At 35.8% G+C, this 72,089-nt stretch overlaps 2 protein-coding genes and 4 pseudogenes across 5 annotated transcripts; 5 read left to right on the forward strand and 1 right to left on the reverse strand.

Annotated features, from left to right (window-relative positions):
• Nucleotides 1-21,253: 21,253 nt before the first annotated feature.
• LOC143635990 (F-box/FBD/LRR-repeat protein At1g13570-like) lies at nucleotides 21,254-22,756 on the forward strand. The gene is made up of 3 exons (XM_077103690.1): nucleotides 21,254-21,937; nucleotides 22,068-22,238; nucleotides 22,324-22,756. Exons 1-3 carry the CDS (start codon nucleotides 21,254-21,256, stop codon nucleotides 22,603-22,605), a joined length of 1,137 nt encoding a protein of 378 aa, XP_076959805.1. The 3' UTR covers nucleotides 22,606-22,756.
• Nucleotides 22,757-23,899: 1,143 nt separating this feature from the next.
• LOC143635975 (ultraviolet-B receptor UVR8-like) lies at nucleotides 23,900-33,312 on the forward strand (annotated as a pseudogene). Its single transcript, XR_013154165.1, has 16 exons — nucleotides 23,900-23,979; nucleotides 29,153-29,391; nucleotides 30,078-30,154; nucleotides 30,554-30,632; nucleotides 30,705-30,764; nucleotides 30,887-30,988; nucleotides 31,093-31,187; nucleotides 31,363-31,405; nucleotides 31,480-31,525; nucleotides 31,628-31,674; nucleotides 31,774-31,876; nucleotides 31,963-32,017; nucleotides 32,084-32,150; nucleotides 32,657-32,693; nucleotides 32,795-32,874; nucleotides 32,969-33,312. The product of XR_013154165.1 is annotated as an ultraviolet-B receptor UVR8-like (transcript).
• Nucleotides 24,994-26,809, forward strand: LOC143635976 (F-box/FBD/LRR-repeat protein At1g13570-like; annotated as a pseudogene).
• A 2,760-nt stretch (nucleotides 33,313-36,072) lies between the features above and the next one.
• Nucleotides 36,073-40,237, forward strand: LOC143635951 (NAD-dependent protein deacylase SRT2-like). 2 transcript variants are annotated; one of them, XR_013154159.1, is made up of 11 exons: nucleotides 36,073-36,137; nucleotides 36,985-37,027; nucleotides 37,112-37,337; nucleotides 37,405-37,470; nucleotides 38,164-38,209; nucleotides 38,336-38,496; nucleotides 38,590-38,719; nucleotides 38,795-38,956; nucleotides 39,604-39,731; nucleotides 39,825-39,919; nucleotides 40,004-40,237. XR_013154159.1 is itself a non-coding variant. In XM_077103657.1 (11 exons), the coding sequence occupies exons 1-11, from the start codon at nucleotides 36,093-36,095 to the stop codon at nucleotides 40,052-40,054; spliced, it is 1,158 nt and encodes a 385-aa protein (XP_076959772.1). In that variant the 5' UTR covers nucleotides 36,074-36,092; the 3' UTR covers nucleotides 40,055-40,237. The 2 variants fall into 2 exon arrangements, 1 of the variants encoding a protein (XP_076959772.1); XM_077103657.1 differs by having other exon boundaries at nucleotides 36,074-36,137; nucleotides 39,820-39,919.
• A 1,766-nt stretch (nucleotides 40,238-42,003) lies between these two features.
• On the forward strand, nucleotides 42,004-46,542 carry LOC143635991 (TMV resistance protein N-like; annotated as a pseudogene). Its single transcript, XR_013154167.1, has 4 exons — nucleotides 42,004-42,803; nucleotides 43,989-45,114; nucleotides 45,200-45,623; nucleotides 45,733-46,542. The product of XR_013154167.1 is annotated as a TMV resistance protein N-like (transcript).
• Nucleotides 46,543-48,289: 1,747 nt separating this feature from the next.
• Nucleotides 48,290-54,628, reverse strand: LOC143635952 (F-box/FBD/LRR-repeat protein At1g13570-like; annotated as a pseudogene).
• Between the last annotated feature and the right edge of the window lie 17,461 nt (nucleotides 54,629-72,089).

Consider the following 72,089-nt stretch of genomic DNA (forward strand, 5'->3'; position numbering starts at 1 on the left):
CGAAAATCGTTTTTAAGCGTATTATGGATTCCTTTTCGCTTTTTTGAGCGTATTTGATTTTAACACTGAGCGTTTTTAGTTTTTGGTTTGAGCGTTGAGTGAAATGATTTTATGCGTGACTCACGTACTTATTGTACGTTAAACAATTATTGTACGATAACTTTACCCCTAGTAATTATATATCTTATCTTTTATTGGATCATTTGGGTATGCAAAGCAATTAACAATGTGTCGTTCTATATTTCTATTTCTATTTAAGTTGATGATTGCCATGGTTATATTATAGGAACGTACACATAAATAACTCTGTTGCTGAATTTCAATGCTCGATAATTCATTAGCTTGAGATGAACTCCTATCAAGGTATGGATATTTTGTTCAAAATTATTATGATATTATGATACTTACAAAAATTATAGTAAATTATTCATTAATGTCATTATGATAATGATATCTATAAAGTTATAATAATTATTCATTATTATTATGATATTATATTATTTACAAAATTCTCATACTCTCTCTTTTTAGAGCTGCTTCAAAGTGAAGAGTCCCTCAGCCATGTTCTTCCAACCAATGAATGGGTCTTTACGCGTGCTAATTATTCATCATTATTATGTTAAAATTCAATATCTAAAACGTTTGTAATTGATGATAATATAAAAACTGTATTAGAGTTGAAAACTCGAACAACCTATTCAATGACTATTTTCAGCTGAAACATCATTTATCGCACCCATTTAATCTTTAACCCGAAGAGTTCCACAATTTGAACCAATATCAAACCCAAGTAACACCCAAATTCGTTTCGGAAACCTACCGAACCCGTTCCTCACTCATAACCGAAAACCATCCCTAAAAGAAAACGCAAAAAGAAGCAATTTCGTTAGAAGGACATACATCTAAATGTTGGAAGTTTAAAGGCATACACATTCAACTTTATAACAACCGACGTAACGGGCAAAGTGACCAAAATATTTATGTACAAGCATATGAAATTTATAAAGTTGAAATGGATGTAACCCTAGAACACTTTGAGAATAAGTACAAAATTGTAATAATCCGAATTTTTCGTTTATTGTTTTGTTAGCCGTTACCCGACCCATTTCTATGACCGGGAAATTTAATCAATAAAACAACGCGGTTATCGAGTATTAGTATTTTGTTTATTATACTTATTTAATTTTCCATAATATCTTCGAATTATATTCAAAACTAACCCTAAACTTAAATTTTAACCTTTATTGTATCCACACTAGAACTCTAAGGGCCATTGTGCAAATATGTATAATAATTATATTATATCTTTAACCCTAACCCCAAACCCAGAACCAGACCCATGTGACATTTGTCAAATTCGGGTCTCGATTTTATTCGTATTTGTATTGTATTATGTTGTAAACCGACCCGTTTTGTAAACCGAAACTCATGATATATAAAATATTGGATTTTTCTGTTACCAAATCATCCTCCTTGGTTCAATTTCAAAAATCCCTTTTACGGATTCGAAAACGGCTTTAAAACGAGCAAATTAACGAACTTCCGGATGCATAACGAACCACACTAGACGAGCTGGACCAGCTCCCCTGGACACGCCGCGCGGCCAAGGGCAAGAGTGAGGTCGTGCGTGGCGGCCTCAGGTCTGCACATATTTTCGTGTTTTTCTTGTTGTTTCGTATTTTGCTTATTTGTTTAACCAACCTATTTGCATGTAAACATAAAAGAGAACATTGCAAAGAAGCTTTGACCCTTACCATATATATACACACCCATCTTCTTCATTTTACACTTGCTCATACTCCAAATTCTCTCTCAATTCTTAAGATTCAAAGGTTGTTCTTTATATTCTTGGTAGTTTGACTTCCCAAGTCAAACTAACCATAGTCTTTCATTTTAATTAACTTGCTAACTCTTATTAATACTTGAAGCTTATGGCACAACATATATATATTATACACCCCTGGTTACCTTTGGTAGTTACTTATCCGACCCCGGTTGGTTAAGTTTCGGAACTTGTAAGGCAAGGCTTCATGGAGAACTTCGTGTTATTGATATATATATATATATATATATATATATATATATATATATATATATATATATAGGGGAGGGTTATTTTGAAAACCATGGTGAGTTTTAAAAACTTTAAGAACTCAATTTTGAACCACACATTTAATTAAATGATTTGAAATATGTGGCTGAGATTAAATTTAATTAAAAAATGAAGCAGGAGAGAGAATAAGTATTTTTGGTAATTACACAAGTTTAAACGTTAGTTACACATGTGTAAAGAGTCGATTCGGTGTGTAAAAAAATACCGTAATTTTTTGTACATCATTTACACTTACGTATTACACATGTGTAAAAAAAATTCGAAAAAAAAATTGTTACGTTGAGTTCTTTCGAGTTCTTAAAACTCAAAATGGTTCTTAAAATAAATCAATCATATATATATATATACTTATATAACTTGTTTATACATACTAACCATGCTTAACTTCTGCTCATTTTGGTTTATTTACAAGTTCCATGGTTATGAGTTGAGGGTCTATGCTTCGGTTTAACCGTAAATAGTTCAAAACCGTAAACCGAACTTTTGATTACTAGTTTTTGTTAAAATAGATGTTTTAACATATTTAATGTTAGATTTGAGTTTCTAAAATCATTTTTACAAGTTCTTTGATATTGGGCATGTGGAAACCATCTATGAACTTATTGGGAGATGGAAACCGAATCAAAACCGAACTCTTGTTTAAAGAATTTATTGTCAACTTTTTTGTTGTAAAACTTAAATATTTTCATTTGTACATTATTATACAAGTTCTTGGATATTTGGGCATGTGGAAACCATCTATGAACTTATTGTGAGATGGAAAACCAAACCAAACCGAACTAAACCGACTTTTACTCGCTTAAGACACACAAGTGTGTTTTTAGCTACCAAGACTTGTATATTTCTTTAAAAATAGTTTACAAACTGATTTTAATTATTTTCCTAAGTACTGGAAATGTTGGATCCAACTTGATCTCATAACAAAGTTTGGACCGACAAACCGAACACTCGCTTAACGTACGTTGTTAGTTATAAAACAATAGATCTACATACTTGGTTAAGCCTTACTTGATTTTTATGAGTTATCTCATAACATTTAATATTTTGGAAAGTTTACTTTGAGTCTGACCAATTGTCAAGACCTGAACCAACAACCCGAACACTCGTTAAAACCCGTTTTAGTATCTTTATTCCCAAGGGACTTGCATTCTTGCAATTTTACCCACCTTATTACTTAACATATGTTAAGTAAATATTAAGGTTAGATAGTTTAACCCGGTTTCGAGTAAACTTACATTTTGAAGGGTTATGATTATAAATTGCAAATAGTTACATTTTAAACCTTGAAACTTTAATTGTTTACATTTCTCAACATTTATTTTATTTAAAGACTTTCAAGACAACTTTTCTAAACCCGAAACTTCTTTCCTTTTAGGCTTTGTTCGTTAAACCCGACGTTCCGACAAATCCCCAAATCATCAACTTTCAAGTTTATTACTTGAACGTGAGTAATTTCATACCCCGTTTTCTATATTTTATTTTGGGGGTGACATTTCATCTTATCTAAACTAAATGTTTTATACTTGAGTCTTAAACCACAAACGTTATTGTATACTTTACTTAAATACTTGCTCGATTTGGTGTTCTATGATTCTATGCCTATGTGTTTATCGCTTTTGGTTGGTTGATCTATAAATCCTAGACTACTTGCATCCCCTTGTAGCAAGGTGTCGTTAACGTAATGCAATTAACGATAAATATTAAATCCTAGACTATTTGGCATCCCCTTATAGTTAGGTGTGGCTAACGTAATTCTATTAGTGATTTTATCCAAATTATTGCTTTTATTTATTGTTTCGTATACGATTTTTGTGGCTCTTTCTTACTATATATCTATATGCTCAAACTTATGAATTGCTCACCAACCTTTGTGTTGATAAACTTTATTTTATGAAATGTTGCAGGTTTGCATCTAGGTTGATTATGGAGCTTGTGGAGAAAACGTCACAAATACCTTTAGGATATTAGTGAAATGAACAATATTTAATTTGCTATGTTTTGTGATATCTTGTTATGACTATGTTATGAATATTCGTTATGTGACATTTTCTATGTTTTGAAATGAAATGAGTTGTTAAATATTGTTGCTTTAATTAGTGTCATGTGCTTATGGGCAATCGTTACACCTCGGCATGTTCCGCCGCCTTTGGTCGGGGTGTGACAACCAATATCTAGGATCCAAACCCATCCAATCCGTGTACCCGTTTGATTTCTTGTGCCATAATCTTCGTGTTATACTCAAAAAATTGATCTTGCGAGATCGTTTATATGTTTATTACGACCTACACCGACGATCTAATTAAGGTACATGATCAACGATGATTTCGTTTACAATATTAAACAAACCGCCATATGCCAGTTGGTTATACCATTTAGAAATCATAATAACTTAATTAAACTCGTCTGCACCTCCGCTGTGACCTTGCGAATCAAAATCCTAAAGCTAATTGCATTATCACAGCCTGCCCTTATTGTTCTTGTTCGCGTTTATGCTGTTCTTAGCTCAATCAAGTTAACCATCAATTAAACATCGTTTTAATGTAATTAAAGTGTGTATATAGTTCGTCATTACACCAGTAACATTAACCACAGGATCAATCGGCCAAACATCAAACTATTTGGCTGATTGTAATTGTTAGGGTTCATAGATGTTTTAGGTTGAGCTGATGCGTTTTTAAATATTTTCGTTTCTATCTATCACATGGGTTAGTCACCAGCCCAGTTGGCTGGTGCATATTGGTTAATTAAGTCACATGGATGGCTGGGGGCGCGGGTTTTATTTTAATTATATTTAAAACATTAAAAACCTATTATAATTGATACAAAAAGATAACCAATTAATATTTTTAACGTAACCGGCTTGTTTAGATTGTCGTTTTTTGTACTTTTGTTAAAACTAAGCACGCGCGCACACACACACAGATATATATATATATATATATATATATATATATATAGATAAAGGATAAATACATTAATCTCTTATCGTACATTACGTGCGCAACACCCTCAACCCTAGATTTCAGAAAACACGCGGTGGCAAATTTTTAAATTATTTCAAATCGTTTCCATCCTAATTAACCGTTGCATCAATTCAACCATCGTCACCGGCGTCATTTGCAGACACACACTTCAATTGATTTGAATTGAAATACGCCATTTGTAGAAACCCAGTTGCAGACGTTCCATATTTTTTTCATATGATCGAATCGATGATCAAATTGACGATCGATTGATATTTTTTTTAATGATTAGATATTATATGAAGTGATTTCAGTGTTTAATTTCATGTTACAAGTGTTTAATTTTTTTTTTGTTAGTTCAGAACTTCTAAACTTCTTTGAACACCCAGAACTTCTTTAAACGTATTAGAACGTTTAAAGATGTTCTGTTTTGTTTCAAAATGTTTAAAAATGTTCTTTTTTGGTTAGAACTTCTTTGAACGTATTAGAACGTTTAAAGAAGTTTAGTTTTGTTTCAGAATGTTTAAAGATATTCTTTTTTTTGTCAGAACTTCTTTGGACGTATTAGAACGTTTAAAGATGATCATTTTTGTTTCAGAATGTTTAAAGATGTTCTTTTTTGGTCAGAACTTCTTTGAACGTATAGAACGTTTAAAGATGTTCAGTTTTGTTTCAGAACGTTTAAACATAACCTTAATCAGAGCTCGATTGAGTGCACTATTTCTGCAATTCCATAATCGACTGATAAATCTAAATACTTCTACACATCAATTCGATTGATTAAATCATCATTTTTTTGATCAATTTTGAAGATTTCTTGATGTTCAACGACGTTCGATTTTGATTTGGTTTTTGACTTTTGAGATTTCATACTTTAAGCTGTGATTAGAGTTTAGAAATTGGATTAGATTGAGCGACGAGTTCCGAATTTGGATCAGAGTCGATTTGTAATCGACGAATTTTGATCGTGAACTACTGTTGGGTTATTTACAATATTGCCACCGCCCGTTTTTTAATTTAACGCTCTAGGATGTCACATACCTAATCTACGATAAACCATTATTGTACATTAACCCACCCCATATATATATATATAATGTGTTATAAATTAATAAATATTTAAAACAAATATTATTATTATTATTATCAAATTATGATTTTTTATGTTAATTATAAATATATTTTTATGTAGATATTTAGATTATATTACTTATATTATGGGTCGAGATACTGTACAATAATGTCTTAATGTACGATAGGTACGCGAGACGCTCAAAGGCAAAAACAAGGCAAAAATACTAAAACGCTCAACCAAGAACCTAAAACTCTCAAAAACGGTTTTCGTGCAAAAAAGTAAAAAAATTGATCGATTAACGATCCAAAACTGTTTTTTTCGGTGAACCAATGATTAATTGGATATGTATTGACGATTCTGAGATGTTGGGATGTGATTTCATGAATCGATTTCGTGAAAAAAGGGGATTCGCATACCTATTGTACGATAAGCTATTTTTGTATTGGATTTTTTCCCCGTATATTATATACAATCTTAAATAAAAGTAATCTTTATAAATAATAATAAATTAAATAATTTATTATTTCACAAATGCACCCGATCATCATCCAATCCCGAATCTCTATCAAATATAGAATCTGTTTTTAATATATATCTATTTTCCTGTTATCATTCTTAATTAGGATTTCTCATTGATAATTCTCAAAGATCGTGACTCATATTTTTCTTATTGATTCATTCCCCTTTGCTTAATTGATAAGGTAAGTAACCTATTCATCTTTTTACTTATTTTCAACTGTTTTGGAGACATATGTGTATCATATCTTATTCACATACAACTTAGTATTCACATTAGCAAACTGTTAATCTTGTGTGCATATAAATTAATTGCATAATTTGCTACATGTCTAATTTTTTATTTGATCGCATTTGGAGAGGTCCATCATAATCACATTAATAGTATAAATGATCATACGACCGTCGTAGTAGCCAAAGCCCACTTTGCAAGTCAATGGTTTTACCGTTACTCATTAATTGCTCAAGGCTTTATTTGTTTATCTCACAAATGACAGTTTTACATTTTTATATTATACTGCATTTCAATTACTGATGTTTTACTCACTCAACCTTGTGTTGACAAATATACTTTATTTTATACGCATATGCAGGTTTTCGTTTGAATTGATTTCCAAGATGAAGAACTTAATGATGCTTTTAAGTTAGAAGAAATTTATCAAGACTTATATGAAATTTTGAATTTGAATTTATTTTGTTTTTATAATTCCATGGATTATGTATTTGGATTATTTAATTTAAAGTAATAGATATTGTCACATTTATTATTGCATGATAATACCTTGTAAGCTGAACAATCAGTTTCGCTCCGACATTTTTTGCTTGGGTTGGGGTATGACAAAAATGGCATCTCATTCATTGATGGCCACCTCATCTAAACAAACATAAACCTTGGAGTCCACCGGTATAACTCGTCTCGAGTTGATTCTGATGACTGTTCTTACATCAACTTAAATGAAACGGATGATGAGTGTGAAATCCATGAAGCAACCACCAAACTGGGTCAAGATAAAAAGATCTTTGGCTAGAAATATAGGTAAAAATCCGACATCTTCAACTGAGCTTTGATTATCAAAAGTATATGGACAAGTTAAACGAGGAGATTGAATGGCTAGTCAAGTTTAAGTATGAAAAATAGCAAATCCACAACATGAGATATCTAGGTACTAACTTTGAGCATTTGACATGGGGTTGATCGTATACTTGCTGAAGAAAAGAAAAAAAAATTAGAAACAAATACCACAATATTTCGTTATATTATTTTTGCATTTTTATGTTTTCCTTGCTATTATTTAACTTAAGAACTTAAGTTTATGAAATTTACTATTAGTCTGTATAAATATTTAGGAAATTAAAAAAGTAATTAATAGCAAATGATTACAAATTAACCACGAAATTTAATCCATTACATACAAATCTAGGAAAAATTTCACTGTCTCCGTGATAGTGGCACATAAGGCTCATAACGAAATGTTTATTATTTTGGCGTGACTCTACTATGGATGTCCTTACTGTTACCGTAAGTAAAAAGAGTTGGCAAATTCATTTTGGCGTGGCTCAACTAGTAATTTTTTTATGTTAGGGTTTATTTCACCTTTGTTAATTATGTTTTGTATTTCGTTTTCTAATTAATTAATCAATTTTGAAACCAAGACCAGGATAAAAAAAATAATAAAAAGAAAAACTTGGAAGTTCAAATAAAAGATATATAAAAAATTTAGAAGCGTTAAAATAGGAAAACCTAACCCGAACTCAAAACCTTTTTTTTGTTGTTGTTGATATATTAAAACTCTCAAAAGGTTTTGTCATTCCCTAAATTCTCAGTTCTTCCACTTTTCAATCTCTTGATTGCAATTGTGGGATTCATGGGTAAGTTCTACTTTACAAACTTTCATTTTTCTTGATATGTTTATAATGTTGTTTACTTTTTTAATCGGGATTCGGTTCGAATACATAAACTGATTGAATCATGTTTTTTTTTATTTTATTTTTTTTAATTTAATGACAGAGAATCATAAGAGGAGGTATGTAAGTTATTCTGCTGATGAGGACATAATCAGTAACTTGCCAGAGGATTTCATAAACCCGATTCTAGAGCGGCTCCCGATCAAAGATGCGGTAAGAACAAGTATTCTATCAAAAAAGTGGAGGTATAGATGGACCACAATTGTCACACCCCGACCAAAGGCGGCGGAACATGCCGGGGTGCAACGATTGCTCATAAGCGCATGACACTATTTAAAGCGACAATATTTAACAAACTCATTTCATTTCACAACATCGAAAATGTCACATAACCAAATATTCATAACTCAAATACAACAAAATATAACAAAATATAGCAAATCAAATATTGTTCATTTTTGCTAATATCCTAACGGTATTTGTGATGTTTTCTTCACCGAACTCCATAATCAACCTAGATGCAAACCTGTAACATTTCATAAAATAAAGTTTATCAACACAAAGGTTGGTGAGCAATTCATAAGTTTGAACAATAGATATATAGTATGAAAAGCCACAAAACTAGTATACAAAACCATAAATAATAGCTATAAACTTGGATAAATAGTTATCGCTAACAAGTTAGCGACACCCAACTATAAGGGGTTGCCAAATAGTTTAGGATTTTATAGTTATCGTTAATTGCATTACGTTAACGACACCTTGCCATGAGGGGTTGCCAAATGGTCTAGGATTTATAGTTCCACCATCCAAAAGCGATAAACACATAGTCAAATAAGCATAGAACACAAAATCGAGCAATTATTCAAGTAAGGTATACAACAACGTTTGTGGTTTAAGACCCAAATATAAAACATTTAGTTTAGATAAGTTGAAATGTCACCCCCAAAATAAAAGATAGAAAACGGGGTATGAAGTTACTCACATTCAAGTAATAAACTTGAAAGATTGATTATTTGGAGATTTGCCGGAACGACGAGTTTAACGTATGAAGCCTAAATAAAAGAAAGTCTTGGATTTAGAAAGGTTGTCTTGAAGATCTTTAAATAAAATAATTGTTGCAAAAACTAATCAATTAAAGTTCAAGGTTTAAAATGTAACTATTTAAGAATTTATAATAATAACCCTTTTAAAAAATGTAAGTTTGCTCAAAACCGGGTTAAAGTATCTAACCTTAATATTTACTTAACCAATGTTAAGTAATAAGGTGGGGAAAATGCTAAAATGCAAGTTCCATTAGGCTAAAGATACTAAAACGGGTTTTTAACGAGTGTTCGGGCTGTCGGTTCGGGTCTTGACAAATGGTCAAACCCAAAGTCAACTTTCCAAAATATTAATTGTTATGAGATAACTCATTAAAACATACTAACACTTAACCAAGTATGTAGATCTATTGTTTAGAACTAACAACGCACGTTAAGCGAGTGTTCGGTTTTGTCGGTCCAAACTATGTTATGAGATCAAGTTGGATCCAACTATTCCAAGTACTTAAGAAAATAATTAAAATCAGTTTGTAAACTATTTTTTAAAGAAATATACAAGTCTTGATAACTAAAGACACACTTGTGTGTCTTAAGCGAGTAAAAGTCGGTATAGTTCGGTCTCCATCTCACAAATAGTTCATAGATGGTTTCTACATGCCCAAATATCATAGAACTTGTATATTGGTTTATAAATGAAGAAAACTTAAATTTTACAACAAAAAAAGTTAACTACAAGTCTTTTAAGCAAAAGTTTCGGTTTAGTTCGGTTTCCATCTCCCAACGAGTTCATAGATGGATTCCATATGCTTAATATCAAAGAACTTTTAAAAATGATTTTTGAAACTCAAATCTAGCAATAAACATGTTTAAACAACTATTTTAACAAAACTAGTAAACAAAAGTTCGGTTTCCGGTTTGGACTAGTTTCGGTTAAACCGAGGTTAGTCTTATACAAACCCACACCATGGAACTTGTAAATAAGATGAACAAACTAAAGGGTTAGAAGTTAGTCATAAGTGATATGTATAATAAGTTATGTGTGTGTAAATATATATCAAGAACACGAAGTCCTCCCTGAAGCCTTGCCTTATGACATTCGAAACTTAACCAACCAAAGTCGGTGAAGTAACAAATAAAGGAAACAAGGGTGTGTATTATATATATGTTGTACCACCATATTCAAGAGTTAGTAATGTTAGATGAACAAGTTAGAATGAAAGACTATAGTTAGTTTGACTTGAGAAGTCAAAACTTCAAAAATACATAAGAAATAACAACCTTGAATCTATGGAGTTTGAGAGAGTTTTTTTGGAGATGTAGCAAGAGTAAAATGAAGAAGATGGGTGTGTATATATAGGGAAGGAGTGAAGGGTTGGGTATAAAGATTCTTTTATGGTTTGCATAAAAATGGGTATGTTTAAATGGTCAAACAATGCATAATATAAAAAAAAACAATATTTTATATATTTTAAATGACAAGATCCAATATTTTATATATTTGAAATGTTCGGGTTACAAACGGGTCGGGTTTACATAACAAAAGTGACCCGAAATTGACGAATGTCACAGTATTCCCTACTTTAGGAAATTTCGTCCCGAAATTAAGATGAAGACGACGATGCAAACAAATGTGGATACTTCTCTTTCATTGCGTCTTCTCGCTCCCAAGTAAACTCCGCGCCACGCCGTGATTCCCGACGAACTTTTACTAACCGAATACGACTACGCTTGGTTTTCTTCTCGTTGCGATCCATAATCTCAACGGGTCGTTCAACCATAATCATAGACTCATCAACATGAACTTCATCGAGGGGTATATGAAGATTACCTTCGGCTAGGCACTTTTTGAGATTCGAAACATGAAATGTCGGATGAACACCGGCAAGTTCTTGCGGTAGTTCAAGTCGATACGCTACTTTCCCAACATGCTCAAGAATTTTAAAAGGACCAACGAAACGAGGAGCTAGTTTACCCTTATTTCCAAAACGGACTACCCCCTTCCAAGGAGATACTTTTAGAAGGACAAGATCGTCAACATTAAATTCGATCGGTTTTCGCCGTTTGTCGGCGTAACTCTTTTGACGATTTCTAGTTGTTAGGAGATTTTTACGGATTTGATCAATGACGTCGGTGGCTTCTTGGACTATTTCGGGTCCCGTGATTTGAGCTTCACCGATTTCGTTCCAACAAATCGGGGAACGACATTTACGACCGTAAAGAGCTTGAAAAGGAGCCACATCAATGCTAGAGTGGTAGCTATTGTTGTAGGAGAACCCGATGAACGGAAGATGAGAATCCCAATTCCCACCGAAATCAAGAACACATGCTCGTAGCATATCCTCGAGTGTTTGGATTGTACGTTCGGATTGACCGTCCGTTTGAGGATGATAAGCGGTGCTAAGATCGAGACGTGTTCCCAAAGCTTCTTGAAGTGAACGCCAAAAATGAGAGGTAAAACGGGCATCGCGGTCGGAGATGATAGACAATGGCAAACCGTGTCGGCACACGATTTCCCGAACATAGATTTGAGCAAGCTGTTCGACAGAATACTTCTCGCGGATCGGAATGAAATGAGCAGATTTGGTTAATCGATCGATGATCACCCAAATGCTATCGTTGCCTTTTTGGGTTTTGGGTAATTTGGTGATAAAGTCCATAGCAATGTCTTCCCATTTCCAAACGGGAATCGGTGGTTGCTCGAGTAGACCAAAAGGTATTTGATGTTCGGCTTTGACTTTCGAGCAAGTAAGACATTTAGATACAAACAACGCTATGTCCTTTTTCATACCCGGCCACCAAAAGGTAGCACGAAGATCGAAGTACATCTTATCCGCACAGGGATGAACGGAATAATGCGAATTATGAGCTTCGTCGAGAATACAAGTACGAAGGTTATTGCGATCGGGAACCCACAAACGATTGAGAAAATACAAAAGACCATCAGGTTTGGTTTCGAGTTGAAGTTCTGCTCCACATGACATTTCGTCATACATGTTACCTTCTTCAACGGAGGTGCGTTGAGCTTGAAAGATACGAATTTGAAGATCGGTTTGAACAATAACGCTTAGAAGCAGAATGGATTTAACATTAACCTTTCGACCTAGGGCGTCGGCGACAACATTCGCTTTACCGGGGTGGTAGCGAATCTCGCAGTCGTAATCACTAAGTAATTCTGCCCATCGTCGTTGTCTCATGTTGAGATCTTTTTGGTCAAAAATGTGTTGAAGGCTTTTATGATCGGTAAAAACCACACATTTTGTTCCATAAAGGTAATGTCTCCATATTTTGAGAGCGAAAACGACGGAACCAAGTTCGAGATCGTGAGTCGTATAGTTCTTCTCGTTGACCTTAAGTTGCCTTGATGCGTATGCGATGACTTGACCTCGTTGCATGAGAACACAACCAAGTCCTTGATGGGATGCATCACAAAATACAACAAAATCGTCGTTTCCATCGAGAAGAGTTAGAATAGGAGCATTGCAAAGCATGTCCTTGAGAGTACAAAAGGCTTCCTCTTGCTTCGAACCCCAATCGAAGGGTTGTCCCTTATGGGTGAAAGAGGTAAGAGGCAAAGAGATCTTGGAAAAATTCCGAATGAAACGCCGATAATATCCGGCCAAACCGAGGAAGGATCGAATTTCCGTGGGAGTCGTTGGAGTTTTCCAATCCTTAACAGCCTCAATTTTAGCGGGATCAACATGAATACCTTTGTCGTTTACGATATGTCCCAAAAATTGAACTTCCTCGAGCCAAAATTCACATTTGGAGAATTTGGCATAGAGTTGTTCGTTTCTAAGGAGCTCAAGAATGGAACGCAAATGATGTTCATGTTCGGCTTTGGATTTAGAGAAGATAAGTATGTCATCAATAAAGACAATAACGAATTTATCAAGGAATGGTTTACAAACGCGGTTCATGAGGTCCATAAACACCGCGGGTGCATTTGTTAACCCGAAGGGCATAACCAAAAATTCGAAATGTCCATATCGAGTACGGAAAGCGGTTTTTGGAATGTCTTCTTCGCGAACACGCAATTGATGATAACCCGATCGAAGATCAATTTTGGAGAAACAAGTTGCGCCTTGAAGTTGGTCGAATAAGTCGTCGATACATGGCAATGGATAACGATTTTTAATAGTAAGTTTGTTGAGTTCTCGATAATCGATGCACATACGAAACGAACCATCATTCTTTTTCACGAAGAGACACAGGAGCGCCCCAAGGAGAAGAGCTTGGACGAATGAAGCCTTTATCGGAAAGTTCTTCGAGTTGGTTTGATAGTTCTTGCATTTCCGACGGGGCTAGACGATAAGGAGCCTTGGCCACGGGCATCGCGCCAGGCACAAGATCGATTTGGAATTCAATCGGACGAACGGGAGGAAGACCGGTAACATCATCGGGAAAGACATCAAGGAAATCACGAACAATAGGAATATCTTGGATCTTCCTTTCCTTTTTGTCTTTTGTCACCGAGAGAGCTAAAAACGGAACGTACTTTTGGCGTAAGTACTTTTGTGATTGAGAACACGACATGAGATTTAGCCTTCGAGACGTTGTGTTTCCAAAGACCTTAAGAACCTTGTCGTTGACAAGCGGAATGCGAATGAATTTATCAAAACAAACGACTTCGGCACGGTGCAAAAACAACCAATCCATGCCTCCTATGACATCGAAGCTACCCATTTTGTAACATCCTAAAATTTTAATGATGAATAAAGGAAGTTATGTTTAGTGATTTCGCGTAATTGATTAATGTCGGGGAAGGAACGGATCTTGGACTTGGATTAATTGAGATGGGTTAAATGAGAATGGGATTTCAGGGATATAAATACCCCCAAAATCCCAAAATATCTTCATTTTCCCCCACTCTCCTAAACACACACATACACACACACCAAGCACACCCAAGCCGCCGGCCGGGCTGAGAAAGAAGGAAGAATCGAGCGAGGTCCGGGTAAGAGAGAAAGATTAGTGGTGATACCAAGATAAACGAGATCCAAACAAGCTCAAAAGGTATGATTCTTGATCTTGGAAGTTTAAAGATCCGAGCTTTTAGTGTTTAAACGACCGAAAATGGTCGGGAAGTGTAGTGGGTAGTATTGAACCTTAACAAGGGTGTTAAAATCTCCCGAAATGTTGATCAGAAACCGAAATAGCGGACATCTGGGCAACTTCGCCTTCATCTGGGCAACTTCGCCTTCAAGCGATGAACTTCGCCTGCAAGCTAAGTTCGCCTGATGAACTTCGCCTGCAAGCTAAGTTCGCCTGATGACAAGTTCGCCTGAGGTTTAAGTTCGCCTGATGATAAGTTCGCCTGAGGTTTAACTTCGCCTAAAGCTAAGTTCGCCTGAGGTTTAACTTCGCCTAAAGCTAAGTTCGCCTGAGGTTTAACTTCGCCTAAAGCTAAGTTCGCCTGAGGTTTAACTTCGCCCAAAGCCAAGTTCGTTTAGAAAATAAATTTAAAATCTAATGAAAAATGTGTTAAGACAGTTAATGGAAATAAAATTTTTCCAAGCTGACCTGGCAGCTCGACCCCAGCCAGGGGCTCTGCCCCTTGGACCCTGCTAGGGGCTGCCGCCCCTAGACCCCGCTGCCAGGGGCGCTGCCCCCGGACCCCCGTTCGTTGTGGGTAGTAATTAAGACTAGAAAGATGTTATAAGTAGTGATAGTTAAATTGATATGTATACTTGTTATACAGTCAGCCGTGCACAACTGAAGAAAGGGATTACGATCAACGGAGAACGTAACCGTGTTCAGGTGAGTTTCTAGCCCCATTTATGTGTTATGTTTTCGGGGCTGTGTGCATACTCAACATGTTTGTTAATACACTTATCCTAAGAGATAAGTGTATGCCTTATGTGGATAATGTGAAATGTATGAATGATTGCTTGATGGTATGTGAACGATCTTCGGATATTGCACGTACTGTCAGGTTGTAACGCTATGTATAAGGTAAGTATGTTATGTATGTTTATGTGTATGAACATGATAGAGATAATAGAAGAAAGAAATGATAATGTATGGTTGTATGGTTACGAAAAGGGTACCGAGCCCTAATAATACTCGAGGTATGATGTATGGTTGTATGGTAACGAAGAGGGAATCGAACCCTACTAATATTCGAGAACTAGGGAACCGAACCCTACTAATATTCGAGGAAGAAGGGTACCGAGCCCTAATAATACTCGAGGAAAGAGGGTACCGAGCCCTAATAATACTCGAGGAAAGAGGGTACCGAGCCCTAATAATACTCGAGGAAAGAGGGTACCGAGCCCTAATAATACTCGAGGAATGTAGGGCGTAATGCTCTTTATAACATAAGATATGAAAGTAAGTTAATACAAAAGAAAGTAAGAAAGTATGAAAGTAAGAAAGTATGAATGTAAGAAAGTATGAAAGTATGAAAGTATAAAAGTATGAATGAAAGAATATAATGTTATGTGAATGGTATGATTATGTGATTATCTATAACTCACTCAGCGTAGCTGACTTTTAGTATGCACGCAGGTGAGTAGGATGAGGCAGCTCGCTTGAGGAGACACATGGCACTGAACAAGAATCTGGCATCTGAAGACCTATGATGTGTTAATTTTAATGCTTTAGTGTGAAAGACAATAAATGTTTTGAGACAAGTTATGAATTATGTAAAGTTTTATGAAAGTTTTATATTCCGCGTAAATGTTTTAATTAACTCTGATATTTAGAACTGTGTTTATGAGTAAATCCAACACGAAAGTAGGGTTACCGGTAACGGGGCCTTACACATTTGCATCGGGATGAGATCGATGGGGAATTTATGCTTAGAAAGAATAAGAGAGCAATCGCGGACGACGGAATTGATGGTAATAGAATTGCCATTGGCGACTTCAACAGAGAACGGTCGGAAAATCTTAGTTCGAGGCATCGCAAGTTTCGACTCAAATTTCAAAGAAATAAAACTTCTATCGGCACCGGTATCAAATAAAATAGAAGCCAAATGATAGTTCACCAAAAACATACCTTTCACAACATCGTTTGCCACTTGAGCTTGATTTGCATTCATCATAAACGCCCGCCCTTGATTACCATGGTTGACTTGATGTGCTTGTTGTGGAGGTGGAGGTGGTGCTTGGATTATTTGGATGGGTTGGATGAGTGGTGCATTGAGTTGGGGAATTTGGGGTTGGTAAGTTTGAACTTGGTAAGCTTGTGTTTGGTAGTATGGTATGGTTACGGTTTGAGCTTGGTTGGCAAAAGCTAAACGTGGGCAATTTTGGCGGAAATGGTTGGGATCACCACAATTAAAGCAAGCTCGGGGTTGTTGGGGTTGGTTTGATGGGTATGGTGCATAGCGGTTTTGGGCATTTTGGGGAAAGTTTCTTGGTTGGGTTGGTGGGTTAGGTTGGTTGGGTTGGTTTCGTTGGGTGGATCGGCATGTGTTGGAGAAGTGACCAAATCGGTTACAAATTGTACAATGGCGACACGGCGAGTTCGTTGGGTGGTGAAGTTGGCAAGTGTTACATAGTGGGGAGTTACCAATATAAGGTTTTCGGTTTTGGGGAAGAGTTTGGGCTTGTTGTGGTGGTTGAGGTTGGGTGACGGCAAAGTTTCGGTAATTAGTCATGGGTTTCTTGTTGTTGTTGTTGTTGTTGTGTCGGGAGGAGTTGGAGTAGTTTATAGCTTGTGGTGCGGGTTCAATCTTGGCTTGGGGAGCGGGCTCGGTTTTGGCTTTCTCGATTGTTTTCTTGAGGGTTAGGGTACCCTCCTTCACATGATTTTCCGATAGCCAACCGGCTAACGTGATGGCTTCCTCAAGATTCGCGGGTTTGCTACTCATGACTGAGTCCCGGATTTTCATTGGTAAACCCCCAATATATTTGTCAATTTCACGTTCGGTTGGGGTGACCAAGTGAGGTACAAGAACGCTTAGCTCGTGGAAACGGAGCGAGTAAGCGGCGTTATCACCATCTTCTTGTTTTAGGTCCCAAAATTCTACCTCAAGCTTTTGGAGCTCGTGTTTAGGACAGAATTTCTTCTTCATCAGCGCCTTGAGCTCGGCCCATGGAAGAGCCATGGCCATATCCGTACCTTGGAGGTGCATGACACTACCCCACCAAGTTAGGGCGGTTCCCCTAAACATGCTTGAAGCGAAGTTTGTCTTTTTCGCTTCGGGGCATTCGCTGTGTAAAAACACATTCTCCACAGATTCGAACCACTGCAACAACGTAGTCGCACAGTTGGTTCCATAGAATTCAGACGGGTTGGCACTAGTAAATTGTTTAAGCAGGTAGGATGCGGGTTTGGGCTCAATAGGTGCAACAACGGGTGCGGGTTGGTTTGCTTGTATTTGGGTTATTAGTTCGGGAATCACAGCGGCCATTTGCTTGGCGATGATGGCGGCCATACGTCGAGTGGAGTTCTTGCGCGGTTGGCGTCTTAGCGGAGGCATGCTAAAAAAATTATAAAGAAAATGGGATAAGTTTTTGGGTAAAAAGGAAATGAATATAAAGGTGTATAAAATAAAATAAGATTTCGATTTTTGATTTGTGAATCCTAGAGTTAGTATGGAGAAGATGTTACTGTTAGATAAAATATAAAACTTTGTTTATAAATAACAAAACCAAAAACAATAGTAAATGGTGTTTTTTTTTTTTTTGAGAATTTAAAGCTTAAAAATTTGAGATTTTGAGATTTATAGAGTTGGAAAAATCGTGCATGAACCACCATGACTTGATATTCCAACACTAAAAAGTTTTATAAAACAACATATTGGAGTCTAAACATGTGTACGAACCACCGAAACTTTTTCATGTTTTCGACTCAAATAACGATAATAACACAATAAATCGAGATACAACGTCATGTCAAAACACCAGTCCACGAAATCACCGTAGTTCTATTGTTTTAACACCGAAAATTAGGATGACGACCGGAACGCTCGCATTCGACTACTTAAAGTATTGACATTTATAACACGATTTATGGCCGAGAAAACGAGCATTATAACTCAACCATCCCAGGTAAGTAAATCACCTTCGATTCTTGGAATCTTTTTGTCAAATGGTCATTTTATAATTTCTCGTTTCCTATGATGGCTACAAACCCGAAATAAACGCAACCTTTAAGGGATTTGAAACCACGGGATCCAAGTTAATCTTGTAATCCATAAAACACAATGAAATCTATTTTTTGCGTTTTAAGGTAAGGATACCTTGGAAATACTATGAAAGTGTGTGTATGTGATCATTTAGGATATTGGTGAATTTTAAACAAGTTAATAAGAACAATTAGATAGAGTAAACACGTATGAACACACGTATAGGACCCTAAGCATAACAATTCTAGGTCGTTACGTCTAACCACCTATCTTAATTGTTATGGCTCTGATACCAATCTGTCACACCCCGACCAAAGGCGGCGGAACATGCCGGGGTGCAACGATTGCTCATAAGCGCATGACACTATTTAAAGCGACTTTCACAACATCGAAAATGTCACATAACCAAATATTCATAACTCAAATACAACAAAATATAACAAAATATAGCAAATCAAATATTGTTCATTTTTGCTAATATCCTAACGGTATTTGTGATGTTTTCTTCACCGAACTCCATAATCAACCTAGATGCAAACCTGTAACATTTCATAAAATAAAGTTTATCAACACAAAGGTTGGTGAGCAATTCATAAGTTTGAACAATAGATATATAGTATGAAAAGCCACAAAACTAGTATACAAAACCATATATAATAGCTATAAACTTGGATAAATAGTTATCGTTAATTGCATTACGTTAACGACACCTTGCCATGAGGGGTTGCCAAATGGTCTAGGATTTATAGTTCCACCATCCAAAATCGATAAACACATAGTCAAATAAGCATAGAACACAAAATCGAGCAATTATTCAAGTAAGGTATACAACAACGTTTGTGGTTTAAGACCCAAATATAAAACATTTAGTTTAGATAAGTTGAAATGTCACCCCCAAAATAAAAGATAGAAAACGGGGTATGAAGTTACTCACATTCAAGTAATAAACTTGAAAGATTGATTATTTGGAGATTTGCCGGAACGACGAGTTTAACGTATGAAGCCTAAATAAAAGAAAGTCTTGGATTTAGAAAGGTTGTCTTGAAGATCTTTAAATAAAATAATTGTTGCAAAAACTAATCAATTAAAGTTCAAGGTTTAAAATGTAACTATTTAAGAATTTATAATAATAACCCTTTTAAAAAATGTAAGTTTGCTCAAAACCGGGTTAAAGTATCTAACCTTAATATTTACTTAACCAATGTTAAGTAATAAGGTGGGGAAAATGCTAAAATGCAAGTTCCATTAGGCTAAAGATACTAAAACGGGTTTTTAACGAGTGTTCGGGTTGTCGGTTCGGGTCTTGACAAATGGTCAAACCCAAAGTCAACTTTCCAAAATATTAATTGTTATGAGATAACTCATTAAAACATACTAACACTTAACCAAGTATGTAGATCTATTGTTTAGAACTAACAACGCACGTTAAGCGAGTGTTCGGTTTTGTCGGTCCAAACTATGTTATGAGATCAAGTTGGATCCAACTATTCCAAGTACTTAAGAAAATAATTAAAATCAGTTTGTAAACTATTTTTTAAAGAAATATACAAGTCTTGATAACTAAAGACACACTTGTGTGTCTTAAGCGAGTAAAAGTCGGTATAGTTCGGTCTCCATCTCACAAATAGTTCATAGATGGTTTCTACATGCCCAAATATCATAGAACTTGTATATTGGTTTATAAATGAAGAAAACTTAAATTTTACAACAAAAAAAGTTAACTACAAGTCTTTTAAGCAAAAGTTTCGGTTTAGTTCGGTTTCCATCTCCCAACGAGTTCATAGATGGATTCCATATGCTTAATATCAAAGAACTTTTAAAAATGATTTTTGAAACTCAAATCTAGCAATAAACATGTTTAAACAACTATTTTAACAAAACTAGTAAACAAAAGTTCGGTTTCCGGTTTGGACTAGTTTCGGTTAAACCGAGGTTAGTCTTATACAAACCCACACCATGGAACTTGTAAATAAGATGAACAAACTAAAGGGTTAGAAGTTAGTCATAAGTGATATGTATAATAAGTTATGTGTGTGTAAATATATATCAAGAACACGAAGTCCTCCCTGAAGCCTTGCCTTATGACATTCGAAACTTAACCAACCAAAGTCGGTGAAGTAACAAATAAAGGAAACAAGGGTGTGTATTATATATATGTTGTACCACCATATTCAAGAGTTAGTAATGTTAGATGAACAAGTTAGAATGAAAGACTATAGTTAGTTTGACTTGAGAAGTCAAAACTTCAAAAATACATAAGAAATAACAACCTTGAATCTATGGAGTTTGAGAGAGTTTTTTTGGAGATGTAGCAAGAGTAAAATGAAGAAGATGGGTGTGTATATATAGGGAAGGAGTGAAGGGTTGGGTATAAAGATTCTTTTATGGTTTGCATAAAAATGGGTATGTTTAAATGGTCAAACAATGCATAATATAAAAAAAACAATATTTTATATATTTTAAATGACAAGATCCAATATTTTATATATTTGAAATGTTCGGGTTACAAACGGGTCGGGTTTACATAACAAAAGTGACCCGAAATTGACGAATGTCACAACAATGAGTAGACTGGTTATAGATTATGAATTCTCTAGAAAGTTCATAAATTATGCAAGCTACAGGCATAATGGGTTTATAAGGACTACAAACCATATTATGATCAATCACAAGGGCCCTATTTTGAAATGTGTTCTCCATTTACCAAAGAATATAGACTTTGATAGCTTTCAAGAAGTTGATCAATGGATGGTATTCTTATCAAGAAAGAATGTCAAAATACTCAACATTAAGAATTCAAATCATAAGATTTATCGAGTTCCATCCTCGGTATTCTCTTGTCAAGGACTGAGGCAGTTGGCATTACGTAACTGTATCTTCAAGGCGCCAGTTGAGTTTCAAGGATTTCCTAATCTTGAACATGTTTTTCTCATGAAAGTTGATTTTCGGGGGAATTTAGGTGGAACTGTGATCAACTTACCACAACTTAAGAGATTGAAGCTCAATAGTTGTGTCAATGTTAACAATTTCAACATAAAGTCTGAAAATTTGCGGACCTTGCGTGTCATTAGGTGCCCTGATGCCATGTTGCTTCGGTTATTGCATAGCGAACGCCTTAATGAGGTTCGTGTATGTTTGCAAGAATCCATAAAAAATATTCTTGGAGTTGAAAGATTTAGTTTGGCGATGATGTTAAGCAAGTTGCCCAAAATTCGATATTTTTCCGTTGATGGTTATTTTCTTAAGGTATGGCACAAACTTTTAAATCAAAACGCTAACCTTTGTTCTTTGTAAGTCTTAAACTAGTGTTTGCACAAAGCAATTCTAGATGTTGTTCACTTGTTATTTTGGTTACAATCTCACTTTCACCACACAGTTTTTGGCTGCAAGAAAGTTTCCAAAGTGGCTTCCAAATAAGGTTAAATGCTTAAAGCGATTGGAATTCCGAAGATTTAGGTTTTGTCATTTGAATCAACTTAAAGGTGCTCTATGTATGCTTCGGAGCTCACCTAATTTGAAAAAACTTCGCGTGACACATATGCAAATGGTAAACGAGGCTAAAGTTTTGTTAATACTTTATACAGTAAAAAAGGATGGTAAGACTATGTTTAACTTTTATGTTCTTTTTGTAGGGGCCTGAGGTTGATTTGGAGTTAACATTTAGCTATTTAGATTCCCCACATTGTATGCCAACATTGTTCAAGTTGCAGAATGTAGAACTTACATGTGTACATGGATCAAGACCAGAGATGCTTTTCATAAAGCTTCTACTCGATCATTCTCCACGTCTTGAGAATATGATTATCCGACCAAGAGCTACGGCTGATGCTGAAAAAAGACACGGTATTGCAAAGGATATTATGATGTTCCCACGGGCCTCAAAAAAAGCAAAAGTGGTATACTTGGATTCGTAGCCATAATTCCATATGAATGCTTAGCTAGATTTAAATCTAGTGGTATCTCGCAATTTTACATATTGTCTTCTATTTTACCATTTTGGTGTGCCGTTGACTAGAACAATGAACAATGAAGCCTTTTTGCATATTTGGTGCTTTATTGTTTCACAAGATCGTTTGAATATTTCCTTCCAAAAGATATTCCATACTCTTGAATCTTGATGATATTAAATAAGTATAATGTCTGGGAGATTGAGCTTTAAAAGTACAGGTTATAAGATGGCCCTTGTGCAACAACACTCGTCCTATACTAGAAGTAGTTGTCTTTAACTATAAAAAGTTGAATTAAAGCTTGGTAGAGCTAGCACAATGGGAAAGTGGGTTTGGGCGAACCCGGGTAGGTCAAAATGAGTCGCCTTAAAAAATATTAGATTAGTTTAGGTTAAAATGGGTTTCGACCAAGTTGGACTCGGATTGAAACGAGTTATTTTAAGAAAAATGGTATTTAAATAAGTTCACCCACTAATATGTTTTTACGGCGGCTAGTGACGATTGTGGGTGGAGATGGTGAACACGATGGAGGTGGTGGTGTTAGTGTTGGAAGTAGTTGTGGTAGAGGTGATAGTGTGACACGAGAATGGCGGATGTGGTAGTGACACTGGTGATAGGTGACGGTCACGTCAACTTTGATCGGTAGGTGGTGGATGTGACGGCTGTAGGGCGACAACGTTGGCGGTGATGCTTGATAGAGGTAGATGACCCCTTTTAACGGTTTGGTTGAATACTACATAGGGAAGAAAAAGGGAAGGGGGGGGGTCCTTTAAATATGCTTATTTGTTTTTTTAAAAACAAAAGCCACTTTTGAAATGGTCTCATTGACATTATTTTTTGCTATTTTTCTTCTTCATTACTCTCATAACAAAGACGTTGATCTTACCTTTCCATTCTCTTTGAAAAGGTCTTTATGGAGTATACACCCTAGCTTGTGCATCACGGTAAACATTACTTGACTTAAGTAATAAGTGTGGATTCACCAGAAATTATATTTCACTAACATTCGTGAAACTTATTTCAAACGAAAAATACAGACATAATTTATCATTTAAAGGTTATCTACTTGTATCTAATATGTATTCTGTAGTCCACGGTCTTAAAGAAATTCATTCATATATACTTAATACATTTTTTTTTCTAAATATATCCCTAAGTTTCTCCCAACATATAAACACTTATTAATTAATCATTATTTCTATAAATATCATGAAGAACTAATCAACATTATGTTCCCAAATCAACCTGTTTCCAACATATAATGTCGATTGCTACACGTTTCGTGTTGATAATTTCTAGATCAGCTTCATGAAACGCAAAATAAGGGTTTGGTCAAAGGAGGTTTATTAGGGTTTTCAGTGGTGAAGAACGAGAACTGATGGATGCGACGGCGGGGGCGAGTGGCTGGCACGGATAGCGATGGTTGGTGGATGTGGGTGGTGGTGGCGGTGGACGGCGATGATGGTGTTGGTGGTAGTAGCGGTGGTGGTTGGTGGTAGTGGGTGTTTGATGGTGGGTGGTAGTGGTGGGAGGGTGGTGGAGGTGATGTAGAGTGAATGGGGGAATGAAATGGAAAAAAAATAGGATAAAGATGGAATGAAATTGAGGTATTTTAGAGGGAATTGAATGGACTAGGTAATGGGTCATTCCATTCCTTTGATCAACCAAACACGCTTTTCTCCATTCCCTCATAATGGGTCATTTCATTCCGTCCTCCATTCCTGCATACCAAACGCTACCTTAATGTTTTTCAATTTGGTGCGCTCCAGTACAGATGCCTTACCGTATGTTACCGTAAGTGAAAAGAGTTGCCGTATTTCATTTTGGCGTGGCTCAACTACTCACTTTTTTTTTAATTTTTGGTTTAGTTCACCTTTTTTAATCATGTTTGTATGTTTGTTTTGTAATTAATTAATTTGAAATCACGGTCATGATAAAAGAATATAAAAATAAAGGTTTATTATTGTTCAAATAAAAGATATATAAAAAATTTAGCCAAAAAGCGTTAAAATAGGAAAACCCAACCCGAACTTTTAACTTTTTTTTTCTTTAAATATCAAAACTCTCAAAAGGTTTTTCATTCCTTAAAACTATCCGTTCTTCAGCTTCCTAATCTCTTTGATCGCTTGAGGGATATATTCATGGGTACGTTCTACTTTACAAACTTTCATGTTTCTTGATATATTTTCCCTTTAGAAACTGTAGACTTTCTTAACAGTAAGATTGGGTTTGCTTTTATTCGTTTGGAAGGCTATTACATGAATATTTGTATTAGTTCCTAGGAAGAAAAAAAATCTTTATAATGTTGTTTACTTATTAAATCCGATTCTGTTCGAATTTAATAACAATTGATTAAGTCATGGTTTTCTTGAATCTAATGACAGAGAATCATAAGAGGAGGTGTGTAAGTTATCTTGCTGATGAGGACATAATCAGTAACTTGCCAGAGGATTTCATAAACCAGATTTTAGAGCGGCTCCCGATCAAAGATGCGGCAAGAACAAGTATTCTATCAAAAAAGTGGAGGTATAGATGGACAACAATGAGGACACTGATTCTAGATTCCCGGTTCTCTAAACAGTTCTTAAACATTCAAAGTTACGGGCGTAATGGGTTTATAAGGACTACAAGCCAGATTATGATCTGTCACACGGGTCCTATTTTGAAACTTGTTCTCCATATACCAAAAGATATTAATCTTGATAACTTTCAAGAAGTTGATCAATGGATGCTAATATTATCAAGAAACAACGTCACGGTACTCAACATTATGAATTCAAATCGGATTTATCAAGTTCCACCCTCGGTATTCTCTTGTCTAGAATTGAGACGGTTGGTATTACGATACTGTATTTTTAAGGCACCACTTGAGTGTCATGGATTTCCAAGTCTTGAATATATTTTTCTCAAGGAAGTTGATTTTGGGGGTAATTTAGGTGGAATTGTGATCAACTTGCCACAACTTAAGAGATTGACGCTCGATAGTTGTGTCAATGTTAACAATTTCAACATAAAGGCTGAAAAATTGCGAAATTTGCGTGTCATTAATTGCCCTGATGCAATGTTGCTTCGGTTATTGCATAGTAAAAACCTTAGTATGGTTCGTATAAGTTTAAAGCAATTCATAACATATAATCCACGAGTTGAAAGATTTAATCTGGCGATGATGTTAAGCAAGTTGCCCAAGATTGCATATTTTTCCATTGATGGTCATATTCTTAAGGTACGACAGAAACGTTTAGCCTTTGTTCTTCGTAAGTTATAAACTAGTGTTTGCACAAAATAATCTAGATGTACTTCACTTGCTATTTTGGCAGTTTTTGGCAGCAGAAAAGCTTCCAAAGTGGCTTCCAGATAAAAGGTAAAATGCCTAAAGCGATTGGAGTTCCGAAGAATTAGCTTTGATGATTTGGATCAAGTTCAAGGTGCTCTATCTGTGCTACAAAACTCGCCTAATTTGAAAAAACTTTGTGTGACACATATGCAAATGGTAAACATGGCTAAAGTTTTGGTAATACTTTTTTGGTTTTAATGGTAAAACAAGATCGTAAGACTTTGTTTAACTTTTATGTGTTTTTGTAGGGGCCCGGGGCTGATTGGGAGTTAACGTTTAGTTATTTAGATACCCTGGACTGTTTGCCAACATTGTTCAAGTTGCGGACTGTAGAACTTACATCTGTACAAGGATCAAGACCAGAGATGCTCTTCATAAAGCTTCTACTCAATCATTCTCCACGTCTTGAAAATATGATTATCCGACCAAGAGCTACGGCTGATGCTGTAAAAAAAACTCGACATTGCAAAGGATATTATGATGTTTCCACGAGCCTCAAAAAAAGCAAAAGTTGAATATTTGGATTCGTAGTCATATAATTCTATAAGAATGTTTAACTAGATTTAAATTTGGTGGTATCTCGTAATTTTATATCTTGTCTTCTATTTTATAATTTTGAGTGTTTTTTACTAAATGTATGCGCACACTGAAGCCTTTTTTGCATATTTGGTGCTCCATTGTTTCACTGGATCTTTTGCATATTTCCTTCTAAAAGATATAAGTATAATTTCTAGGAGATTGAGCTTTAGAAATACAGGTTATAAGATGGCCATTGCTCAACAACATTCGTCCTATACTACAAGTAGTTATTTACTTGTTTTTAACTGTAAAAGTTGAATTAAAAAGCTTGATAGAGATAGCACAATGGGAAAGCTGGTTTGGGTGAAACTGGGTTTAGGTCCAAATAAGTCGCCTTAAAAAGTATTAGAACAGTTTGGGTCAAAACGTGCTTCTACCAAAATGGACTCGGGTTGAAACGAGTTATTCAAGAAAAAAGTACTTAAATGGGAGTAGATAATGTACGCCTCGACTTATTATTAGTTTATTACCCGGGTTCATATACAAATATATGCTTCTTATTTGTAAATTAAACAAAGAACAAAATTCAGTTACTCAAATAGGGAATACGTTTTGTAGCAGTAGCCTAGTAGATACAAGAACTATATTCAACAATTCACCTAACTGGATTTAAAATAATGATTATATATTATAAACTAGTTTTTATCCCCGTATTACGGGGTTGTTTTATATTATTTGTTTCTAATATTTATTTATTTTTTGAATTTTATTTTTTTATTGTATGAAAGTTAATAATATACTTAGGTCTTAGGGTTTGATGATTTGTTTCACAAATAAATGGGATGTTATAACCCGGTTTAAAAGCTATATGGGTTTGATGAGATCCAAGACCCGTTTATTTTTTACTATAAAATTGGTTTTTTAATTATAAATAGTATATATATATTTTCTTAAATAAATCAGATATTAAATTTTAGTATATCCCTACTTTATAAGATTTTTACATCAAATATTTGGTGAGATTAGTTTTTTATTTAATGAGATGTTATAACCCGTTTACAAAATATTTGGGTTTGATGAGACCCATACCCGTGAATTCGGGTCGAATGCATGAGAAGTCTCCATTTAAAAAATCAAGCAAATCTGGTGACTCCAAAAAAATGGGAGCGACCACATCGCGACACGTAGGATTTTTATGTTTTCATTATATATATTATAGATATAGATTTATGATATCACAACAATAAAAATTCTATATATTTTTTTTCTATTTTTCTTCTTCGATACTTTTGTTTTGGTCAAAAATCAGATTTAAGGATAATATAACTAAATCAGTTTTGTGAGTTAAGGTGTTTGAATGACAATGGTGATTATGTGAGTGAAAATGGAAATGAACACAATAATTTTGTTACGAGTAAAAACCCTTGATCAGTATGAGATCGTCGGCATAAAAACCCCGTGATGACAATTGTCTATAATCAAAGTAAAGAAGGTGAGAGCTCAGGCAGTGATTACAGGATAGAATGCTAAGTGTGTGTGTTTGTGTGTTACAGACGAGTTTGTTGTGTGTCTAGTCTTCTGTAAGAGCCTCATTATATATAAAATATGTAATAACTAAAATCCCTACTTTTTCGCCTCTATTCAAGCCCACTTCTTCCACATAGCTGTTACACGCTTTGACCACGTTGTTCGATGACTTGGATGGCGAAATAATAGGGTGGACTTAGTCACTAGCCGTTTACCCACATTAATATTAATATCATAAAGAGAACAATATTAGTAAACAATTATAAATACTGAGGATCATTGATTCTGACAAGATCTATAGCACATGCTAAGGATAACTGATCCAGAACATATCCACATCATCAAATTTCCGATCCCTAACAACTTTCATAACGAAAATGATGATCTTACTTTTTAATTCGCTTTTTGAAAAGGCATCGCTGTTCTCTATGGAGGAGGCTTTAAAGTCTTCATTCACACTGCCACGTAGGCTTGTTCCCCCTTCGCCGTCCCTCACACCGCCCCATAGCGAACAGTCTTATGGAGTATACACACTAGTTCACCCAACACCCAAACAAACGAAGACAAAATTTCTAAAATGTCCATTCTTATCACCTTTGTCAAAGTTTTGGCAAAATGACTTTTTTCTAATATTTACATGTGTAATAACAATTTATTTCATGCTCAATAAATTTCAAACCTAACTTTTAGACTCATATAACGCCTGATTAGGCGATTATATTGTTTTAAACTATTTTTAGAAAGACCATATTCATGGTTAACCAATCCCATCCGTTTTATAACCTTTAAAACTAATTAACCGAAATCAACCCTAATTGACTCAATAAACACACCCCCCTAAACTTGATCTAACAAATTTTTATTCAAAATAAGTTTTATTAATAAAAAGAAAAAACAACCAAAATAATCTCCAAAATAAAAGGGTAAGTTTGGAAATTCACATTCTCCCAAATATATAAAAACACCACCACCGGCACCAACACACTCCACGACATTCTCCTATGTTCCACAAAACCAAACCAGTCACTCGTCTTATGATCCCAAATCAACCTGTTTCCGACACATAATGGCTTCGATTTCCACACGTTTAATGTTGGAAACTGCTAGATCAGCTTCAGGAAACGCACAAAAAAGGTTTTGTCAAAGGAGGTTTATTAGGGTTTTGAGTTGTGAAGAACAGGAAGTGGTTAATAATAATAATGTTGAAAGTGTAAAGGATCGACGGTTTGTGGCTCTGTGGGGCAATGGTGATTACGGGAGGCTGGGTCTCGGTAGCTTGGAGTCGAAATGGAGACCGGCTTTTGTTTCGAATTTTGGGGATGGGAGTCTTAGAGAGATTGCGTGTGGTGGAGCTCATACATTGTTTTTAACAGGTTGATTTTGTTTCATATGGGTTGTTGGTTCTATGGGTGTGTATGGGTCGGGCCAGGTTTGGGCTAAAACTGAACCAAAAATAATTATTTTGGTTTCGGGTTTTTCGGTTTTGCCATTTGGGCTTTAAAATTTTGGCTGAAAAAAGAATTGGCCAAAATAGTGAGTTTAGGCCTAAATTGTTTTTTTTAGTTTATGATTAATTTGAATATAATTAAAAACCGATTCGGTTTCTGTTTTTAGTTTAGGTTTGGTCTGGTTTTTTTCAGTTTTGTCACTTGGGCTTAGGTCTAAACTGTTTTGTTAGTTAAATCTGATTATTATACATTTGGGTTAAATTATATATTAAGTTATTATAAATTTCTTCAAAATGTAAAATAAAAGTATTTAAGTTTTGTTCAGTTTTTATTACACGCAAAACCTAAGCAGAATCGAAAGTTTGGTTTTTACAAAAACATAAAACCAAACCATCGGTTTTTGTTTCGGATCAGTTATATTAGTTTGGTTTTTTTCGGTTTTAGATGCACACCCCTAACTGATTTTAAAATCAAGATTAGTATCTTAATGTGAATGTGCTCTTGGTGTGTGTTATTATTATGACAACTAAAATAAGGCATGGCTTTGATCCAGCATTAAGTTAGTAAGAATCTAAGAATACGAGTTTGATGAATTAGTATGTGTTTCACAGACACTGGATATGTATATGCTGCTGGGCTTAATGACTGTGGACAATTAGGTGTGGAAGATGGTAGAAGCTACACAATTGTACGGTATCTTATGCTTCTTGGTAATTTTTGTTGAATATTACCTATTTGATATCTTAAGTTATTGTAGCTTGAGTTAGTGCTAGTAATTTTGGGTAAAAAGTTATAATTTGTAATTTCTATTAGGAGTGTGTCATGTTGAAAAGAGATAAACTTGGTAATTATAAACTTTGTGTATCTGAATATGAGAGTTACAAGGATATAATAACATGATTATGAAACCCCCCTAGAGTCTAGTCATATCCCGAGTAAATTCCTATTCTGTCTAATAAGAAGAGTCAAAAGATAGTTAGGATGAACCGTAAAAATGTGTGCATTATAGACAAAGGGTATGATTTTCTCTAGTTACATCTTAAGTTTTATATAACTTCATCTGACGTGGATTGTGTTGTCATTGCAGGAGCCAGTTGAAGTTTCTGGACTCCCGAAGGACATTGTGAAAATTTCAGCTGGCTATTATCACTCTTCAGCTATTACAGGTTTGTACATCCAAGGTTTCCATACAGAATTAAAGATATATATGAAACTTCAAATATGCTTCTGAATTGCAGAAAGCGGAGAACTTTATATGTGGGGAAAGAATTCCACTGGTCAACTTGGTCTTGGAAAGAGTAAGATGTTTATCTGTTAACTCTCTTGTGCGCATACAATGCTGAATGATCTGTTACATGAAGTTTGTTTATTTATTTGTAATTGGACATAAAGGGCTAAGTTCACATCTTGAACTTCACAGAGGCATCAAAAGTGATTCCAGTCCCGAGTAAAGTGGATTTTTTGAATGGTGTTCCTATTAAGATGGCTGCTTTGGGTTCTGATCACTCTATTGCTGTCACAGGTTAGAACAATATAAATATAAGTCTCCTTCTAATGAATGTACAATAAAGATTTATGATTACTTTTGAATCTTTGTATTCTGATATTGCTTGGCACGTGTTTCAGATAAAGGTGAGGTTTTAAGTTGGGGCGGAGGAGAATCGGGAAGGCTTGGTCATGGACACAAATCGAGCCTCTTGGGATTTTTTGAGTTCTACCAGGTTTCTTTTTTTTTGATTATCTGAAAGTTGGTTTTAGAACTAAAGATTCTTGACAATATCTGTACCTTACTATGTAGTACATTGTTGTTTGTATGTTTTGTTATATCACCATATTGATCGAGTGACTAATGTTTCTAGTAAAAGAAGATAACGTGTCAATTCTCTTCTTTTACAGTGAATATACACCAAGGCTTATTAAGGGACTTGAAGGCGTGAAGGTATTTTTAAATGCTCTTCACTTCAAAGTATCTAATGTGTAACATTTAAATTAATATTCTCACATATAACACAGATAAAGAGTGTTGCAGCTGGGATGCTACATTCAGCATGCATTGATGGTACCTCATCTTCTATATTCTTATTTTACCTGATACCCTTATATTATTTCAACTCTATATGGTCAAACTTGCATGCCATAACCGTCAATTTTTTAATTTCAGAAAATGGATCCATATATGTTTTCGGGGAAAAAGCAGTACAGAAGCTGGTAAGTGCCAAAATCATGATTGCATATCAAATAAGAAGTATTTCTATATAAAGTTGACTCTTTTATCTTGTTGATTATGAACTATGAAAGTCTATGTAGGCCTCAAGATCAGAAAGTACTGTTTCAACTCCATCTAAGATAGCAGAATTACCGTATTCTAAAGAAGTTGCATGTGGTGCTCATCACACATGTGTCATCACCAGTAATTTTTTGTCACTTTGATTATCTTGATTTATCACGTGTGCCATCTGTCTTTCTAACTTTGAATTTATAATTTTTATGACGAAGGTGGTGGAGAATTGTATACATGGGGATCCAATGAAAATGGTTGTCTTGGTACCGGGTATGTCATCAATACTTCACCCCAGATATTAGATCAGTAGTTAACTGTTATGTTCTTTTATATCAGCGATACACATGCGGTTCATGTGCCAGAAAGAGTACAAGGCCCGTTCATAAGGAATTCTGTTAGCAAGGTTAGTTTTCTATGAAATTAAACAATATAAAAGCTTTAGGCTGACTTATCGTTCCAATTAGTTCGGCTGGTAATGTTGGTGGTTTTGGGTAACATGTTAAAGCGGGCCACTTTTTAGTACTGGTCAAAGTGGGCCGGGCCGGGCCATGAATAAACTTCTCTTATTCTTTTCTCTGAAATCTTGTATTTAATTAATGTGCTACATATAATTACAAAACTATACTATTACTAGTTTACCACTACTTTACTACAATAAATTTAACTTGTTTTTATAATGAGAATATATAGAAGGTTTTATGCATTTGATTTTGAATACATTTTATATGGTTTTCAACCTTTTAGCCTGCTTGATCCGATTGACTTGTTTCCTTTTAGTTAAATCATTTAGTCTAATCCATTTGACCCGATAGATATACAACATAACCTAAATGGACCCATTAGTATATAATAATTGGGTCAAAATTGCCTCATCTACCACTTAGTAGTGTGACACTTTGTATATGACAGGTATCTTGTGGCTGGAAACATACAGCTGCTATTTCCGGTAGGTACCTCTATGCTAGAAACCATAATCTTTGGTGCACTTATTTTCAGTTTGGTACATTGTTATATGTTATTGCTAAATTTTGTGTCATGCATATTCAGATGGCAATGTTTATACTTGGGGTTGGGGTGGTGCCATGGGCACGTTTTTTGAAGCCGAGCATTCTTCTGGTGGACAGTTGGTTTGTTTCCATATTCACCGGCGTCGTCTTGGTTTTCTTTTTTACACCAGAACATTATCTTCATGTAATATGTAATAAAATTTCGTGGGTGCAGGGCCTAGGGGATGATGTGGATTATGTTGAACCTACCATGGTTGACTTCGGTGAGAGTGTGAAAGCGTTGCAGATCTCATGCGGGTTCAATCACACGGGGGCTGTACTCGAATACAACTAATTACAGACTATAAAACCTGTGTTCTTTTTATTGAAGCTCTAGTTTTGAATGTCCAGTCAAACCGGTGATTAGCCAAACATTACAGTTGATTTATACAAAGTACAAATAACCGTCAAACAGAATAAGGGAGTAAAAGTCAAAGAATCGAGAAACTGTACTGCATGTGAATAAGTAAATGTATGTAAATTTAACATTGTGCAAATATCTCAAGAGCATAGTGTATATGAGGTTCTTGTTTATCCTAAAAATAATCATGTTTATTCCAAAAACAAGGATGTGTGTGATTCTTATGTATCCAAATTTGAGTACCATCTGTTTTTTATGTAACCTAATTTTCATTGAAATAGATCATTTTGCTTGATATGTACCATGGTCGTTGTATTGGACTCTAGGGTGTCAATCGTGTCGTGCTAGTGGAACGGGTTGTAGGGTCATAATCCGTGTTGTTGTACAACTCGCTAGATGCTAGCCGGATGGTGGGGTAGAGACCAACGATTAACTGGATTTAATAAGGATTAGTTAGGATCATTCGGATTGTAATTTATGTGATTTTTTAAATATACATATATATACGTCAATTTTTTATATATATCTTATACTTCTTTTTGGACCAAATAACATTTATTCGGTGACTAGGTGACTATAGCCATGTTCAAAACGGTTTGGGACTAGGAACCGGAACCGGTTCCTAACCGGTTCCTATATTCAAAACCCCCTTTTAAACCAGTTCCAGGCTCGAACCGGTTAGGGAACCGAACCGGTTCTCCCACCCTCGGACCCCTAACCTATCTAACCGGTTCCTAACCCGGTTTCTGTACCGTAACCGGTTCCAACCGGTTACAGTGTAATTTTTTTTTTTTTTCGTTTTTCGTTTGCGATTTATAGTTTTAAAAGTACAATGCTTTTAGGGTGTACTTCATAGAAATTCGTCAAATAAAATCTTTATGTGATGGTAAGTGGTATCATGTTAAAATCTTGTTTTTATGGTTTCCCATCATAACCTTTTCAAGATAATTTGTTCATCAATCATCACAATCTGCGATTTAGATGATTTCGTAGATTAGCGTGAAAACGTCAGGGTTTTTTATGCTGAAAAAGTTATAGTGGAAATCTTAGTGAAATAATGTCATTAAAACATTTTATTGAAAAGTTTATGTATAGGTGTAATATTGACCTTTAGAAGTGTTACATTGATTTATCTAGAATACAGAATTGCAAATATATGTTTGTTCCTAAGGCTAAAATGCCACCATTAGTGATTGTTCCCAGAGTCACTAGCTAATTGTTTCATAGTGACAATTATTCAAATCTAAAACTAGAAACAATTTTAGTGGAATATGTTCCATGCATCAGTTGATTTGTTAGAGAGATTATAATTTTTTACTAAATATCCATAGATATAAATAATTAAATTTATATTCATATTCTATATTCTTAAATCATCACAATAAGTGTTCAAAAGATCAAACAAGTGAAAAGAAAATCATGATATATAGAACCAGAGGGATGGCTAATGCATAGTCCATCATTAATAGCTTGTAAAGATAAAATCAACTCAAACAAACATCAAAAATTGAAGAATTTCATAAAAAGAACATATGTAGTCGATGCAATGTCATACAAGTCGATGTATCTAACAAGGATCTTATTGAAATTTGAATAGCCAAGTAGCAGAAGAACCATGGCCGATGGGCGGTTCATCGTCATTCGAGCTCAATCGTCGATCATTTGAGCATACCATGTCTAATTAAACTAAACTAGTAGAAAATTCTTAAGTCAATAAAGAGCTTATATGAATTTCAGTATACAAGGCACGTGTATTAAAGGATAGGTGATGCATGTTCATAATTAACCTTAAGATGGTCAAGTCGTCTTTAAGTGATCTAAATCATCTTTCATATTAGAAGATTAGAAGATATGTTAGGTCTTTGTGCATTCTGTTTGCAATATCTTCTAGAACCGGTTAGGAACCGGTTCCGGATGGTTCGGTTCCAGAACCGGTTCCGGTTCGGTTCCGGTTCCTACCCGCCCCCACTCAGAAATGCAAGAACCGGTCACGGATCATCGGGTTGAATCAGATAGGGTCCGGTTCCTACAAAAAACGGGTAGGAACCGGTTCGGGTCCACCGGTTCGGTTCCAGGAACCGGTTTCGTTGAACATCTCTAGGTGACTAGTTGGTGGGACATTGAACAAATCGACGTCTAAACACGATTTTTTCAACCATGGTCGTAGTAAATGGTGGCAAATAAGAAGAATCATATGGTAAATAGTCTCTTTCAAGCTTGTAATGGCTTGATAATTAGGCTCAGGCTTTGATATGTTTATCTAGCCTTTGGTGTGGGCTTTTAATTTCGCTTTTTGACCGGTAACCATGTATCATTCGATCAATGTAATTGGTCAAATTATTAATATTATAAATTTATAGAGTAATTTGTCAAAACTGTCCATATGGTTAATAATTTTATAAATTTCTGTTAAAAGAGTTTTTAACGTCTTTCTTAGACCAACGTAGTGGCCGGGAATGAGAGGAAGAAGAGGCCGAAAATGGCCATGCACACCGCCCCCTAGCATGAAGAGGAGAGATCGGTGAACAACGTGAAAATTTTCTCGGCCAAAATTGTGGGGCCCACATTCTTTTATTTCTTTTTATTCATATAGCAAAACATGTGGGGCCAATAACGTAACACTTATTTCTTAAATATCTCTTCAATCACTAAACTACTAAAATACAATTCATTTTTATATTGACCGAACGCCATGTGACACACTTTAATCCCGTACCGTTGTTACGCACGGTCTTAAAAAGTTTGCTAAGTTTTGCTTGGGATTAATTTTAATTCAAATATAAATTTTAAATGGTGGAAAATTTGGCAACGTGGAAAAATGAGATCATAGAGCCGACCTAACAACACCACTTGAAAGTGTCGACGACGACGACAATGAACCATTATTATTATTATTATTATTATTATTATTATTTCCTTGTTCTGTTGTTGTTCAATAATGGCCATGGCGACACGTATCTCTTCCCAATTCATCTTCTTTTCTGTAAGCTCCATTCAATCATTTATTTAGATTTTGAAATGCTTTCATTTGAATTTGAATTTGTGTTTAATTGTTGTTTGATAGAATAGAAAGTTGTTATTGAAATTCAAACATTAATTAATAGACAGACACCTAGGGTAAGTAAGTTATATTACACCTACAGGGAGGTGCAAATCTTATAACCTGTTAACCGAACCCCAAACTGGTTATTGAATGCTATAGTAGAAACTGAGTTGTAACCGAAATAGGAAGACCTACACAGAGGCAAGCCCGGGTTCAAACAGGAGGTAAACATGCCCGAATATTGTCACAACCGTGAATTGAACCCGGAACCTAGCATCACCCTGGCCTCAGAACTAACTTGCTGGAACCTTGCCAACTGAGCTAGCCGTCAAAAGAAATAACCGGCTACGGTTAGTAACCGATATTCCATAAACCAGTTAACCGATATTTGCACCTCTGGTTAGTTAGTTAGTTAGTTAGTTACAGCGGTTAACAAACAAATTTTTTTTCTAGAAGGGTTTAGACTGGTTTTACTCTAGTCATCTTCATCTGTATTGAGTGATTTTGTATTTATGTATTATCAAGGATTTCACAGATGATCAACTCACATGATACACAATTAGCACATTTTATTTGTTTATCCTTTCTAATTAACATTTACATATGAATACCACTGCAAATTGGAAACTAAGACCAAAGACTCATTTAGATTTCAAAAGTTTATGAAACTGATTTAGTTGAAAGTTGAGAACAAAGATTTCAATCTTTCTTAAAATTGTATTCGTCTTATCATTTAACTATAAAACTACTACCGACACTCTTCTGATGTGTTCTAATTGATATGCAGTCTTTCAAAAACACTAGGGAAATTCTTGCACATTTTATGACAGGCAAGTAATGCATACTTCTTGAATGCTGAGTGTGTATAATAAAATGTTACAGTTTTCTATATCAATCATTTTTGAAGGGAACAGATGCGGTAAATCCAGCTAGAAGATATTGTAAATTTCACGGGAAAGCAACAACATTATCGTTTCGTCGTTCTGTTCAGACAGTGTGTAGAATCTCAGCTCCTGGTACCACTTGGGAAGGTGCTGATATACCACCATCAAGTTCTTTAAAAGACAGGAAAGTGGTTCCTGATTCAGATCCACCAAGTACTAAAGATGTTAATCTTTTGTATGAATTTGTTGATAAAAGGTAAGCGTTTACAGCTTCAAGCTCGTTTAACCAGCTTTAGAGGCTTAACATTCCTAGCTTTGTGCAGTACCAAACTTGTTGCTTTGACTGGAGCCGGGATAAGCACAGAATGTGGAATTCCTGATTATAGAAGGTACATTTTTTTTTTGATTTTTTAAATTGATTTTATTATATTATTATAATTTACATTATTTTGATTTAACAAAACACTATTCAAGATGGGTAACTTTCTTGTATGGGTTGGGTCTGAAATACTTATATATTTTGTTTTTTTTTTCCAAAGTATTTAATATTTCTTATGTTAATTTGTTAGTGTGTCCAATATTACAACAACATTTTTTTTAATAAAAAGTTTTGGTTTACAAGGATTTTTGGAGTAACTTCTAATAGAAAGTTTAATGCATTAACGGGTTGCGTAGATCAACCACGTGGTCTACGTGAAAGATTAGCGTTAACATTATATCAAAGTGTAGAAAACCAAACTCAAGTCTGATAGGATTTGATATGTTTTAATTGTAATTGATCAAGTTTGGATAAGAGAATAAGAAATACAAAGGACCGAACAGTTGTATTAGTGAAAACGTAAAGAAAGATTACAAGATAATTCCAGGGCCGAGCCCTCTCTCACCGCATACGCTGGAGCCATGGCAATGCCATCTTAAACCTAAACATACTCTCCTCTACCTATTGGCTATTGATACCTATTTAAAGAAATACAATTACACTTAACCCCCTCCCAAAATAGACAAATGACAATTAGGACTAAAATTAGAATATGATTCCTATCAAAGTCTTAGTTGTTATACTTCAATTTTTGTAAGTGCAGCCCCAATGGAGCTTATAGTACCGGTTTCAAGCCAATTACTCATCAGGTAATTTGAAGGCATTTGATTTCCAACCATTAACTTTTTTTCTAACTATAATTATTCAAATATATCACGTTCAACTTTTGATGGATAATAATGGAATATTGCTTTATACTTCTCTTATATGCACAGCAATTTACTCGTTCTAGCCGTGCACGAAGGCGATATTGGGCACGGAGTTATTCAGGATGGAGGAAGTTCAACGGATCTAAGCCTAGTCCCGCTCATACCGCGTTAGCATCTTTAGAGAAACTCAATCGATTAAGCTTTATGATTGCACAAAATGTTGACAGGTCAGCTTTATCTCCAAAATTTACCAAATAAGTTGATTTCAAAACAATTTTATTTAAGGTTATAATAATAATTATTATTATTTTATTTTTCAGGTTGCATCATCGTGCCGGTAGCAATCCACTTGAGTTACATGGGACCGTCTATGTCGTTGCTTGTTTGGATTGTGGGTTTTCTTATCCACGTGAAGTATTTCAAGACCAGTTGAAATCCCTAAATCCAAAGGTCAAATTTTCAAAGCATTAATTATAACTTTATAATAATGCAGCATTAATGAGAGATAATTATATTTTATTGCAGTGGGCAGCAGCTATAGAGAGTCTGGATTATGACAGCAACTCAGATAAGAGTTTTGGGATGAAGCAAAGGCCGGATGGTGATATTGAAATTGATGAAAAGTTCTGGGAAGAAGATTTCAACATACCAACTTGCTCTAAATGCAATGGAGTGCTTAAACCCGACGTAAGGAAAATCCTTTTAACTATTATCATCTCCATTTTGATGTCTTGTTAATATATAGTCATTAAATTCTTGACGGTAGTTTCTATGAATCGCAAGATTTCTTTCCTTTTTTGAGCATTTGTAGCTATTTGCCCATTGTAATATGTTTATCTTGGTCTAAAGACCCCCTGTTCCATGGAGAGCATTATAGACGTTTGACCAACTACCAAACACTCGTATAGTCGTATTATTTTATTAGTTTGTGTTTTCAGCATTGAACATTATTCATGGAATAGTAAATACTAAACATTCAGCTTTTACTGATGAGTGAAATTTTTTTTAATTTTTTTAACTAGGAAACTTTAGTATGGTCCAGTTTCTCTGCAATAAATCTTTTGTTTTTTGTTGGCTAAATCATTTTTTGTGTCTAATGTGATTCTAATAGACATATTCTTACCCTAATGATCTAGTTTATTGAATAAAACAATTTAATAATTTTAGTTTCATTTAGTTAAAATATAGTTTGAAGGTTTTCCTAGTTTCCCTCTTTAGCTTTTTTAATTTATCCATTTTCCGTGTTAAGATATAAATAAATATAAATTTTTAAAAATTGCATCTTATAGTCCATTAACTAATCACATGATCTAATTGTGGTTGTGTGTGTGAAGGTTGTATTTTTTGGTGATAATGTACCAAAGGATAGAGCAAATACAACTATGGAAGCTGCTAAAGGGTGTGATGCTTTCCTCGTCCTCGGTTCATCAGTTATGACCATGTCTGCTTTCCGACTTGTCAGGTACAAATTGTTCTTCATTCGTCTTTCTTTCACCCGAAAGCTACTGTATTTTGGTCAATAACGTGACGCTAATTAAATTTTTCAACAGAGCAGCTCATGAGGCTGGTGCTGCTACAGCAATTGTAAATATAGGCACGACCCGAGCTGATGATTTTGCATATTTGAAAATAAACGCACGGCTGGGAGAGGTTTGCAGTAAAAAACCATATATTATTATAACAAGTTTTTCTATCATGCGAATCCTGATTTTGGTGTACTTCTGGTTGATACAGATATTACCACGCCTGCTTAACACCGGCTCCCTCAGTGTTCCTGCTATCTAAGAACCTGAAAAAGTCAACTCAAGGTCTCAACTTAGTCAACTTGTCTTCAAAAGCTATGTATGTGTATTTTTACGTGAATTTTCCTATTCAATTTTTTATAGCAAAGTGTGTTTATAGTAACGAGATGCATTTTCAAGATGTTATATTCATGCCTTCTATGAAAGATTGGCATCCTTTCAGTTACTACGGAAAGTCAGTTGAGTGGCATCCATTGGGTTCATTTGGGTCACATTAAGGTGCTGTTTGTTTTTGCAGACATAAACTGTCTGCAAGCTGATTTCATCTGTTTTCATGTCTGCAACTGAAGATGTGGTCTGAAGATCTGCAAGCTGAAAATATAAGACTGTTTGTTTTTATAAGCTGATACTGTCTGCATAACTGTCAAACTTATCTCACAAGATAGAAGTCATTTATTCAAGTTACATAGAAAATATAATAATAAAATTGTGGCGGCGGACGGTGGGTAGTGGTGATGGATGGTGGTGGTGGACAGTGGGTGGTGGTAATGGACGGTTTTGGTGGGTGGTGGACGGTGGTAGTTGACGGTGATGGCGTCCGACAGTGGGTGGTGGTGGTGATGAACGGTTGTGGTGGGTGGTGGACGGTGGTGATTGGTGGTGGCTGTGATGGATGGTGGTGGTGGTGGTGGTGGCGGACGATGGGTAGTGGTGGTGGATGCTGGTAGTGGCGGCGGACGGTGGGTAGTGGCGGTGGATGGTGGTGGACGGTGGCAGTGGGGGATGGTGGTGGTGGCGTACGGTGGGTGGTGGTGGCGGACGGTGGTGGGAGGAGTGGATGAGAGGGTGGCTTCAAAGGGATAAGAGTATGATTTTTTTGCGAAGATGTTTTAAGCAAGATTTCTTTGCTTTTCTTTTAAGATGAAAGAAGATAACTTAAGATCTGTTTTAAGAAAAAAAACAAACAGTCTTCAAGGGTAATGTCTGCGCGCGTGCAGACATTAGCTCCCTTGAAGATGTTTGAAGAAAAAACAAACACCCCCTAAATTAGTTAGCTGGTCAAAATGGGTCACTTTATATTAGTCGATGGGTCAAATTGGGTTATAGTAAATTAGTCAACGGGTTAAATAAACCAGATAACTATTGCCCTTGACCACTGTTTGTCTGCACCGGCATGTCCTTGACTCTATCTACCTCCATTGACACTGACACTCCACCACCGCCCCTGACGCCGCTACCTCATTATCGTCACTGCTACTCCACCTTTTTCGCTGTTGTCACTAGCACACGGGACCCAAAACTGCTGCCTTCACAAGATGATTTTGCACAAGAATAGTTTATACTTTATACTAAATTGCTTGAGAACATCGTATGTCTGTGTGGGCGTGGGCTTGCATGTGTGTGTACGCGAAGTTAATGCTATTACATATAAACCGATTCGAAAATTGATTTGTAAATCGATATTTGATTCCCAATCTACCTTTAGTCATGTTAGAAAAGTTGAGTTGTAAATCAAAATATGAATCTCAACCGAACTCTAAATTGACTCGAAAATAAAAATCCGACTTAAGTTGATTCAAACTTTTGCTCTGAATTCTAAGTTTTTCAAATCCAACTTAAAATATTTACCTTTGTAGTTTGTTAATGATTTTGGAGTTTGTTTATTGAACAGTTAAAATGATTATAAAATATTTTGATTTTATTATGACATCAATGTTGCAATTATTAGCCACAACATGCATCAGTTATTGCTAAGTTAACCTTCATGTTTAAACTTATTGTTGAAGTGAGTATTGTAGAAACTGTTAGGCCTTAGTCGAGTGGTGAGGTAGGGACTAGTAATTAATCGAGATTAATAAGATTGAAATTTTTGTGTAATTTCCAACTATACATATAACATATACATACCAAATTTTATATATAAATCTTTCAATTTTACCCGATTTTGACCAAACAACGATCAATCGGCATCTAGTCAGTCACGTATCGACTAGCGACTAATCGACATCTAGGCGTAACTTTTACGACCATTGTTAAAAATGATGGATTAACTTTAAAGGCAATATATATAATATAAATGGAATTTAAAGGGGTGTTGTATATATACATGTAGTCTTGATAACTTTCTAAGAAATTAATCAAAGACGACTTTTGACGCGACAGCCAACTTTATCTCATGTATATATCATCTAATAATAACCAAACATTTGCTTCATTATTATTATTACAAGCCAATTCAAATTTGCTTCATACACTCCATTTTCATTTCCCACCATGGTTGTTGTTACTGAGCTTACTGAACAATCTTCATCTACCCATGATTACGATGTATTCTTAAGTTTTAGAGGCGAGGATACTCGTTATAGTTTCACTGATCATCTCCTCAAAGCACTGCGGGAAGCCACCATAGAAACGTTTTTCGACGATGATGAAATTCAGATAGGAGACCTTTTAAAACCGGAATTGGAGAGTGCGATCAAATCATCTAGGGCCTCTATTATCGTGTTGTCAAAGGATTACGCGTCTTCCACTTGGTGCCTTGACGAACTAGCACTCATCATGGAGCAACGGAGGACCTCCAGTCATATTGTTTTGCCCGTTTTCTATCATGTCAAGCCTTCGGATGTCAGGAAGCAACGGAACAGCTTTGGAGAGGCCATGGCAAAGCATAAACATAGGATGGAGGGGGAGCCAAATGAAGAGAGAAGAAGTCAATGGGGTCAGGAGATAAAGCAGTGGGAGAAAGCACTTACACAAGTTGCTGATTTAAAAGGAGAAGAAGCAAATGGCAGGTAATTATACGATGTCACATGATAGATCAAACACTTTATTATTACAAGAAAAAACTCCTTGTAACTCAGCCCTATATTTATAATCGGGAAACCTTCATAAAATAGTAACAAACTTTAACAATTGTATCAATTAGATTACTCTAACTTTATATGTTTTAATTAGGTTACTCATAAACTTTTTTTTTTGTCTTAATTAGGTTACTCACAAATATTTATTTATTTTGTTTCAGTTGTTATCTTTTTGAATTATTATATCATTTTTTTGAACGGCTAATTATTATATCAGTTGACTAAATTAATGTTAAATGAATTTAATGTATTTTTTTAGAATTTTAACTATACATTTAAGCTTAAATAATAAAATGTTAATTAGTGTGTGAAATATAAAAACTAAAAATATTCTAATAAAAAAAGTATTTCTAATAGGAGTAATAACAACATTGCAATATAGTGCTTTTCGAGAAAACAAACAAACGTAATTTCTTTATATTTTAATAATTAAAAAAAACATGTTTTTTTAATTTATCAATTTCTTTAATTAATAAAATCCATATCACTAATTTTAAATTCCATATCATCGGTCCACATCACCGTTTACAATATTTTTAAATGAAATATATGTCACGTCAGCATAATTATCTACCTAAATAATAAAAAATCGTATAATTAGTACATAGGTGAAACTTGAGTGATATAAATGAGACAAAAAAATTTTGTGGGTAACCTAATTGAGACAAAAAAAAGTTTGCGAATAACATAACTGAAACAGATAAGTTTCAGTAACCTAATTGGTGCAATGGTGAAAGTCTGTTACTATTATATAAAGTTGACCGAGACATTACCATAGTAATCATATTACAATTAGAAAACTAACCAACTTGTCAACTTAGGTCCTTTCATATTCATCAACGGTGAACACAGTCCGGAATTACCAACATTATACAGTTTCTTCCTACTAGTTTGCTCTAAGATATTGGATTGATTTTACTTTTGACTCAGATTTAGTGCATAGTTTTAAAAAGTTTTTTTTTTCGAGAATCAAAGAGCCTGGGAAGATGCTTTTTCATATTCAAATTGTGATTTTAAGATATCCAATTACAAATAAACAAAAGATGAAAACAACTCATGATAAGCTTATTTTATCTATATGCTATTTTACTTGTTGTAATTGGAATCGGTTTCCAGGCGAGAGACGATACTTATCGAAGGAATTGTTAAAGAGATAAGTAGCATATTAGATCTACAAAAAAGAAGTAAATTGCCACATATAATTGGAAAGGAGTCTACAATTCGATTTATCAGTTCATTATTGAAAGACATATCTCAACAAAGCATTGAAATTCTCACAATATGGGGAATGGCTGGAATTGGAAAGACACATTTAGCGAACTATGTCTTTCAGTCGCACTATCAAACGTTTGAAAGAAGCTGCTTTCTTGAAGATATCGAAAGGAGGTGCACACCACCAAACGGATTGCTTGATTTACAAAAACAACTCCTTAAAGATATTCGAGTGAGAAGTTGGAAGGACATAAAAAATCTTGATGAGGGCACTTTGAAGATTGAGAACGCACTTTTAAGGAACGGAACTCTTCTTGTTCTTGATGGTATAAATGCGTCCGAGCAGTTGGATGTGTTAATTGGGACAAAAGGCCTTCATCCGCAGAGCAAAGTCATCATAACATCTAAGAACGGATTGTTAACAGAAAAATGTAGGTTGTTTGATAAACAAGTTCCACCAAAGCATGAGAAGCTTTACCTTACAGGCTTATATGAAGAGGAATCACTGCAGCTTTTAAGTTGGCATGCCTTTGGATGCAATGAACTAAATACTGAACATGACAAAGAGAAGGCAATGAAGGTTGTACAATATTGCCAAGGGCATCCATTGGCTCTTAAAGTTTTGGGCAGTTGTTTATGTAGTGAAGACGCTACATGGGATGACATCTTGGAATCACTAGGGAAAGAAATTATTCATGGTATTATAGAAGTCCTGAGAATAGGTTTCGACACTTTACCGTCTGAAAAGGACAGAGACTTGTTCAAACACATCGCCTATTTATTCGTCGGAGAAGATAGAAAGTTTACCGAAGACATATTAAAAGCTTGTGGTATATGCAGATCATCTGGGATCAAGGTTCTCATCAATAGATGCCTTCTCAGTATTGATAATCGTGATCAATTTATGATGCATCAACTTCTTCAAGACATGGGGAGAGATTTAGTCCGCCAAGAATCAGCTAAAGAGCCATCAAAGCGTAGCGTGTTATGGCATCATGAGGAATGTTTGGATGTGTTGCTAAATAAACAGGTAATGAAGTGTAACTATTATGTGCACTATGATTAATTTGTATTATGTAATTAGACAACATCTTTAACCATATGTAATTTATCAGGCAACTACAAAAATTAAAGCACTGGCCCTTGACATGAGAACATTTGAGACTGAGACATCGAAAGCACCTGGGAGTTACAATATGGAAAAGTTTGGATCAACATTCATCATTCAATTGGGTTCACATACTGCTACTCTCACTTCTTTGGTGGTTCTTTGGTTGGGTTTCAGGAATGCGTGCATCATACCGTAACACAAAAGGCGAGTTTGAGATACTTGCTTTAAGTGAAATGCGTAACTTTAGGATACTCAAACTGAACTATGTACAACTCGGTGGATCCTACAAGAATTTTCCTCATGGCTTAAGATGGTTATGCATGCATGGATTCCCTTTGAGTTACATACCTACAGACTTACAAATGGATAATATGGTAGCTCTTGACATGCCTAATAGCAAACTTCAACAGCTTTGGAAGAACCCCAAGGTATTAAATCTCACGCTTAATTCTACTTATTTTGTTCAATAACTCATGGTTAAGTATATTCGCAACACTAACATGCATCTTAATTTATTTATTATTAATTAATTAACAGCCACTCGGGTCACTGAAGTTTCTTAATCTCAGTAGTTGTCATGAGCTAGTTAGAGTGGGTCACTTCTCTTGGCTCCCTCTACTTGAAAGGTTGACACTCGCAAGATGTACAAGTCTAGTCGAGGTCTGTGAGTCAATTGGCACTTGTTGTCAAAAACTTGAATTCCTTGATCTGAGTGAATGTAGTAAGCTGAAAGCACTTCCGAGAAGCATAGGAAAGTTAAGGAACCTTACACAACTTCTAACTAGTGGTTGTTCAAATCTCTGTGAATATCCCGTTGAAATGAAGGATATCGGATCACTTCAAGTTCTAATCTCTGACAATATTAACAAGAAGTCTCCTGTGTTTTTTCCCTCTAATATCATGGTACCAAGAAGTTTCAAGTTCTCTGTAAGTTCTTTACCAAGATCACTAGTGGAGTTGTCTCTTAAAAATTGTAATTTGTATAATGAATCTTTTCCAATGGAGTTTAGTACCCTTCCAAAGTTGAGGCGCTTGTATTTAGATGAAAATCCAATTGATTCCATGCCTGATTGTGTGAGAAGCCTTTCTAGTCTGAGGTTGCTCTCTTTCCAGGGATGTCGTAGCCTGAAAACCGTCTTGTGTACTCCAATCCAGTTGGAGGTTTTGGATATATTATATTGCGACTCACTGGAGGAAGTAGCATATCATCCAAAAACATCAGCTCCACCTGATGTCGAGTTTTCAGAGGATGCTTACAAGTTCTTTTTGGGTGGTTTCATTATTCATAACATAGTAAAGGGGTACTACGCACGTTGGCCAGAAACCAACGATATTGTATATAATTAGTGCCTCTCCCCCAAACATTAATGTAAGCCAAAAATTGTGACTCGATATCAATGTGGCGAAACTCATTCAATAAATATTTTGTTTAATCAATGGATTTAAGTTGGCGTGTAATCCGGATTTGAGACAAGAGTTTCGATGCACACACTTAGCTTCAACGAGAAGAAAGCTTCTAGAATGTTTGGTCACTATGTTTAGCTATAAATAGGAAGCATGTATTTCTTTTATAGTGTGTGTTTTCTATAATGTAATCAATCACCCGAGGGTATCTCGTGTTTTATTACCGATTACGGAATCATTCACTATCCATGTTATCGATCTTTATATTATTTGTTCGATAGTTTGATTTCACTGTACCCGTCTCGATCGTTTATCATGAACAAATCCATTCGTTATGTAAGATCCGGTATTAGGAGACCTACAATTAAATAACCACTACTGCACCTCAATCCATATCCATTGCCACGGCCATTGGCACACTCACAACTGCCACCTTCACTACCAACCACTGTCGGGTGGGGGTGGGAACTAAGTGAAAGTGTTTTAGTTTGGATCGTTAGAATTATCTCTTTTGTTTATTTGATTTATTTGCAAGTTTATCTAGTCTAAAAATTTTGAGTTTTTGTATGATAAGTTTATGTTTAGTTTGAAAAGGATTAGTGTGGGTTATTTTAGTATAAATAGATGTGCTAGGGTTATTGTAAGTGCGTCAAGAATTATAATAAACGAAAAGAATCGATCTTGGTTAAGATCAAATTTTGTGTTCTTGGGTCTGATTTTCAACATTTATAGGTTGAAATTTGATTATGTTATAAATATTTGTTATCCTACCAGATTTAAATTCAAACCTGTAAGATTCACAATGCACTTATCTTGTCCTGTGATACATAGTGTGATCTTATCCGATATAAGACATGAAACTTCATGTAGACGGTAGACGCGCGATGGTAGACCTGCCCATTTCTACATCTAACGAACAAGTCAAAACTCGTTCAAAGTGTGTGGGTGTGTTTTTACACATACAAGCTTCTAATTTGCTTTAATAAAGTTAAATTGCTAGTGCAACTTCCGTTAGGGCTGTCTTCCATTTCTCAATCTTCTGAGCAAGTTTATTTTGTTTCTATGCATTTGACTCCGTCTCCATCCTTTTCTTATGTTCTGCCGTTGTGTCTCCAAAGCTATATATTTCGTTGCTTCCTGACAACAGAAGGCTTGACATGATAGAAGATTGGGTAAACAATATGTTTGGAGGTCGTTCGCTGCTCCATGATACATGCCAGTTGTAATTCTTGGACAACACGATAATAGAATCCCGCATGATTTGGTTGATTCTTAGAAGATGTGAGATGAGGTTACTTCGTCGTGTCAAAAGTCGTCTTTTACATTACTAAATAAAAGTTGTTAGTACATCAGTTTTAGCAATAAGCATAGGCCTTTACCTCGTGCAGATTGCTCCCCACCAGTCTATATTCTAGCTAAAACTAAAGTTATGCCACAGAAACTAGTAATGAGAACTTGTCTCTTGACATTTTTTTAACCATTGTAACTATATGTTAATATGAATTTCATAATAGTAATCTAGTTTACAAGAACAAGCGACCATGTTTCCAGAATATCTTTAATTCTTAATATAATTTCAATCTTTCCATAAACCATTTTACGAATATTAAACAAAAGAATGAGAATAAAAACGGAAACAAATGTAACTAGGAAATGTGTGTTAAGGATGAAGTTAAACATTCTTACATGTCTAGGGGTCCAAGTAGATCAGTTCCGCTTTCGATGAGGCTCTAGGGAACCGCATAACATCCTTAACGATGTTAAACCTTCCATTAGCATTCAAAATTTTAGATGGTTGAATACAAACTTCTCAAGAGAAGGGGAGTGAGCAAGTAAAAGCTTTATAAAAAGCAGTTGTCGTCTTGATCCTTGTAAAGATGATAGTTCCACAGTTTGCAATTGATTATGTGTTTGGTCCAAGCAGTCAGGTGATTCCAAATGATTTGATGCTGTTTCCACCTGAATCCATTCCAACTTCTCCTGGACAAAATATATATGCACACCACACTAGCTTAGCATCCAACTCTTGTAACATAAAGGGGCAATATAAACTTTACCGTCTGAGTATTCACTATACGCAATTCTTCAAGATTCGGCGATCTTCGAAGCAACAAAGAACACCAGGAAGATGATGCATATCACCAAGTGAAATATCTTGCAACCTCATACACTTTAAACTATTATTATTTGCATGCGAAATCACTTTAGCATTTCTGTAGTATGTATGAAAAACCTAGGAGTTGAAAGTCAGATTCTAACTTAAATATATGTGAAGTATGAAGGTAAAATTCCAAATTAAAATTTTGTGACATACCCTAAGAAAATTACCATCAATATGAAAGGATTGAACTTTAGGCATGTTATCGAGCATAACTAATCTTGGTATGAAAGCTGTATATTGTATTTTGATGATGTTAATCTCTGTATAGGGGGACTCTATATGTAGAGCCATATCAAGCTAATAATAGTAAGAGATAATTTACAATCATTAACATATATAGAACTATAATCTATAATCACTGTCTAATATCCCCCCTCAAGCTAAGGCTGGGGAGCGACCTGTAGCTTGGATCTAAGAAGCAAGAACCGTTGTGACGAAAGAGGCTTTGTGAACACATCTGCAATTTGATCATTTGTCTTGATAAACTGAACCGAAAGCTGTTTTCGAGCAACTCTTTCCCTGACATAATGAAAATCAATCTCTACGTGTTTTGTGCGAGCATGAAAAACCGGATTAGCTGAAAGGTTGGTGTCACCAAGATTGTCACACCACAAAATAGAAACTGATGTCATAGATACATGAAGTTCCTTTAGAAGCGCCTCTAACCATGTTAACTCAAGAACCGTGTCTTCTAAAGCTTTGTATTCAGACTCTGTAGATGACCGAGAGACAGTACGTTGTTTACGAGCACACCACGAGATGAGATTAGATCCAAGGTAGACAACAAATCCCCCCGTGGACCGACGGTCATTGAGACAACCAACCCAGTCTGCATCAGAAAAGGCTATGAGAGATGGACCGGAGGCATCCGTGTATGCGTGGATGATAGGGGCTGATTTTTGTTGAATCAGGAGACCGAAATGAGTAGTTCCTTGAAGGTACCGGAGAATTCTTTTGACTGCGGACCAATGATGTTCTGTAGGGGAGTGCATAAACTGGCACACTTTGTTAACCGCAAAGGTAATGTCCGGTCTCGAAACGGTCAAGTATTGTAATGCACCAACAGTTTGCCTAAACTTAACAGGATTTTCAAACGGAGGACTATCACCAAGAGCCAGATTTGAGTTAGTTGTCATAGGAGAGTCAACTGGTTTGGTTTGAGATAGACCAGCTTTATGAATAATGTCAGATATGTATTTCTTCTGGGAGAGAAGCAAATCATTACCTTTGAAAACCACCTCAATGCCTAAAAATATGAAAGTCGCCCCATGTCTTGGATTGCAAAAGAAGTGCTAAGCTTTTGAATGATGTGATCAATGAGGCGGGGATTGTTGTCTGTTAAGATAATATCATCCACATACACGAGCATATATAGTAAATTTCCATTGTGAGAGTAAATAAACAACGAGGGATCCGTTTTGGACCCGTGAAATCCAAGCTGAAATAATACCCCCGAAAGACGATTAAACCATGCTCGTGGGGCTTGTTTGAGTCCATATAAGGACTTATGGAGCATACACAGATGATTCGGCTTTTGTGGATCAATGAAGCCTTGTGGTTGCCGTAAATAAACGGTTTCTTGGAGGTCACCGTGTAAGAAAGCGTTTTGTACATCTAGCTGGCGTAAAGGCCATTGCCTTGCAACAGCAAGTGACAGTACCACACGAACAGTGGTAGATTTTACAACCGGACTAAACGTCTCATGATAATCAATTCCCGGCTGTTGGTGAAAACCTTTAGCTACCAAACGAGCTTTGTAACGTTTTATAGTTCCGTGTTCATCTCGTTTCAACCTGTATACCCACTTAGAATCAACAACATTAGCATTAGGAACAGGTGGTACTAAAGTCCATGTACCGTTTCTCATTAAAGCTTTGAATTCCTCAGTCATGGCAGCACGCCATTGAGGACTTTTGTTGGCAATAGCAAAGGTGGAGGGTTCGGTGGAAGGTGAGTCGGTGGAAACGTGAAAGGCAGAAGCATTGTACGGAGTACGTTGCTCTGGGTTGGGTCGAAGGTTTGGTGGACGTGTACGGGTTTGGCTTTCGGTGGTGCTAGAATGTGTAGGTAATTGGTCATTGGTTGTGGGTTGGGTGGGTTGTCGACGGCTATAGGTGTACTGTAGAGGTGGGGTTGGATGGGTGTTGGGTGGAGCTGAGGTGTTAGGTTCGGTGGTGGTAGGTGTTTGGGTAGGAACGGGGAAATCTTGTGTTGGGCTTGTTGCATCTGGGGCAGGAACTATGTTGGTGGGTGTTGTGTGTTGGGCCATGGATGAAGGAGATGAATTAGCTGAGTTATTTTTAGGGATGTGTGATGGGTCGTCTGGTGTATTTAAATTTGATAGGCTGGATAGTTCATGTAGGGCAGGGGCTGGATAGGATGAAAAATATGGATCTGGTGAGGGTGTAGTAATTGAAGAGGAAGGCTGGAGAATAGGAAAAAGTGCTTCATTAAACCGTACATGTCGAGCAACATATATACGGTCAGTAGTAGGATCTAGGCAAATATACCCGTGGTGAGAGAGGCTGTACCCTAAAAATATACAAGGTAGGGAGCGAAAATCCATCTTGTGTGGCTTGTATGGGCGAAGGTGAGGGAAACATTGGCATCCAAAAACACGTAAGAAGGACAGATCAGGTTTGCGGTTAAAAAGATGCTCAAAGGGAGATATGTTTGATGATGTGCGAGAAGGCATGTGGTTTATAAGTATGTGGCGGTCTCAAAGGCAAAGTTCCAGAAACGCATTGGAACACCAGATTGTGCCAAGAGGGTGAGACCGGTTTCCACCATATGACGGTGGCGTCTTTCAACAAATCCGTTTTGTTCACTTGTATGAGGGCAAGAGAGACGATGTAAGATCCCAAGAGTTGTGAAAAAGGAGGATAGGTTTCGAAACTCCCCGCCCCAATCTGTTTGGACAGACTTGAGTTGTGTTTTAAATTGTCGTTCGGCCATTGTATGGAATTGTTTGAAGGTTCCGAAGACATCAGATTTTTGTTTTATGGGAAATAGCCACATGTATCTGGTATAATGATCAACACAAAGTAGAAAATAACGATGGCCATAAAAAGAAGTAACGGGAGCGGGTCCCCAAACATCACAATAAACCAAATCCAAGACATGTGTACTTTTATAATTAGAAGAAGATAAATGCAGTTTTGAAGACTTCCCCATAGGACACGAATTACAAAAAGGAAAAACATATTTATTTGTAACGGGAAGGTAATTTTTGGAAATCATAGACCGTAAAAGCTCCGGGTGGGGATGTCCAAGTCTTTGATGCCAAATTGTTGGGGAAGCTCGAACTGCGGAAAAGGCAACATTGGAAACTGGATGAAACTTTGGCAAGCAAAACGAGTAGAGACCGTCCTTACTTGGACCCATGAGGAGGATAGTTCGGGTAGCCGTATCCTTCACAAAAAAAAAAGGTAGAGTGAAATTCAAAGAATACATGATTGTCTTCGCAAAAACGTTGTACGGAGTTTGATTTGTGGAACATGTAGAATTTTTTTAATAGAAAGGGTTTTGTTTGGTGAATTAAATGTGGTAGAAGCAATATGAAGAATAGGTAAACCTTTGCCATTACCAACAAGTAGTGTATCCTTACCATTATAAGGTTCAAAGTTGTCAAAGCCGTTGAGATCGGGTGCCACGTGACTATTTGCACCAGTGTCTGGCAACCATGATGATGATTGTGAACGCTGGTCAGCATAGTTTGCTTGTGGAGCCTGTCTTGGTGCACGATTGGGACAGAGTGATGGAATGTGTGCAATGCCACACCTGTTGCATGAACCATAGATTGTATTCTGATTAGTTGCCCAAGCAAATCTGGAATTGTTACCTGTAGTGTTTGGGTTATTTTGATTGTTGTTGTTGTAGGATTGGTTGGCGTTGTAAGATTGATTGTTGTTGTAGTTTCCACGACCACGTCGATTAGAGGAACCACGGTTGCGGTTGGTTGGTCCACGAGTGGTATAAAAAGCCTGATTCGGCTGTTTTGCAGGTTGCACGGTAAACCCTAATTTGGTCATCAACTGTTGAAGAGATTGTACTGTTTCAGGCGGAAGCTGGAATCCGGTGGAAGAGGCTGAATCACGGCTGCTGGTAGCCATGAAGGCTTGAGTAGCAGCAATTGTGGGATCAGACTTCTTTGTCATGTAGTCGTAATCAGTCCAGGAAGTTCCAAAAGAGCAACAGGAGGGTGTCTTGCAATCAAGGTAGATTTCAACGAATTGTATTCTTCCCTAAGACCCACAATAATTAGCATAACGACATCTTTTTCTTTCATAGGCTCACCAATGTTTGCTAAAGCATCTGAATACTCTTGTGCTCGAGTAATATAGGCAGCAGAAGTTTCTTCGGGTTTCATCTCAATCTTGAGCAATTGAGTTTTGAGGGTGTATTCTCGTGAAGATGTATGTGGTGAATAAGCACGTTCCAAGGACAACCACAAGTCACGAGAGGTATCACCCTGTACATGCTGGAACGATGCTTCCGAGATCGTTGAAAGCAACAGCATACGGACGTGAGCATCATTTAAGATCCATGCAGAATAATCAGGATTTGGTTGTATTGCAGGCGGCGCTGGATCTTTGTTAGAAGAGTGGACAGTGATGGTTGGACATGGACAAGAAACAGATCCGTCGATATAGCCAAAAAGACTATTGGTGATGAGGAAGGGATGGATCATTGTTTTCCAATATCCATAATTGGTAGGACTAAGTTTAAACCCGAATTTATGAGAATTGTGATTAGTTTTCTCCAATGTGGTGAAGGCTATGATGGCCATTGTGGACCGATTGGGAAGAGCAGAGGCCAACCAAAGAAAAATAAAAATAAAAAAAGGAGGAACAAGAGAGGCGGCTGAAATTAGGGTTGGAGCCTGGCTTTGATACCAAACTAATCTTGGTATGAAAGCTGTATATTGTATTTTGATGATGTTAATCTCTGTACAGGGGGACTCTATATGTAGAGCCATATCAAGCTAATAATAGTAAGAGATAATTTACAATCATTAACATATATAGAACTATAATCTATAATCACTGTCTAATAAGCATCAATGCAAGATTCATCCTTTTAAGTCTTACAAAGTCTTTTTCGGATATGTTGAGAATTATACAAACCGAAGCAAGACTTTCGCCATGCAACAACTCAAGCAACATGACATCAGAGCAATTCTCGACAACCAAAATCCGCAATTTTGTAGCCTTGATTTTAAGATTGTATACATTTGTGCACGAATGCATTACCAACGTCATAAGTTGTGGTAAGTTGATCATAGCTATGCCTTCTTCGGTAGTGAAATCAATGTTATTGAGAATGAGACTTTCAAGATAGAGAAACCCTTCATTCTGACTTGGTGGCTTCCAGATAAAATTGTTAAGTTCCAAGTTTCGCAGCTCGAGACAAGAGAACACGCAAAATGAAAGTTGATAACGTAGATTTGAGTAATTAACAAGAGTGAATCCTCTACATGTTTTGTTGATAAGAATAATATCCAGTGGTCAACTTCTTGGAAGCTATCAAGTTGCAAGTACGGTATATATAGATAAAATTTGGAGATAGGACCCTTCTGAAGGAACAAGACATGGTTTATGACCCTTATAAGCCCATGTCTACCAAAAGCTCCATAGCTAGTTGCCAAGGTTTTGGAAATTTGCTCATCAAAAACCACTGCACTTATTGTGGTCCATTTGTACCTCCACTTTTTTGACAGAATGCTTGTCCTTACAGTATCTCGGATTGGGAGCCGCTCTAAAACTGAGCTCGTCAAATGCTCCGGCAAGTTCCCGATAGTTACCAGCCTCTTATTAGTATCTGTCATTAGATTTAAGAAAACATAAATTGAGTTATTTATAAGAGAATGGATGGTTATCAAAAAATAAAAACTTGATACTTGTGATTTTTTGGGTAATGTGGTTCTCTTAACTGTAAATTTCAAAGATCAAGAACACGAAACGAATAAACGAACACACACAATTTAAACTCAAAACCAAATATCACAATAACTATCAATTTATAATAAGGAAAACAGTTCAAAAACCCTACTTAGTTACGGGCTAAGCCACCCCTTCTTAGATAATCGAGGCTGCGTCTCACCTTGTTCACTTTCAATGTTATGGTCCAGGTCAATTCATGCTCGCGACTTAGGTTTTAATCGCAGTTCGCAATACATATATAACCAAAAGTAAAGCACATAAGTCACTTATAAAAAATGCATGATGTTTAAGTTATTGATAACGTTTGATGGATGAAACTATGGATCAAGAAGCTGACCTTAAATGTAAATCTGTAATCTTTTACGAATCTCATAAACTATTATAATAAATTCAACCAAAGCTATCAGAATAATAATGGTTTGGCTTGGTCTCCGGTTAACCAAGCCTTGATATATAAGATTTAGTGCTTTTGAATATAATTAGTCAAATCGGTGCATAAAATTTGTTCCGGTGATCATTGACAACAAACAATGAAAACCAAAGTAATTAAGCAGATATATGGGGATGATGAAATAGTGAAATAGAATCTTACGTGTGAAATCCATACTAGCACCACGAAGTTGTTTTGTTTTAGGGTTTATACTTTATAGGACTAAAACAAGCTAGTGTGTATATATATATACTGGGTTAGGCACCCGTGTACAACACGGATTGAAAAAATATAATTTTATAAGTCCATAAAATTCAAAATACCAATAACGAAAAGGTTTTATAAATAAATTCAAAATAAAGTAAATATAAATGTAATCTGAGAATACAATAAAAAATTATAATCTTAGGACGATGATAGTGTCACTACTAGAAAAAAGGCTTTTAATGACTCGCATTGCGAGTCATAAATTGGTACAGATGACTCGCAAACGCGAGTCATTGATAGCCCAGTCATAAATCAATTATGACTCGCACTCGGGAGTCATAACTTATGACTCACATTTTATGACTCGCATTTATGACTCACATTTCATGACTCGCGTTTATGACTTACGCTTTATGACTCGCATTTATGACACGCTTTTATGACTGCAATTTACGACTTGCAAATTTGCGAGTCATGGTATTATTTAAAATATTTTTTATTTTACTACTTTATTATTATTATTTTGCATACTAATATTTAAATTAATGACACAATTATACAAAATAAACCTTTCATTTCATATCTTAATTAAACATCCAACATCAAAATGATACACAAAAATATTTGTTTAGTCAATACAAGAAATCATTCTCGAAAAACAAACTGAACCGCATAGCTCGACCATTTTTCACGAACCGCATCATGATCTGTATCTGTGTATACCTCTTTGCCTCCACCAACCTAAGAAGAAATAAAAAGGTTACAAACTTGGTCGGGTCAAAACATATTCGATCAAAACAAACCAATACAAACCAATAATCAAAAGAGTAAATTACACTTACATTGTTATTGACGAGTATGTCAAGTCCGTCACAAACTATCTCCTTCATGAGTTTAAGATATAATCTCCACGCTCTATACTTGCCGGTTGAGTTGGACACTACAGAATAACATATTCAAAGTTACAAATTATGATTGAATGATAATACAAGTTTGTTTTTGTGTGCGTTGAACTGAAGGCAGCCTAATAACTAAAAACATTATCTCATAACTCACTAATCAAGTTGACTATTATGACTTCAAGTTGAAATAATCACACTTTAGTCACACATATATGAAACATATTTTTACAAAGTTGAAAAGAAATACTTTTATTTTAGTCGTATTCTTTTATTTGCGTCCAGTTCAGCGCGCGCAATCAAATTAGCGCGCGCGTGTGCAGATCAATAACGTGCAGTTAAAATCAGAATCTGGATAACTCGCAGATCATCAAATCAGCGCGCTGATCAGAACAGCCCGCGTGCAGATCAGAACAGCGCGCGCGCCCGAATCAGATCAGCATGTGTGTGTCCGGTTCAGATCTGCGCGTGCGTGCAGATAAGATTAGCGCGCGTGCAGATTAGTACACGTGCATTTCTACGACTTTTGTTTAAAGAATTAAACAAACAGTATGTTCATGTAATGATTCGAATCAGTTAAAAATATAAAAGAGAGAATGGCGTACATACAACATAAACATGTTTTGCTCCCACTCTTGTACAAAACAAAGAGAGAATCCTTGTCCCTACCACAACATGAAGAACAATCTTGTCAATATTGAACAAAAATGTGTTTATGTAAATAACACTTTGCTAAGTCTTAGGTCTCACAGCATCATTCAGCATTTCCTGCAAATCATATCAGTGTTAGGTCTAGTAATAAAAGGTAAACATCATGTGTCCAGATAAAAGGAGAAAAATAGTTAACATCAATGGTTATGCTAAGCATTAAAATATTTGCGTACCTTACTTTAGTATTTGCAAAGGAGGTTCCCATTCCAAAGCATTTTATAAGTAGCTAAATGCCATGTTGCTTTACATTAGGATACTATCGACTTACTTCATAAATACATGCAACAACAAAAATAAAGAAAAATTAAGTGTCAGAAACATCAACGGCACCAAAAACAGTAAAACTTGAAGTGTTCAGTTTATACCTTTAAATGAACCGAGCGTTCATGAAATGTTCGAGAAGTTCGCTTATGTTCGTTTATTTAAGAAACGAACGAACATTAATACATGTTTTGTTTGTTCATTTATGTTCCTGAATGTCCTATTAAAAAGAGATATGCCAACATATAAAGAGATATATGCCAATCCTATTAAAAAAAATCAAAAACACAAAACTCAACATTCTTACATAAGCATCAACAATTTTTTAAAGTTCTGATTGTGTATCCCATAGATAGCAAAATTTATATAAAATTAAACATCTGTAAATTAGAAATAATCATCCGGCTGATGAATGATAAATGAATATAGCTAAAGATCAAACCTTTGAAATCTGATTACCAACATATGGAATATCTTTCCATGGCTCTGCCATAGTGCCATCTCCTAAAAAATGAACATATCCACGTTCAATTCAAGATACAAAAAGTACTTGGGAAGCAAAGTAAAATAATTTAGGTGTAAAAATCTAAAATTCAATTAGTAACAATTGAACATAAAAAACGAAATTGTGAGTGAAATGCAGTAGAACTGAAAGAAAAGATGGCGATTATTACCGCTGATCACCACCACCACCACTTTCATCGCTATGAACAGAAGGTATGACCACCACATTGGAAGCTGACAAGGGAATCTGCAGAGGAGAGATGGCAAGGGGTTTTTCTATTGATGACGTGGATTGGTTTGTTGAGAGCATGAATCACCTCAAATTCAATTGTTTGCATACATGAAAGAAACCCAACCTGAAATACAGCTGCAAAACACATACAATGGATCAGAACCATCATAGCCTAGCCCAAGAAAAACCCCAAACTAAACTAAGCATATAACAAATCAAAAATCAAGACACACAAAAGCAGGATCTGGACAAAGCACCTAAAAGCCTCAATCAATTCATGTTGTTAAAACCTCAATTACTAATTATCATATACCCTAACAACATAATCGAATGGAATGATGTTCGGTGGTGTAATTTAAGAACCATACCTGGTGTTTCTGCCGGAAGAAGAGAGGGTCGATGCTCAATCGAACCGACGACGGTGACGAAACATAATCACCAAACACAACTACCGAGGGATCCGAATTAGAACCCGGCAATGTCACAGCAGATTTTGGATGAAGTATACAGTAATACAGAGGCTGCCACTGAACTAAACTAAGCATATAACAAATCAAAAATCAAGACACACAAAAGCAGGATCTGGACAAAGCACCTAAAAGCCTCAATCAATTCATGTTGTTAAAACCTCAATTACTAATTATCATATACCCTAACAACATAATCGAATGGAATGATGTTCGGTGGTGTAATTTAAGAACCATACCTGGTGTTTCTGCCGGAAGAAGAGAGGGTCGATGCTCAATCGAACCGACGACGGTGACGAAACATAATCACCAAACACAACTACCGAGGGATCCGAATTAGAACCCGGCAATGTCACAGCAGATTTTGGATGAAGTATACAGTAATACAGAGGCTGCCACTGAACTAACACACCATCGCCGTTCGGTGGTCGGAATCGAAACCCGACAACTCCATCGCCATCCAGCACCAAGAATGAAGAAGTGGAGAGACAAATACTAGCAGAGGAGTTGGTGGGATTATGGGGGAAGTTGAAAGTTTTGGAGAATGAATTTGAATTATGTTTATTAAATAATAATTTACTAGATAAAAAATAATAATTTACTAGCTTATAAAAACTAAAGTAAGTTTATGAAATAATAAATATTTTGACATAAATATAACATTATTGAAATAAAATAAGACTTGTGAAAAGGCTTAGTCAAGCCGAGCTTAAACAAGTTCGGGTTCGACCCTAAAAGCTAATCCAATAAGCGAGCCCACGCTTCAATTGTTAACCTCAAGCCAGCTCGTGACCCTAAAATAAAGAATAGGTACTAAAGTTGCGTAGTTGGCTAAACCACAAGTACTAAAATGACATTTAACTCTTTATTATGACTAATGTTTAAGGACTCGCAAAAAAAAGGAGTCATAAATCTTCGTTTTTTACATTTTATGACTGCTGCTTAATGACTCGCAAAAAAATGAGTCATAAATCTTATAATTATTAGAAACATGACTTTTTTATGACACATATATTTGCGAGTCATAATGTCACACCCCGACTCAGGGCCTAGGTGTGTTACCACAAGTTGGTACCTGTTTTGTAAATAAATCAGAGTTGCGGTTTATAGCGGAAGTCTTTAAAATATTTATATTGAAAACTTATTAAAATCTAGGGTTTCAATACCCGTTTGATATTTCAAATGCATTTCTTTTTAAAACATAACTCTTTTATCATATTTTCAAATAAAATATCTGAGCCATCAGATAGCATCTAATGGCTATAACTCCAATCTTTTATTTCTTCTTGCTTGTCTGTTCTAACCTTTCTTGTTTCCCTGTAACATGGGTGGGAAAATACGTCATCACAAAGCTGGTGAATAACGCTGACTCTAAAATATCTTTTCAATACCTTTGTGAAACCAACAATAATACCTTTGTGACTACTCATTAGGCACCCAACTACATTGGGATCAAATTACTCTAAGTACCATGTACAATTAATTATATACACAATATCATTTCTCTAAACAGTCCTGTAGACCTTCAGAGGCATGTTGATGATATGCATGGCCTCGGGGAAATGACGAGTCACCATGTATGTTTGGATCCAGACACATGTATACTCTTAATCAGAGTGTCCGTTTCTTATTATCGTACACAAAGTTTTTAAGGATTCGTAAATCCTATGCAAACATTCAGACTCATTATAAAAGGTTTGGGGCGTATTCACCTTGTCTGTTTATAATCAGTTTCTGATACTGATTCCTGTTTTCTGTTCTCTTCTTTTTGTTTTGTTACCTCGGACCTATAGTACGATAATAACATTTGTATAAATAACTAGATCATCGATCTAGCTTTAGACCTTTAGTCTATTTTGGTATAACTTCAACCTTGATAAAATCATTTGTTTATATAAAACATTTGGACCTTTATTCCTTTTGTTTATTTACCAATTATATGCTCGTTTCTTCTTCAGGAAGAAACATCTATACTGAGTTTCTTCTTCAAGAAGAAACATAATTTCTTAACTACATTCTTTGAATATTATATTTCTTACAAATAAAGAAATACCATTTTTACTATAACCTTTACTTAAGAAAAATTATATTATTCTTAATCGTAATCAAGGTTCGGGCTATACCCTCGACTATGGTCTAAGCCATTTATAATAATAAAATAATAACTTAGGCAGAACCCCTTACCTCGCACGGGTATTTGGAGTTAGATATTCCTAAGTTTATACGGGCAACACTTCTACTATATACGCACGTTTATCGAGGCGTTCTTGATCCACCTTTCTTGGCACGCAAATCGAGGCAGTGTATAGGTGTCGCCAGGTTGTGCACGTACTTCGATGCGGATGTCGGGTTACTTTTGGGTGGCACACACTTCGAGGAAAACACCGGGTATTTGGCACGGATTACGAGGTAATGATTGTCCGGTCGGTGGCACGCAAAACGGTGTTCGGCACGCAAACCGAGGTAGAGAGTAATTTCTAGAGAGAGTGTGTGGGAGGTGTGAGTGAGAAATGCCGTGACCCCCTCCTATTTATAGCTGAAGTTGGATCCCATCGCGGTACGTGATGGGTCCTCTTCCTGGCTTCGTCGCGTACCGCGACCGACACGTGTCGACACGTGGTCTGACACATTCTGCCACGTGTCACCAGAGTGTGACACGTGTATGTTGCGTCATCACGGCCCATCGCGGTACCCGATGGCCGTCTTCTTGGACTCGTCGCGTAGCGCGATGGGTCTATATATATTTTTCGTTTTTAGTCCTTCATCTTTTTTAGCTTGTCACTTCTGGTCTAATTCTCGTTGTCCAAAAATACTAAGGCGGCTCTCAAAGCGGCTCGCGGCGATGCGAGCGTGCGAAGTGCGCCATCAAAGCCAACATTGTGCCCAACGCCCTTCGCCGTCGCCCTCGCCCGAGCGCGTGCACGTGCGCATCGGGTGCTACGCACCCTCCGCTAGGACCACTTGGTGCATGATATTCATAAAAGAATATAACTATGGAAATTCGATCTCTTATAAAGAGCTTCCATTTCTTTACCACTTCCAATGTAGGATGGATTCCATTTCCCTTATTTATACCTTGGTTGAATGCTTCTACTTTCTTACATCTTCCAATGTGGGATGGAATTTCTTTCATGTAAGTAAACTTAACTTAGGAAATATTTTTATTTCCTTATTTTTTTTTTATAATTCCTTATTAAATATCTTCTCATGTCTTGTCTTGATATTATTTTTGATCCCTCAACTTTCCTGAGTTGTCAAATTTGGATCGCAATTTTGGGGATGTTACATCTTCCCCACCTTGGAATGAATCTCGTCCTCGAGATTCGTTGAGTTAAGAGTGAATGGTTCTTGCTTTTTAATTGTTGATTAGATTCTATCTAATCTGGTTCTTGTTGTCATAATCTGTATGCAGAATGACTAGGGTCTTTATTTTGTTGCTAACTTACATCTTCGAATGATGTAACCAGTCGATAGTTCAGAATATCATTAGTAAATATAAATTGCTAAACACATTGATCAGTTGTGTTTAACTAGTTACCTTACCGTTATGTATTCTAAATATTTACTGATGTTAACTACATTATTGTTTTGATTCAGTCTGTCGAATCTATTCCACTAATTTGTTGTTTAGATTCAGTCTATCGAATCCATTCTTTCCTTGATCTTGATCAATGACGTTCTCTATATTCCAATAGTTCTCTTTGTACTTTGGTTTAATTTCATTTGTTGAATATCTTCGAGCTCTTTTTTTTTGACTTTTTGATCAACCTTACTAGGTAGGTAGTAATATTTCATCAGTTGAATTTCTTAAATGTCTTGTGGTAAATAACGAACTTCTTTCGATCATCTAACGTTGATATATCATCTTCCTAGATGATAAGTTTCCTTAACGTTTATTTGTTCTAAGTTTCGATTGAACTTTTCAATACTTAAACCTCTTGTTTGTTCTTTAGAGGTAACGAATATAAGCATTCTTGTGTATTAACACGATCTATATGATAATATTTTATTTATAACTTAGGGATTTAAATACCCTTCTTTGATTACAAAACTTCTCGTTTAAAAACGAGTTACAATTAATATACAAAAGTTAGCTAATCTATCTTGACATTTCTTTGATATGATCTTGTCATTCATTAATCTTGATTAGCTTTTCTTTTCGGGCATTCAGTCTTAAAGTAACCCGTTTCTCCACATGTAAAACATACTCCTAGCTTTTTACGACATTCTTCTATTGTGTGTCCTGCTCTCTTGCAGTGTGCACAATTTTTCGTATTTTCTAGTCGACACTTTCCGGTATGTTTTCTTCCACAAGTCTTACAAGCTGACTTGGGAGTACTTTCTTCTTTTCCTAACTTCTCGGAATCTTTAGCTTTCTTGGTTTCTTGGTTTTCCTTCTTTTCTTCTTCTTGATTCCTTATCATACTGTTTTCAGCAGGTCATAAAAGGACTCGAGATAGTTGATTTGTAACTAGAAAACATACATTACATTAAGGCGGGAATCGAACCCAGGAATAAGCCGACAACCAGTTTAGCCAACAACATAACAAATCACAGAATAACCTCCCAACCACAAGCTATCATCAACCCGAAAGTCAAACGGGCCAGTTTGACTTTCTATATAGTATAAACTTGACTCTTATGAATTATGAGGCACCTTTATAAACAAGCTACAGGATATAAAAGATATTACCTCACTTGCTAAACACAATATTTAATTCAATCAAATATCCAAAATACATTAAGTTTGCAGATGCCACTGACTCAACACCCAGTAACAGCTGAATTGTTACTGCCAGTGGGCTGTTTGGATTTTGGAGTTTGAACCACATCAGCAGATAATAATACTTATAATAAAACTTGCAAACATTTCAATAATCAAGCATCAAAAGAACATGAGCACCTATCATTGAACATATATTCTACCAAAACAAAAAAAAACCGACATTACATCAGGATAGTTAAAAGACACTAAGATCACTGGACATATTTTTCTACCAAAACATGAGCACCTTTTCTTGTGCTATCCCTTTCCTTGAGCCTGCTTAAGCCTTGTCACGCGTGGTCCCTTTCCCCTTTTCATTTTGCTTTCGTATTGCATCTTCAACCTCTATAGGATTAACAAGAACCGAATAAAGTTAACACTCCATTATAAAACCAATATATTATGATATAACGAAATCAATCAAGAACTAGTAGTCTAGTATTACCTATGGCAACTTCGTCATCCTTTAATATATCGTCCACGTCATCCACACTCGGTTTTTTTGACTTTCTTACCCAATCTTGAGTGAAAATCAAAGCTTCAACAATGTTAGTTGGCAACCTTGTTTTATAAGCGTCTAGTACACGACCGCCGGTGCTAAACGTTGATTCGGATGCGACCGTGGAAACTTGAATTGCCAAAATGTCTAAGAATTATACAAACTTAATAAACAACTATAAAATAACTAGTAATGATAAATAAATGATAAAAGGTAAATCGATTCAACTCGAGTCATCCAAGATACAATTGGGAATCTAATTGCATTTTGTTTCCACCACTTAAGTATGTCAAATCCCATACTAAAATCCACTATTTGCTCATTCAAATACCTTTGTAACTCAGTGTCCTTACTAGTCGATTGACTTCCACCCTTATTTAGGAACTTCATAAAGAATTCATTGCCATAATCACACACAACGACATCGTCATTACATGCTTATTGGGATGACGAATTGTGATCAACATTTTCAGTCTTTCTTTGTATGTTTGAAATAGCTCATCTAACCTACTTACAAGCACAATATTCTTCACCGATACCATCTTTTTAATGTCGTCCGCACTCCAATTATCATCCTCGGATTTGTTAGAAATAATCATATCTTCATAACAATGTTCAATAAAACATAATTTCATGGTGGGATCCAAGATAATAGCAAAATACAAGTAGTCATTAAGTTTGTCAAACTTCACCCAATACTTGTCATATTTCTTACGCATTGAACTAACCATTGTGGAAAACATTGGATCACAATCCCACACCCATAGATGTTCTTCTACATCTAGGATTTCTCTAACAAATATGTGGGCCAAGGGCTTTGATGTGGCTGATGCAATTTCTGTTTTAGTCTTGAACCATTTTTAGAAATTCAACCAAATTTTCGCAAGAACCAAAGTCCGAACAGGTAATCTTTCTAAATCGTGAATATAAGAGAAAAATACGTCCCTTAAATCCACCGCCGTTTTCAACATCTCATAGTTGGAATTCCATCTAGTAGGCATATCTCCACACAAAAACCTACTTGATTGAACATTCACTCTTCAATGCACTTTTTGAACATGGTCATTCTTTGTGTTAAGTTTCGAATATGCCTAACTGCTTTCGTATACACTCAACATGATAACTGTTTTCTGTTAAACCATCATTTACAGCTAGGTTTAGTTTGTGTACCATACACCTAATATGAAAATGTCTCCCTTCATCATACAAATTAGGCAGTTTTCTCAACAAATAAGCAATCGCCTTATAATTACTAGACGCGTTGTCAACCATCATAGTCATAACACATTTAATACCCTGTAACATTCGTTACTTTTTAAACCCTAGAGCCCGATCCATTTTAAATTTTTGGTTTTATAAATATACATAATTATATATTTCAAATTCTGTCTTATGTATTTTATAATATATTCGCTAAACCGACCCGTTTCGTCGTTTCATTGTATTCGTAATAATAGTTCATTGATTTAATAATAATTATGACGTTTTATAGTCGTTCCTCGTTCATTTCCGTTTTAGTGTTATTCATAAACGAGACTTCAAGTTTTAAAGTGTTTATTTAATCGAGTTACATACTAGTCGGGTATAATACGAAAGATAATCCAAAATCATTAACTTTTTATTTCATTTATATAACCTTTAAAAGTATAAGGTTCATTTGGTAAATTAAGTTTATATTAAGTTTAAATAAATATTGAAACTTGAGGGACCTAAAGTGTAAATAATTAAAATATATAATAATAACAATGAAAAGGCAGCAGCCCCTTCGTCCCCTTCACGTTTTTCCGGCCGTATTCCGGCGACGAGCCGACGGCTCCGGCGAACCCCTAATGCACCCGTGTTTACACCGTTTGATCCGTTAAACACACCAAACGTCATCTCCACTAATAATGAACATTATTATGCGATTTATTTCGTCATTTAACACCCTATTAACTCGTATTAATCCTAGTAAACGGCCGGAAATAATTTAAAACATATTAACGATCATTAATCATCAAACACTCAGATTAGTAGTATAAAAAGGACCCAAACCTTAAACTAAACTTGTACCAATCATCAAATCTCTCTAATATACTCTTTATATTTATGCGATGAGTCTTCAAATTTCGTCTCCGGCCAAGCTCCGACCACCGTCAAACAAGAACATAATCAAGTAAGAATTATATGTATACTAATCTTTTCAAGCCGTTTAACAAAACCCCCAACCTAATTTGTGCAAACATGGAGCCAATTAACAGATTAGGATTCTAGGGTTTGGTAGTGTAGAAGATGAACGGGAATGTTTGTATATATATATATATATCAGTTTATATTCTTTCAACAAGTTAACAAGCTGGTCCAACTGGTTAGGTAATGGATGTGCCAATCAAGGGACCCGGGTTCAAACCCGGGTCATGGCTGGTCTATTGTTTTTATTTTTTTTTAAGAAACCTTTCTTTTAATATATATTAACCAAATAAAATTTATAAAAATTATATTAAATCAATAAAATTATATTATTAAGTTAAATTAGATATAATCTCTTTTTACCTATAAACCCGACCTTCGTTTCCGTTAAAATTTCGATTAATATTAAATTAATATATATTATTTCGTTAAACTTTATATCACGCTAATATAATTATTTTTCAAAGCTAAATTTTGTGAAGATCCATAATGCATAAACGTTATAAATCTTAAACCCGTAGAAATCGTTTAAAACTAGTTTAACTTATATATATATATATATATATATGTATATGTATACATATTTTCCTTCGTTAAACTTTAAAATTCATTAACATGTCGTTGTTCAAAATAAAATATACCATTAACATCCAAAATCCGTAAACGTTATAATATTCAAACTTAGCATTTACCTCATAATTTAAGAATATTAGATTTATTAAATCGTGAAAATAATATTATAATATCAACCTTCATAAAATGATGAAAAATATATAACAATCCCGACAACCTGATTTATCTACATTTATATGTCGTTAGTTAATATTAATATTTTGTGCTTTTAATTCTAGTTCGTGACGTTCAATTGCTTCGGTTTCATTTACGCACTTTCAGTTTTATTTTAAGTTTGTCTTCAACTTCAAGGTGAGTTTCTCGCACCCCCTTTTTACCCTTTTTACTATTTTGGGGGTAGCATATATATCCTATCTAAATTACTATTTCGTTTATTCATTATTTACAAACTACAATTCGTTACATGGACTTGTGTGTTAATTTGCTTACTTGCTCAAAGATTACGTGCTCATGGTTTCCTCATTTAGTATGATCATACGCCCCTCTATGCACTCAGGACCTCGATGTTATGAGTGGAATAGGGACCCCCGATCCGAGTACGTTGGTTGTTACCAACGGAAAAGACACTTACTTGCGCTATTATTCGAGTACGTTGGTGCACAATACCAATCGGAAAGGACTTTACCTGCTCATATACACTTGTTCATGGAATTGTAGATTTTTATGTATGAACTCACCAACTATTCATTTACTTGACATTATTTTATATATATGCTCTAGGTACATTTATTCGAAGTTGAAACAAGAAGAAGACATTAGAACTTAGGGTATTTCAATAAATGGACAAGTTGTTAAATTGTTCTTATATTTTTCATGTATTTCATGTTACAAACTTGTGTACTTGATGTTTAAATTAATTAATGATAATATTGTCACTTAATAGTGTGACATGTGTTTTGGGCAATCTGTACGTCACACTCGGGCGTTTCCGCTTTAGCCAGGGTGTTACATACCTCAACCATGAATACACTACAATAACTCTTAACCAATATCATCCCCTTTATGACTATGTATGGGTCTGAAATTAATAATTCGTTTATGCATTACCGAATCATCATCAATGAAGTGTGACGTAAGAACCATGTAGTTAACCCGTTGACATGAGGATGTCCATGTGTCGGTGGTCAAGTGTACGGTGTTAGCAGGTTTACTGACATATGCTAACAAAGTGTTCATTTTCTCAATATAATACTTTACAAAATCTCTAGACAATTTATGTCTTGATGGCAAAACGAACTTTCCATTCAAAGCATTGGTGTATTCAATAAAAGCCGGATGTTCCACAAGCTTAAAAGATAATTCGGCAACAATAAACAAATCTAGTAACGCTTTCATGATTCTAGAATCGTCATGTTTCCAAATTGTCACGCTACCTTCTCCACTAGGTTCCTTTTGAAACTCTAAATTAGTTTGCTTATTGACTATCTCGGGATTTTTGACACAAGTGGGAGTGTGTTTTTTAAGAGAAGACGTACCGTTTCGGGTGGATCGGCTCTAATATGCTCTTTACACCACCTACACTTTCCGTACTTCCGACTCACTCCATCCTTCTCTTTTAGATAAACAACATCATAAGGTTTCCAATACACAGATCTCTCGCCTCCCGTTTCAGGTCTCCTTTGTGAAACATTTTTTTGTTGGTTGTTTTCTCTTGCGACTTGATTTTGGTTTCACCTCTTTACTTGATTTTGAATCATCACTAAGGTCAACATGGTCATTTTGAAGGGTATCAACAACATATGTTTCATCATCATCATCATCATCATCATCCTACAAGGTACAAACCATATAAAACAATAAGCGTTGAGACTAAATTACAAAGATAACTTGAAAAACCAACAAACAAACTTACTTGAGAATGAGGGGGTTCATTCAAAGAAGAAGAAAAGGATGCCATCCCTAACAGTGACCAGTTTGTAAATGACCTACAAAACTCAACAAATAACTTGAAATTAACATATAAACATGAAATTAACAAAACTAGGGTTTTAATGCAACTTACCTGTGTAAAATTAGGGATATTGGTGTTGCCGATGGTGACAGACTTTTTGGGAGGGCGATTGGGTGTTAGCAGCGGGATGGAGGCACGGGATGACGGAGGCGTGGTGGTGTATGAAGGTGATATTGTTATGCTAACTGAGAGTTGGTGAGGGTGATATTGTTATGGAATATGGATAAGTTTTAAACTAAGACTTGTATTATATATAGACTTTCGGTACTAAATCGATACTTTCAAAAAAAACCAGTACTGGTACCGATTTTCCCGATCCTGAATTTTGAAAATACTTGGTACCGGTAACGGTACCGAATTTAATCGGTTCAGGATTTTCGGTACCGGTATTGGTACCAAATGCTCATCCCTAGTGCCGGCCATAGGGGGTGGCAGGGTAGTCGGCAACCACAGGCCCGACACCCAGCTAGACCCGAAATTTTTATTTTTTTAAAATTATATGTATTTGTATGAAAAATATATATGTATAATCAATATTTTAAACAATTAAATAACCACTAGCTTGTTCTAGTGACAAAGGGGTATGACATCTAACAAAAAAGTTGTGGGTTCTAGTCTTATTTAAGACATTTTAAGCTTATTTTTAGACAGAATTACATAAATTGTCCTTTATGTTTGTACTGAATTTCAGTAGTTGTCCTTTATTCATTAAAAGTAGCATAATTTGTACTTTACGTTTCAAATTGTTACACCGTTTGTACTTTTGGCCTAACTCAGTTAGTTTTTCTCGTTAAGATAGGTCATGTGCGTTGCACATGAGAGCAAATTCGTCAATTTACCTATTTAATTATAAACATTTTAATAAACAGATTAAATAACTTGATATATATACATATAATTTAACCCACCCACCCCCTATTCTTCTTCCTCTTTTCCTGCCACCAACCTCTGTCTCCGGCAAGCCACCGCCGCCGCCGTCTTCTCTGACGACGAAAACCATCTCCACTTCCACCAGAACCACCACCACCACCACTCTCAGCTGGCTCAATAGCCTTATATGGGCAAATCTCTAAAAGCCTTATACCAGATTCACCAATTATAGAGATTCGAACATACCTAATTTCCACCCCAACTCAGTTAATTAACCAATTTTTGTTATGGAGCTTCGAAATTCTAGAGTTGAGAGCTCAAACCTTGAGCAAAGTCAACAAATATAGAAGACGGGAGCACGACGGAGCCTTGATTGTCACAGCGGCGGAGGCAAGTAGTGGAGGAGGAGGTGTGAATTAGGTGAGTAGATCTGGAATTTGATGTTTCAATATTCAAACCCTAGCAATAAAACACGAAGTGTGCATCGTGAAGTTGATGAACTTGAGGTGGAATTTTAGTGAGTAGCAAATTAGTGCAGAAGTTTTGGGGATGAAGTGTGTTGTGATGATGGAGTTTGAATAGGTAAAGTAGCGGAGAGGAAGATGTTGACGTGGCGGTATTGTTGGTGGTCGTTTCTGGTGGGAGTGGAGATGGTTTTCGTCGTCGGAAAAGACGGCGGCGATGGTGGCTCGCCGGAGACGGAGGTTGGTGGCAGGAAAGGAGGAAGAAGAAGAGGGGGTGGGTGGGTTAAATTATATGTATATATATCAAGTCATTTAATTTGTTTATTAAAATGTGTTGGTACATGATGTCAGTAGTTCAGTGTCTAGTGTCTGTAATCGAGTTAGTATGTTTTGTATTTTGTATTAAGCGAAGTTAGCTCACAAGTTCGCTTATATAGGCGAACTTGTGGAACAAGCGAAGTTAGGAACAACTTCGCCTAAACATGTTAGGCGAAGTTGTCGTGCTTTATAAGTGTTTAGGTTACGGCTGAGTTTGTTAGTTTTTAGTTTACGAGTTGTTTAGAGTTTGTGTAATCGGTGATCAGAGAATCACGTATTTCCAGTTGCAATACAACGTGTCTTTGTTTATTGTAACGTGTGTTTGATCGTGTTAACGTGTATCGTCTTCTACGCTCGTATCGTCTTACGTAGGGATTCCGCACCTACGTAGAACGAGATATTCCGTGTAGATCCGGCTGGGAACCTACAATTGGTATTAGAGCTTTTGCTCGTGATTGTGTTGTTCGGGATTATCACGCGGGTGTAGAAATCGTTCCGTTCGACTATTCGCGGGACGAGTTACCGAGTTTTTGTGTCCTACTCACCTCCCACCATCAAAAACAACCCATTACACCTTCGCATACCTTGCAAAACGTCAAAATCAAACCTGCAAAATCATCGTGTTCATCAGGCGAAGTTGCCGCTACTGTTTGTAGGGTTTAGGCGAAGATATAAGGTTAAGCGAAGTTATCCACAACTTCGCCTACCTCACAAGTTCGCTTATCTCAAGCGAAGTTATCCACAACTTCGCCTACCTCACAAGTTCGCTTAACTTAAGCGAAGTTATCCACAACTTCGCTAAATCAGGCGAATTTAAAAAGGGAGAGCGAAGTTAAGAATTCAAGCGAAGATAAGACTTAAGCGAAGTTAACTTTAACTTCGCCTACAGTACTGTTAAGAATAAAATTTTTATTTTTCGGGGTTCTATTATGTTTTCGTTTCGTGAACGATGACTTCTATAAATATTACGGAACTGGTAAAGATGGAAGTGGAAGCGGGTTCAGCTACTAAGGCACCGAAGATGCTTAAGGGAACCGATTTTGTGGCGTGGAAAGATCGGTTTGAGCGGTATGTTAAATATCAAGACGATAAGATGTGGGTGTGCATTCAAGATGGATACATTCCACCAACTGCTTTGTATGAGGGTCGTGAACAGATTAAGAAATACAACAAGATGGAAGAGGAAGAAAAGAAGATGTATGAGGCTGAAAGCAAAGCTCATGCTGCGATAACAATGGCTTTTCCACAAGAGATTCTTCACACCTTCAGGAAGTATAAAACCGCTAGAGAATTATGGGAAGCGCTTGAAAACCGATTTGAAGGTAATGTGGGGATACGTGCATCCAAGATTAAACTACTCAAAACCCAATTCTCGGTGTTCAAGTATTTGAAGAATGAATCACTTGATGATATCATCATGAGATATTATCACCTGATGACCGAACTCAGCAATTATTCCATTGCTTACAAAGAAGAGGAGATCGTAGAAAAACTTCTTGATGCTCTCCCACCGAAATGGGAGATGTACACTGTCTTGATGAGAGAAGATAAAGAGTTTGCCGACTATGACTTGGAAACAGCAGTCAACAAACTACGAACTTTTGAACTTAACATGGTTCGAAAAGAGACACCAACTGATCAGGTTCAGGATCCGGGAATGTATGGTGCGAAAGTTAAATCAAGTTCAAGTTCGAAGTCTGAATCATCTGTTTACTACTCTAAGGGAGACTCGGGCGCTAACTCAACACATGAAGGTCATGTAACTCTCAACATGGATGGTGATGTGTGTTTTGTAGCTGGTGGAACAAATGCTTCTAAACCTCAAGCAACCAAGGGTAGTTTTTCCTCAAGTGTTCCGAACAACAACTACTCTCAGATGCCCATGAGTGTTAAATCTGCTGAACAGCAGTTTGCCTTCTATGCATCTTTCATTGCTTCGTATGAAAATTACATTAAAGGCAAGATTGTTGATCCTGCAACTTTAGACGAAGACTATGATCAGATCGA

The sequence above is a fragment of the Bidens hawaiensis genome, unplaced genomic scaffold (assembly GCF_021521415.1).
Source record: "Bidens hawaiensis isolate Kalapana, Puna unplaced genomic scaffold, B.hawaiensis_p1.1 tig00007743_1, whole genome shotgun sequence".
In the NCBI taxonomy this organism is placed as follows: Eukaryota; Viridiplantae; Streptophyta; class Magnoliopsida; order Asterales; family Asteraceae; genus Bidens; species Bidens hawaiensis.

Bases quoted from the DNA above. Each gene is read 5' to 3' on its own strand.
- LOC143635990 (XM_077103690.1), top strand. From the start codon at position 21,254: ATGAGTAGACTGGTTATAGATTATGAATTCTCTAGAAAGTTCATAAAT. The intron at 21,938-22,067 runs GTATGGCACAAA...TTCACCACACAG, and splicing joins TTGATGGTTATTTTCTTAAG to TTTTTGGCTGCAAGAAAGTT. The intron at 22,239-22,323 runs GTAAACGAGGCT...TTCTTTTTGTAG, and splicing joins GCGTGACACATATGCAAATG to GGGCCTGAGGTTGATTTGGA.
- LOC143635951 (XM_077103657.1), top strand. From the start codon at position 36,093: ATGGCCATGGCGACACGTATCTCTTCCCAATTCATCTTCTTTTCT. The intron at 37,471-38,163 runs GTACATTTTTTT...TTGTAAGTGCAG, and splicing joins GGAATTCCTGATTATAGAAG to CCCCAATGGAGCTTATAGTA. The intron at 38,210-38,335 runs GTAATTTGAAGG...TTATATGCACAG, and splicing joins TCAAGCCAATTACTCATCAG to CAATTTACTCGTTCTAGCCG.